Below are 50,476 nucleotides of genomic sequence, written 5' to 3'. Positions count from 1 at the left end.
CAGTAACTCGATCGATTTTTCGCCCATCTTCCACCTCCACTAGAAAAAAAGAAATTGAAAAGAAAGCTTGAGGAAGACTCAAGACTCGTCAAAATAAAACGTGGCAGTAGGAAACTGGTGACGACTGGTTCGTGCTGACGATCAAGCTTGACTTTTGACCATGTCTATTCCAATCCACTCTTTGCAAGTAAACTGTGTTAAATGTACGCGCCACATTATCATTTCAGCTCCTATATAAGGAAACCCTTTAATCCTATATTATTAGTGGTGTGGGGTTTGTATGTATAAAGCCTTTTGGCTAGTTTGAGGAGTGAGTTAGAGGTACGGACGCAGAAAATTCAAAGGGGGCGCTCGCATGCATTAGTAGACTTTGCCAAGACTTACCCAGAAGCTACCTGGTTCCGTTTCACATTAACTCACAAAACCCAAATATAGTTGCACCCAAAACCCACGTATTTATTTTCATTTCTATTTCTCCAAAGGCCACGGTTCTCCTTTTTTTTTTTTTTCCAGCAAGAAGCCAAGAACAACAACTGGTCTTTCATTCCCTGAGCCACCTGAGGTGATTTTCTCTTCTGGGTCTTTTTCAAGTTTCCTCCTTTCTTTCTTTAGAACCGTGATGCTTCCCTTGGCTTGCTTAAAGCTTCTATCTTTGTTTGTTTTGGATATTACTGCTGATTCAAGTAGAGATTTTTGTGTTGTTCATGATGGTCTTGATTCATGATCTCTTATGGTTTGTGTTTTGTCTTGTTGAATGTTGGGACTTGTTGAGTGATTTGGTGGATTCAATACCGAATGGAACAAACCCGCATGATGAGTCTTCTTCCTGACTGGTCTTTCATGCTGTCAATATCATCAAACAGCAAGATTTGCTGATTTCAATTTGCATAGGTTCGGTCATTTCCAAAGACGATGGAATTCCGATTCTTGCTTGTTTGTGTGTTTTGTTTTATTGCACTGCAAAAAAAAATCAAGCTTGGACTAAAGTCAATAGGCTTGAAATACCGGTGCATGTAGTCGTTCCTGTCAACTCCTTGTAGCAGTAGATAGTTTGAACTTGAAAGATTAGTTGTAAATTCGTGAGCCACAATTTCATCTTGTTTTGCGTCTTATGCTCTTGTGGTAACTCGTACTTGATCTGAATAGATGGATGAACTCTAGTTTCTATACAAGCATGAAATGTACTAGTTCAAACTTGCTAATCAGTGTAGTTAGCATTGCTAAACAGTCTGTAATATAAATGACAATCCACAAGTAGTTGAAAGAGTCTATATTTGGTGTAATCTTTTCTCTTGGCACTCTAAACCTGGCTGAGAATAAAGTGGCGATCATAATTTTTGTTTAGTTTAGAGAGGGGAGAGCTCTCAAGTCAAGACTCGAGAGCGTTCCTGATAGGTTGCATGCTAATTGCAGTTTCAACTTTAAACAAGTTGCAATACTGGTGAACATTTCTTTTAAAAGGAATTAATTTTTGGTAATATGTATCAGGTAACATTAGCATGTCTAAATAAAAAAAACAAAAAATGTCACTGAATAATACATAATGCGATTGAATAAATAATCTAATTGCACTTTAGTAACTCCAAGCTCCACCCAGATTTTAGATTGCTTATGTCTCTGATTTTATGCACATAATATTAGGTTTTGATTGTTATCCTGGCCTGGTTTCAATTTTGATATGGTTTGGAGTTGGTTCCGGATCTGGAGAAACCAGAGACATTTTCTTAAATGTTTACCTTTTACTGAAATCTTTTGATATTTAGTTCCTTAAACACACATGCTCACAATGATGCAGTTTTGCAGGCCTTGAAGCGGCTTTGTTTAAACACTTGTAGACATTTGACCTTGAAAACGTGGTCGCTGGTGTATCACAGTTATGACTTGTTTATCCTTCATACTCGGTAGAAAGGACTCATCAAGAAAACTTGGGTTTGAAGTTGATGACGGTAGGCTGCAACTTTGATCATAGTAATAATGGAGGAGCTTGATAATCTCTCTGGAGATATTATTCCTACACAATACTTTCAATTTGAGATCAATGCTAGAGACACCATAGGTCTTCCCAAAATGTTTTTCACGAAATTGTGTGGCAAAGGACGTTATTAATATTTTGAGTGAGACATAAAATGAACAAATGAAATGCTAGTTTAATTATGCAACAAATCAGATTGGCATGCATATTTTGAAATTTGTTTTGGTGTCTGTAGCATTGATCTTATGAAAATGCTTGCTTATTTTTGAGATTATATACCTAAACTAAGTAAATAGAAGACTCTTCTCTTGACATGATATCTCAAGTCCCAAAGTTGCCTTGTGTCTACCCCTATAAGAATCTGAACAAGTTTTCTCTGTCAACAGAACTTTCTGGCATTCATGATGTTAAACTATACACGTACAGAGAGTTGAAGTTGGCGACTGAAGATTTTGATATAGCCAATAAAATCGGGGAAGGTGGTTTTGGTTCTGTCTATAAGGTAACTGCAAATTTTCTGTTTTTACATATTTTTCAGTATATTGCTTGTCTTATCAGTGTTGTATATGGTATCGTAGTGGAAAAGATTATTTCTCACTCTAATTGAATTGCTGTTCTGGAAAACCAGGGACAACTTAAAGATGGAAATCTTGCTGCTATAAAAGTTCTTTCAGCTGAATCAAGACAAGGGGTGAAGGAGTTTTTGACTGAGATAGATGTGATCTCAAAAATAGAGCATGAAAATCTAGTTAAGCTCTATGGCTGTTGTATAGAAGGGGACCAGAGAATTTTGGTCTACAACTACCTCGAGAATAATAGTCTTGCACAAACTCTTCTTGGTAAGTATATAACTTTGTCCATCAGCTTAAATTCCTTATTGGTGTTTACAAGTGTCTGAGTTTGTGTACGTGTGTGCTTTTGATATATACATATATAATATGTGTGTGTGTGTGGGGGGGGGGGGGGGGGGGGGGGGGGCTTGCGTGCTCTCTACTGTGAGGATCAGTTCTGAATCTTCTGAGGCAATGATGCTGACAATTTTCAGGAATAGTTTTATGAATGTAGTTCTACATTCTTGCCTTATATATTAGTAGTAATGCATTATTAGGCTAGAATTATGAATGCCAACAGTTATCTAAGATCTAGTGATCTGTCATTTTCCATTAGAATTGAAATCAGTCGTTGTGTAATATTATTATTTTTTATTCGTTAAACTTATGTTCTTAGATGTTTCATTACAGGTGGAGGTTTCAGTAATATCCAGTTTAATTGGCGAACACGGCGTGGAATATGTATCGGAATTGCATGTGGGCTTGCGTTCCTTCATGAGGATGTACGTCCACATATTATTCACAGGGATATCAAAGCCAGCAATATTCTCCTTGATAAAGACCTAATGCCTAAAATTTCAGATTTTGGCCTTGCAAAACTTATCCCGGCCAACGTGACTCATGTTAGCACACGAGTGGCAGGAACAATGTAAGTTGTGATGCTTTGATAAGCTCATAGAACACTCAGTTCTTGCATTATCATACTTCGATAAGCTCACATTAAATTTCTATCTGTCCAAATATTTACCCTTGTAATTTTATGTTTGTGGTTTTAGAGGTTATCTGGCACCAGAATACGCAATACGAGGGCAATTGACGAGGAGAGCAGATGTTTATAGTTTTGGGGTACTCCTTGTGGAAATAGTCAGTGGCAGATGCAATACTAATACACTACTACCCATTGAGGAACAGTATCTGCTTGAAAGGGTATGGATTTTAGTTTTGCTGTTTTTATGAAAAAATAAAATAAAAATAAAAATAGGTGGTGAAGGTTGTTCTACTGCTTTGTTATTTCCCAGTTAGAAAAACCTTTTATTCCTTAAATTAAGTCAAAGAGCAATGCCATTAAAGGCTGAAATGATCAGAGTAATTCTGAAACTGGTAAACCTAAACCTCTGTTATTGGACATAGGTGTAATATCTGATCTTTGTAGAAGCTACTGCTTTGTTATTTCCCAGTTAAAAAAAACTTTTATTTCTTAAATTAAGTCAAAGAGCAACGCCATTAAAGGCTGAAATGAGCAGAGTAATTCAAGAAACTGGTAAACCTAAACTTTTGTTCTTGGACATACTGGACCTATACTGATGAGGCTTCTGAAGTTTTAAACTTCAATCCCTTCACATTGTTTGTTGAGGATGTTGGTAAACTTTGTCAGTTGCATTTTTAAAGTCTGGAATCTCTTAAATTTTAGAAAAGTGATTTCATAGAGTTATATAGTATGTATAGTATAGGCGCCAATTCTGGATGTGGAAATCAGATTGATAAGATAATATTTTGAAGAGGTGGTGAAGAAAAAATGGAATGGGGGGAGTCATACCTAACTTTTGGAGACTTTGCCTTGGTTTTCATTTATGCCATGTTGACTACCAAAAATCATTTTGGATGGCTTGTCTATATAGAGTTTCTGCAGATGACATATCATTTACTTGAGGCACTGTTGGTAATAATTGCATTCTTCTATTGCAGACATGGAATCTCTATGAACGCAGGGAGCTGGTTGGTCTGGTAGACACAGCATTGAACGGGGATTTTGATGCTGAGGAGGCCTGTAGATTCTTAAAGATTGGTCTTCTCTGCACACAAGACACTCCGAAGCTCAGACCATCCATGCCAACTGTGGTGAAGATGCTAAAAGGTCAGAAGGAAATCGACGATACTAAGATAACAAAGCCAGGCTTGATATCTGATTTCATGGATCTCAAAATACGAAGCCAACCGAATAGTAAGAAGCCTAGCGAAAAGACCACTGCTTCGTCCTACAATGAGTCCTCCGGTTCAGACAACCCGGACAATTCAAACCTGTCATCAGAAACCTCAGCTGCTGCTATTTCCACTTTCATCACAAACCTGTCCTTTGAAACCACACCTCCGGGTACTACAACCTTCGACTTCAAAACCATATGAACTGAGCGCTTACAGGTTACAGAATGTGTCGATTTGATTTATTCTTATATATAGGGTTTTGCGGCTTCTTGTAAATTGTATAATTATGTTTCTTTTTCTTTTTTTTTTAATTTTTTTTTATACCATACTACACCTTCCTAGCTGGAGGTACTCCAATGTAAATGGATCATACTTGGTAATTGAGAGAAATTTTTCCTGGCTTCAATGTCTTTCCGGCACCACAGTAGTACAGACATCCTCTCGAAATGTATCTAATATGTTATGGACTATATTTACCATTGCAATTAGGGTGCAGTGGTGGACCATAATGATTTTCATCATTGTTGTATCTTGACTTGGTAACACATTGCTTAGAGCATCTTGATTTCATCAGCCTTGCAGACATGGAATCTCTATGAACGCAGGGAGCTGGTTGGTCTGGTAGACACAGCATTGAACGGGGATTTTGATGCTGAGGAGGCCTGTAGATTCTTAAAGATTGGTCTTCTCTGCACACAAGACACTCCGAAGCTCAGACCATCCATGCCAACTGTGGTGAAGATGCTAAAAGGTCAGAAGGAAATCGACGATACTAAGATAACAAAGCCAGGCTTGATATCTGATTTCATGGATCTCAAAATACGAAGCCAACCGAATAGTAAGAAGCCTAGCGAAAAGACCACTGCTTCGTCCTACAATGAGTCCTCCGGTTCAGACAACCCGGACAATTCAAACCTGTCATCAGAAACCTCAGCTGCTGCTATTTCCACTTTCATCACAAACCTGTCCTTTGAAACCACACCTCCGGGTACTACAACCTTCGACTTCAAAACCATATGAACTGAGCGCTTACAGGTTACATAATGTGTCGATTTGATTTATTCTTATATATAGGGTTTTGCGGCTTCTTGTAAATTGTATAATTATGTTTCTTTTTCTTTTTTTTTTAATTTTTTTTTATACCATACTACACCTTCCTAGCTGGAGGTACTCCAATGTAAATGGATCATACTTGGTAATTGAGAGAAATTTTTCCTGGCTTCAATGTCTTTCCGGCACCACAGTAGTACAGACATCCTCTCGAAATGTATCTAATATGTTATGGACTATATTTACCATTGCAATTAGGGTGCAGTGGTGGACCATAATGATTTTCATCATTGTTGTATCTTGACTTGGTAACACATTGCTTAGAGCATCTTGATTTCATCAGCCTTGTATCTTGACTTGGTAACATATTGCTTTTATAAGCACAAACATTCTTTTCCTTGTGCCTTCATATGTTCCATCTAGTAGTCAATCAATTCTTAAATTGAAAGGTTATAGTCACACCTCTCAATTTGTTAACTCACCAACTTTCTATAGTATCCTATGATCTTTAGCTCTCATTGAAAGCCACCACACTCGATAGTCATTTGGTTTGACATCGTCACTTGAATCTTTGATTTTGAGTCCACGTAAAATTGGGTTCGCAAAGAGACTTGCCCGGCGGCAATACTAGAACGCCGATGAGACTAGAGGGAAGGGGGTGTGACAACAATTAGGTCATTTAGGTGTGACCACAACCTCTCTTCCTAGACAAACACAAATGTATGGCTATAATCAAGCAAGTTGTTTGTTGTGTGTACGCATCACACTAAATTGCCTATCAACATCACACTTATCCAGTATTGACAAAAAGAAGGTAAAGCAATAAAGTGGCAAAACTAATAGTAGGTGGTGACTTATATCCATGATTGGTGTGTGGAATTAAAACATGGGGGTAGTGGCAGTTTAGAATCACTAAAAAAAACCCAACCAACATTTCTATATATTCTCAAGGATGTTCTTCATTTTCTTTTTTTTTTATTTTCTATTAACCATTAGGAATAAAATCACTAGTAAAAAAAGATGGGACAACTTCAAAAGCTCAAAGAATCCAACCCCAATCCACAAAGTGACAAAAGCCAAGCCAGAGCCAAAGCCCAACTCTACTCCCTCCCTCTTCTTCTTCCTCCCCCTTCACCTTTTCCCAACTTTCCAACTTCTTTTTCACGAGCTATCCCTGCAAATAAAGCTAGGGTTTCTCTCTCTCTCTCTCCTTCTCTCTCTCTATCTCTCCTACTCCGAATCCATTAAAGCTTCAACCTTTAAGGCTTTGACCCCTCCTAACTCACCTGTCGGTGCTCCAATTCCTTCCCTCACTCCCCAAGTTCTCAACTTTCCACCACACCCAGATCATCTTCATCAAACCCATTTCACTTATTTTCAAAGAGACTGAGTCTGAGAAGCTGCTATTGGTTTTGGGTATTGTTGTGGGTTCAATAGACATTCAGACATTGCGGTCAGAAAAGCACAGAGAAGAAGCATTATTTCTTAAAAGTGGAATCTTCGCATTATTTTTCCTACTTGTACTCCCTCCTTTAGCTTTAGTGCGTGTTTCTGTTGGCTTTTGCCCAAGCTTGCATGTGAAGCAATATCAAATGAGGACCGTGATTGAATTTTTGGGAGGTTGGGAGCTTCTAGATCTTGCTCTTAATCCGTGAATTCGAGCTAGGCTTTTTTTTTTTTTGCTTTTGCAGCTTGGTATTATATCAGATCAGGGTTTTGTTTTTTCTCTGTTCTATGGACTACATTGATGGTTTAGCATTACAAAGTTTGAGTCTTTTCCGATTTTGGATTGGAATCCATGGTTGTAGATAGCAACATCTCTAGTAAGCAGTAATTGGTGTGTGTGTGTGTGTTGAATCAACGAGGTTGTAGTGATGGAGGATATAGGGATATACAAGCAAGGCCTGAAATGGCTGCAGTCTCAGAAGCATGTTTATTTTAGATCGAAAACAGTTGTCAGTGGCTATAGAGATAAAATGGGGATGTTTGCAGAGCGGCATTGGCCGATGGTGTGCAGTGGGTGCTCCAGAATGGGGCGGCTGTTGCTCTTGTTGTTGTGTTATTGGAGGGACTGTGTTATAAGAGGCTTTCGGTCATTTATAGGGTTTGGTTCTGCAGCTTTGCTTCTTATAATGTGGAGTTGCTTTCTCAGTTTGACTTCCATGTCTTGCTTGGTTTATGTACTTCTTAGTATGGTATGATTTCTTGTCATTTCTTTTCACCTCTTGATCTTTTAATTGTTTTCTTCTGCCACTGATTTGACTTCTGGTTTACCTAATAGTTGTATGTTATTATCTTCTTTTCATTGTCCAATAAAAACTTTTTTAGGAATTTAGTTTGATCATACAAATGGGGAAATGATAATTGGGTTGTCTCTGATTTCTGGGCTTTTCCGTACGTTTGGTTAATAGGTTCAATCATTTACCAAAGAAAGAAAGAAAAAGATAATTGGGTTGTACAAGGTGGAACTGATATGTGACAGCATCAAACCCATCAAAGAATGATGATTACTTTTAAAGTTCTAATACCTTGGAAGGATTCGATTGATATTTTGTATAGGGGGTTAGAAGTAATGTGAATCAGATGAGCAATTTATGATATAGGATATGCCTTTAGTTGGCCTCTGGGAAAGCACTAGTGGGGCCAACATTTGGTGGTTGATCTATGTGGATCCTTGAAATAGAGCCCGGGTCTCAACAGAATCCCAATTAGTAAAAAGCTGAGTAGTTTGGTTTCTGCAGAGATTTACACAATTATAAGAAATTCGATTTAACTTCTAATTCAACTGGAATATACTGTCTCGAATGCTGAATCTTTTTGTATTATTTTGTTGTACATTGTGTTTCATTTGGAATCATTTCCTCAAAATGAAATTCATCTATGTGTCAAATAATCTAGGAGATTAATGTGTAGTAACTCAATGTCGTCATATGAAGCAGCTTTATTTCAGGAAGATTTTCTTTAGGAGGCCAATGAGATACCACTTTTGGGATAACAGCATGTATAGGTCCTGCTCATTAGATTGACTCTTTAACTTTGTCGAACCTTCATAGACTTATTGCCATAAATCCTGATATCAGGTGACAATATAGATAGCTATGAGGTGAGAGTAGTGGATTTTGAAACTCAAAAGTAGATACTTTACTTGAATGAGTAATATACATAACTGCAGAATACAGTTTGAAAAACTGCCACTTACAGTTGGGCCCAATATTTCAGGGAGCCGCTGGAGCTGCTGTTCATTACTTGGGATACACTCCCGGAATTTTTATTGTAGGGCTCTTCGCTATTCTGATCTTATGGATGTATGCTAACTTTTGGATAACAGGAACATTATTTATAGTTGGAGGTATGTTCGATTTCTTGTGAACCTTAAATTTAATTTCAGTAACATGATGCAATGGTGTTATCCTATTTAGTGTGTAATGTGTCTACCATTCTTTTCACTCTAGCTCTGTTGCCAATTTATTTATGTTGTATGAAGCATGCAAGCTAGATACTTACCACTCACCGGCTTAGCAAAAAGTGATGAACAGAAAACAGATTCTGGTCATCTATAGCTGACTGTTACTTGACCATCAATATGTATCCTTCTTTTTTCTTTTTGCTCTCCTTTTATCTTGGGTAGCGTGAGGAGTTTGTTTCCACGATACAGACCCCTTGACTATGGATTTTCTGCAAATTTTGTGGGGATTTTTCATGGAAAAGAAAGCACCTATATCTGTCTGGTGATTTTGGAAACCTTCTTTATGAGAAGTTTTTATTGCTTTTTCTTTAGGCTGCATAGGCGTGACATGTGCCTGAGAAAAACTTGCAGTATAGCAATGGGCTAGCGGCCTGGGAGGGCTTCTGGGTTGGTGTGCATAGTAACTCTTTTTTCACTTGCTCAATACAAATTCCTGAACTCTTAGATTCACATTGAAAAATCTGAATATAGTTTTATCTTCTCACAATAACAAATTTTTTAGGTGGCTAGTACATGCCCTTAGATAACCAGTTACATTCTGCTGATGGTTGGTGGTGAAGGTTCTATGGCAGAGGGGAGACACAAGGCCTGAAATAAAAGATAAAACCTTAAGTTTCTCATAGATTTTATTTTTACTTTCCCCATTTAGTCATGTCTTATGTGCATTTGGTAATGTATTTGCATTTATTTTCATCTCTTTCATTCATAGTGTGTGCTGTCAATCCCGGATGACCTCAAGTGCTTTTCGCATGATGATAAACCTACTTCAAATTCTATGCAAATGCAGGTTATTTGTTCTCCCTTAATCATGCACGGTTGGTGGTCTTGATGGCAACCGTATATGCTATTTATTGTGTCAAAGTACAAGTTGGATGGCATGGGGTTCTGCTCGCAATAAACCTTGCCTTCTTTTCCAACGATGTATTAAATTATATTCTCCAATGGTCTGATAAGGTGACTGAGAGCCCACATTTTGAAGAGCAGAAACAATCAGAAGAAGTTATGGAAGATGACTTTTCTACAGAGTGTGATTACTCTATTCCTACTGATGAACCTGAAAAGGTGCACTCATGTAAATCATCGAGCAAGCCAGCTACTTCAGCTGTCATTAATATAGAGAAAGAATCCTGTTCTAGTAGTAAGGTGGTCAAAGAGGAAACAAGTTCAGCTGATGAGATGCAAAAAATACTAAGCAGTATTAATCATTATGAAGCACTGGGATTTCCTCGCCACCAGAAAATTGATGCTGCAATTTTGAAAAAGGAATACCGGAAGAAGGTGAATATTAAATTTCCTTTATTATTTCTCTTCTGATGGATTGAATGACTAATAAGATCTGTTTTCCTCCCTCTTTCTATGTACTAAATTTTATATAATTACTCGAGGGAGAGGAGGTACTTTAATCGCTTTGACTAAACTCTAGGACCATCTAGTAGTGACTAATGAAAATTTATTAGAATCTATGTACCGTCTTTTTATGAATATAATCATCCTCTAATTAGGTTCTTAAATAATGATTTATCAACCATCAGATATTGACAACTGCGCCACATGGGTCAGATGCATCTTAGTTGCCTAGATAATCTGATTTGACAGTTAAGAAAGAAGTCCCCATTAAGTATCTTATTACAGAATATTTACTTATAATGATATTCTCCTACCATATAATTTGACATGCTATGGTATAGACTGTGAATCATGATTGTATGTATATTGCATTAGCCATTTAAACATTATTCTGTCTAATTTCTGGTTTTGTTTGACTTCTTAACAACACTGCATGCCATAAATGTACATGTAAAGGGACTAATCCTGAGCCTTTAGATATCTGTTCAACAATGAAGGTTAAAACACTTAAGATGAGAATGCGTGTTTACTTCTCAACCTAGTGATGCAGGGTTGTTACTTGTTTTAGTACTCTCTCTTGTGGGGTCATTTATGGATATATTTATGAGCTGTTATTTAAAAGCTTACTAATCTCCTCTTTCTCAATTATTGCCTGTTAACTTGTATAGGCCATGCTTGTGCATCCTGATAAAAATATGGGAAGTGCACTAGCAAGTGAGTCATTTAAGAGACTTCAATGTGCATATGAGGTATGTGTAAATAAAGCACTGTTTTTATTCTACTTTTGATTTTGATATAATTATCTAGTTATTACTTAGAGATGTTAATGTTTTCATTGTAATCCTGCTCTGCTACTCACAAAGGTATATGTTTTTAGGTTCTTTCGGATTCCATAAAGAAAAGAGATTATGATGAGCAATTGCGGAAGGAAGAATCAAAGACTAAGAGCGTGTGCCAGACCTCTTATGCTACTTCAGCTCAGGTTAGTGATGTTTAGTTGCGTGCTGGGCAAGTATGATGCATTTACAATATATAATGTCTGACTTGTCCTCTGGTATGAATACTCATTTCCATATATTAAAAGAGTAGTTGCATTTGTAGGGTGTCTTATCTAATGTTAGTAAACGCTAGTTTCTGTAATTTGTCTGATCAAGATTGTGTCAATATACTTCTACTGTAAGCAGGACGGTCCAGGTTATTGTTCTGAAGAGTCGCGACGTATACAATGCACCAAGTGTGGAAATTCTCATATATGGGTGTGCACCAATAGAAGTAAGACCAAGGCTAGATGGTGTCAGGTCAGACATTATATTGTTATATTTTATTTTTTCAAATTTTAACACTGTTAAGTGTGCACTGTCTATCTTATCAACTTTTCAGTTTGTTGCATGAGATATAATTGTTTGGATCTGTTGTGGGATTAGGATTGCTGCCAATATCATCAAGCAAAGGATGGAGATGGATGGGTCGAGTACAAAGGATCCATAGTCTTTGATAGGCCTCAGAAGGTAGTTTTCTTGCAATAAGTGCTTTTCTTTTATGTTTCTGTATCTACTTCTTAGACCTCATGAGTTCTTAACCTTTTTCTCAAATTTCAAGCAATTTTATTTTTCCTTTGTTTAGTAAAACTTGGGAAAGAATGATAATTTGGAAATATGTAAGTTCAAGTAAACTCTCAAATGCATAGAGATGAGAGCCAGCTATCAATGATTCTTTTGAACGATTTTCACATGATTTCCCTGTTTCAATGTCTATAATGCATGTTCTAAGGAATTATTTTCAACTTCAATATAAAAAGATGCTTTATTGAATGGAATTGAATTATGATGAATTTCCTTCTTGCCAACACTGTACATATAAGCAATCCCTCTTATCTATGTTGAATATTTGGTAGGTGGAAATACCGCGAGCTTTTGTTTGTGCTGAGAGCAAAATCTTTGATGTGTCGGAATGGGCAATTTGTCAGGTCAGTGTTCGGAAGTGTGGCCTTGTTCTACATTATTCTGTGCAGTTTGAACAAAATACTTTCCAGAGTGGATTGGCCAATTAATTTATTGTAAAAAGTGATCCTGAAGTTGTCAGATTTTTGTAAATGGACGCTTAACTTGCCATTTAGAACATGCTGATCCTTTTCAGTACATAAGAAAGCACCTCGTAAGAGGAAGATCATGGTTTGACATCTTACAGCTTCAACTTCTTCCGTACAGGGAATGGCATGTAGGCCCAACACCCATCGGCCTAGTTTCCATGTAAACATGGTTGGTTTGGAGAAAACTCAAAGATCCCACTCAAGTAGATTCCCATGGGATTTGGATGCTGAAATGATGGATGAAGATGAAGAAGAATTTGAGGTGTGGCTTCAGCAAGCTCTGGCCTCGGGTCTCTTTTGTGAGTCCTCAAAACGCCGAAAAAGTTGGGCTCCATTCAAGTTTCATCAATTGGGGAAGAAGCAATGGCGAAGAACTTCGTGCTAATTAACTCTCCAAGGTTGTGCCAGAAAAACATCTGCACATCCCATTGAGAAAAGGATCTGACTATTCTGGAAGCAAATAGTGAGGATTGTCAAGATAAAGATTGGCAGCCTTGCTGACTTTGAGAGAGGTGGGTAGGTATCAAATTAAGAGAGGCAAATGGCTTGGTATCTTATGATCAAAAATGGATAGACCCTTTGTATCACTACCCCAAAGACAGGCATAAGAGCTCAGGTTTTTGTTGCTTTTCTCAAGCATTTAACCCTTTGTGTTCAATCAATTTGGGTATATAATGCTTCCTACCCAAATGATGCAGCAAAATCCACCATCAACTGAGCCTATTTGTACATATTCTTTTCTTAATAAAATTTCTTTCCACAGTAGAAACCAGAAAGAGTGGTGTGTGTGTGTAGTTTGCTTGTATAAGAGGGGATTTCAATTTTGATGATTCCATTCTAAATATTGTTCTTTCAATCCGATACAAAAAGTTGTTTATATCCATTAGCCATTGGCTATTTTCAAGAAAACACAACATTTTCCAACTGTTGAGATCGTGCAAGCTTCTTTCAAATTGCATTCTATTTTAACTGGTGCAGACAGCAGACTTGTTATTACCTGTGCTAGACATCACAAGAAGAACACTTCTGAATACTTCTTTTTATACTCTTGAAAGCCAATACAGGAATCTGGAGTTATTTACGGAATCCGGTAACAAATCTATGAATACCCGCAAAATCAGGAATTATACTCAAATTACAAAAGCTGCCTCTAGCCTCATTTTCCATGTACTCCACAAGATACTTGCACTGCTTCTCACCATTTGTCTGCAACAAAGAGCAAGTGGAATAGAGGTTAGAAAAATGAGTCAATTTACCAATTACAAACTAGTGGAAACAACAATACATTTAACCAGATCTTGCACAAGAAACACCTTATAGTCACCCAGTTAGAGCAGTAGGTGTCTCAGCTTCACCAAGAACCTGTATTTATCTCTAAAGTTCTATTACACTTATCTCATTTACAGAATACTTGGTCATTAACCAACTATATCGCTGTGCAACTTCAGCTGATTTCATTCAAGTACTGTTATTAACTAATCATACTCAGCTAATTTAAACTTTCAGAGAACAAAGAATAGATACCTCAAAAGCAAAAAATCCACCAGGTTTCAAAATGGAAGCAGCCCCTTTGCAAAGATGTAAGAGATCATCCATGCCATCAACACTGCCATCCAGTGCAACTCTGGGTTCATGTCTTCCAACTTCAGCTTGTAGCCCTGGGATATTGTCACTTGGTATGTACGGTGGATTACTTACGAACCCCGCAAGTTTACCTTCCACATCCTTTAATGGGTCAAACCAAGATCCTTGCCTTAGCTCCACTACATCCTGATTAGCACATTAAGAAGGAGCTTGAGGACAGAACAACATAGAAACTTTGAAAGTAGTAAAATGGATATGAAACTTCAAATATTTGTAAACTACATCTCCAAGTCACCTGGCGATCAATATATTTGTATCATTCTTCATGAAAAAAAAAATCAGAAGCATACATTACCAAACATCTATAGCCAAATAAAGTGTGAAATTGCACTATCTTCTTAAAAAGCCCACATGTGCCGGTTCATAAGATCCCAAAGATCCAGATAAAGAAATTTATCGTCTTTTTTTTTAAGTGTGTATTCGAGCCTAGAGCTGAACCTAATAGCGAATACCAAGGTGATAAAGCTCAACTCTTTTTCTTGCATTTTCATTCAACAACTCATATCAGCAAACATTCTCATTCCCCAAAACTAATCCAATGCATTACAAAGCTATAACTCTAGCATTCTCTATCTACCTCAACTACAACCATGTCATTTTGCAATCCAAATTTCCCAACTCTTCTAACCCATAAGCACAATGCCAAACACTAACCTGTAAACCATACCTCTCCACATTAAACCCCGCAACCGAAATCGCAGTGGGACTCAAATCAGTTGCAATGACTCTGCCACCACCAGTCCCCAAAACCCTCGCAATCCCAATAGCAATAGCCCCACTCCCAGTCCCCAAATCTGCCCACAAACCCTCTCTTAAACCCTCCTCACCCTTCACCACATCACCCACCAAATCCACAATGAGCTCAGTCTCCGGCCTCGGAATCAAAACCCCTTCTTGAACACACAGCACCAACTCCCTCCAATGCTCACACCCAACAATGTACTGAAAGGGTCTCCTCTCTTCAATCCTCTGCTTCCACAACAAGTACAATTCGTCCAGACTCACTCTCAATCTAATTTTTCTTCGACCATTTTCGATTCCTTGTTGAACTGCGTCGTCTACGAGCCAGTTGAGCTCTCTGAGCAAAAGGGTCGAGTCCGGGCCGTTGTCTGAGTCGGCGAAGGTGGACCCAACTGAGGAAGCGAGGGTTTTGGCCCAGTCCTGCCATTGCTGGAGGTCTGAGGAGGTGGCTGAGTGAATGGGTGGCCTCAGAAAGAGAGGGGTTTGGGGTTTTATAGAAATGGGTGGTGGTGGTGGTGGTGATGGTGAAGAAGAGCAAATAGAGCGACGGAGAGGAGTAGAAGCAAGGGAGGGTTTAAGGAAGGTTGAGAGTTTTGGAGTGAGGCTTAGCTTCATCTTTCATACTGGTGAACAAAACTTGAAGGATGGGCTTCCTATATATTATACCCACCTCCATTTTATTTTAGGGAAAAACTCACAAACAGTACCTGAACTTCAAGCCACTAATAACTTTCGTACCTCAAATTCAAAAAATATCAGATTGGTACCTGAACTTCTGACCCCGACCCAATATCAGTATCTGAGAACAGTAAAATCGTTAACGGAGTTAATTTTTGAAGAGTAAATTTGTCATTTCACTGTTCATCATCTCCAAAACTCTCCCCTCTCTCTCTGCAAACCCAGATTTTTCATTATCTTCTTCATACCTCACACACACAAACCCAAATCGACCAAAGGAGAGGTGAGAGGTGAGAGGAGTTGGTGGTGGATGGGACGCTGGCTATTGAAGAAGTGAAAGGTTGGTTGATAGTGGTGATGAGGTATGAAGAAGAAGAAGAAGAAATCTGGTATTGTAGAGAGATGGGAGAGTTTTGGAGATGATGAACAGTGAAATGACAGATTTACCCTTCAAAAATTAACCCCGTTAACGATTTTACTGTTCCCAGGTACTGATATTGGGTCGGGGTCAGAAGTTCAGGTACCAATATGATATTTTTTGAACTTGAGGTACGAAAGTTATTAGTGGCCGATAGGTCAGGTACTGTTTGTGAGATTTTCCCTTTATTTTATTTATTTTGCTATAATCCTATATATTTCAAAATAATTATAGCATCTCCCTTTCAAGTTTCAAAACACCACACTACCCCAACAACATGGAACCCCGTCAAGGTAGGAGGCTCGCTCTCACACTTTTATATTATTAGATGAAGTCATGAAGAAGAATATATTAGAAGGACGTAAGACATAAACCCCATGAGTTAGAAATGACATATTTATTTTTATTAATGCAAACTATGAGGTAAGAAAATCCTTCCTCTCTAACCAAAAATGAACTCAATGATCAAATGAACCACCTTGTTACACTCACACAATCGATAGAGAATTTCAAAAACAATCAACTCCATCAGCAGCATAATAGCCCTCGTCTTTATTTACTAGAGACACAACTTCTCCACAATCAGACTCAATGATCAGAGGGAAGAAAGAAAAATCTAGAGCAAATTTCAGACATGTATTAATAGCAAAGAGCTCAGTTTCCAAGATGGAGATATGACATTCCTATTGCTTAGCAACCGCTCTCGTTACGAGTCCCTCGTGATTGCAAACACCACCACCGACTCCCTGCTTGGTTTTACCATTTATCGTAGCTCCATCCACATTAAGTTTGTAATAATCCACTAGTGGAGGCTGTCAAATTCCTTGCGGACTTCTATTTGTGGCAGAGGATATGTGATGGTCATCGTGAAACCTACTAATTCTCAAAATCTCTATCCGACTCTAGTCACAAACAAAAAATCCCTAATAAACCACATGATCGAGGCTCTGTAATAATAGTTCAGAAGAGATTTTAATCGGTTTAATCCATATAATCGAAACAATATAACAATAGAATCATCAATAAAAAAATTTCTTGAATATCAACTAACAAAGAAGAGAAAAGAATTGAAGAAGTTGGAATTGAATTCTCTTTCATTTATAAGTTTTTGCATTTTAACAGCGAGTAAAATGAGAGTAGCTTAAACTGTAGAAGCATGGTTATAGAAGAACAATACAAGCGTCACACTACACCTTGAATAGTGAGAATTCGTCCCTTTTATTTTATTTTATTTATTTATTTATTTTAATAGGAGGCTTTTAACAACAAATGAGTAGTCAACAAACATGCATCTCTTTTATTTTATTTTTTCAAAGAGAAATTTTAAACCAATGAATAATTTATTGGAAAATGTGCATTATTTTTATATTGTTGGTGACTTTTACAAACAAGACATTCATGATTCATTGCCAGGAGTTTATTTTATTTTATTTCGTGCCGAATTATACAACGCAATGACGCATGATATGCTTTCACTTCTAGCCATTGCTTCTCTATCAATCTCTTCCATCTTCTCTTCCTCTCGTTAACAGGTTTTTTTTTTCTATTAACTTGTTTCCTGGTGTTTTATTGCTCAATTTATCAACTTGATTGGAGGCCAAAGCGATCTGTTACTTTATTATTTGCTCACAATAGTGTTTGGCAACAGAAATAACAGTGAGAGGTTTGGACTTCTTTTGGTGATGCAAACACAAGCAGTCGATAAATTGGTTGCCGCTCAAATATATGCTAAGAACAAAAAAATCCACACCAACAGTCGACAACTTGCTTTGGCCACTTTCAAGATGTTAATTTCTGCTATGTTATTAACAAAAAACTCGCAAAAGTTTCTACCATATCCTAAATGCTTCATGTAAACAAGCAAAAAAGGAAAACATTAAACCAAGACAGATTTCATAAACCACCTCATAACTCATAAGCAGTATATATATGTACGATTACCAGCCTATCTCTAACCCCAATTCATAGTGACAACAGAAACCATAAGGTCTTGGTCAACATATAGCAAATCCTAGCTGATTGAAGAGCTTTGTCTGCACACCAGTACATAACCGATAACTGTGCAAGAACCATGAAAATTTGCCTAATTGGGAACCCAAGAATTGAAAGAAAGATATTCTGCAGCTCAGAAACTTTAAATTGCATCCACTATATGAAAACAGTGAGGGGGAACCATGCCATAGATTTAACAACAATTAACATCATGGCAACCCATGAAGTTGAAAATACAATATCGTCTAGTATGTTTATATTTTGCATGTTAATGAGTAATAACAAGTATTTTTATTACATACATTTGAGGCAAGGGTGAGGTGAGAAGGTAGTACTGGGGCAAAAATTGTCAATTCAAGGGTACATATGTTCTTAATCTTCCGGACATTGCAAGATTAAGATTTGAGGGATAGCGAGAAACGGCAACAGCTCCATATATACCTGCTTCATATAAGGTATCCTTGAAGGTCTCCAAGACATTTTCGGTCCATTCTAATACGCCAAAGCCAAAGATGGATCGACCTCGAAAGTTAAAATCGTTGCCCCATTCTTGCTTACTCTGCAACATCCAGTGTAGTGCTGGATAAAAGTTCGCTCCGACCAATATCTTATCATCACCATGCTCATCATTGTTCACCTTTTCCAGAGTATAGGCCTGAAACATGTTGCCATAACTAGGGCACGATTTGATGACCTCATCCTTTGCATGAAGGTCGAATCTAAGAATGCCAGAACGCACATTGGCCTGAGTAGCCCACGTTGGCCGACTCTCAAGCGACATGGTGAGCTTGATCGAACTTAAAGGAAGAGATCTCTCGTATTCCAGACCGCTTTTGGCCACACGTTCGCCTTTTTCAGGAACTCGTTCAGTGCAAAGTTCTCCATGTGGGTTCATTTTCTGAAAACAGAAAGCATGACAAAATGGTCAAGCCTCGTACGCGTAAAGCCGTTACACACACGATGCTTGAGGGGGCAACTGTTGAATAAAAAAAAAAAATATATACCCACAATGTACAAAGCATGTAGCTGTCGCAATATTATTCAAAAAAAGAGATGAGGATAATGACAGCAATTAAACAAATGTTTAGTTACAAATTATCTCTTTCTCAAATTCAAACAAGTTGAATGGTTTACCAAGCTTCAATGGGGAAAAGCTACAAAAAACAGAAACAAAAGAAAGCATTCAAATTGTGATTCAAATATCTCAAAGTGAGATAAGAACAAAGTGGCTGAGGGCGTCTAAGTTCAATATCGGAGTCAAGGAGGAAATCTCTGTTCAGTAGCTTATCCACGTGAGCCTCGGGAAATTTGAATTTCAAACGAGCGTTTATCCAGCCTCTAGAGCCTTCGCTGCCTCCTATATAAAGAATACAAAGCTGCACAAGAAAAATAGAGAAAATAGAGGAAAGAGTGAGCCGAATTTCTGCAACAGAGTAGGGCAGCGTTCAAGAGGAAGAAATAGTGCAGAGTGTCTAGTTGCCTGGAGACTACAACCCAGCAATAGGAGAGCTTCAAGTTCAGGTATCCTGCTGGTCATTTCTCCATGGTCTTTATTGATACTTTTCCTTTATCGTTGCTGATGTGTTCATGAGTGCAGAAAGTCCTTCCTCTGCTTATTGCTATGTGGCTCTATAACCCTTCCAAACAGCATCAGAAACAAATTCTCCATACCCCCTAAAGCCAAATACACCAACAACAAAGCCACAAAACCTTCAACACACTACTGCTGCCCACCAAAAATCAGAAAAAAGAAACAAACCAAAAAACATTGTCTAAACACCTTCGCGTTCACAAAAAGTTGCAGGTTCAAAGAATGGAAGAAGCACACTCATGGAGGAGGGATTTCGACAACTTTCTGATGGCAAAAGAAGAAAAGCAGATGGCTCTGTTTGGCTCCAATTTTGCTGCAGCTGGTCAACAGTCTCTTTTCTGCACGGGCGTGCCAGCACCGTTCGGGTGCGGTCGTTGGGGGTGTTCCTTGACCTGACTTCTTTTGAGCGACTGTAGACGAGGAGAGCACCAACCTCGTCGCAGGATTCTTTGTGCCTCGTGCTGGAGGACTTTGTCTTGTGTCACCAAGTCGATACTCAACGTTGTAGGTTAAGCAGAGCGAAATCACCGGGAAGTAGAGAGAACTTGCTAAAGCGTGACTTTAGCTTGGCTGGGTTGCTAGGGCGTTACCCTTGCTTGGCTGGTTCCGTAACCGTTGTGGTCGTGGTACTACAATCGGCTCCCGAGGAGACTAGGACCGAAGTACGTTGACAGAGGGTTTGGTGGCACTGAAAGTCGGCTTCTAAGAAGACTAGGACTAGGAGTATGATCACCGGTAAGAGAAAGAGAAGGAGAGGAGATGCTCTTAGAGAGGTTTGCTCTAGAGAGACTTTGATAATCTTAGAGATTGTTGTTGTGAATTGTGTTGTGTTTTGTGTTTCATTGTAACCTCTATTTATAGGCTACCATGCCAAAGTGTTTAGCATTAAACAAATGATAGTGGAGCATTAATTGGAGATAGAAATGATGAATTTTGGAGATAAGGAAGCATAATTGAAGATAAAGAATGATGAATTTCGGAGATAAGGAGATAAGGAGACATAATTGGAGATAAGGAATGATGAATTTTGAAGATAAGGAAGCACTTTCGGCTCCTTTATTCCTTGAATTTTATCTCCATCAAGAATTCCGATTTTGACCGTGACCTCTTCATAACAAATGTTCCATTATGAGTGTAGATCACCCTGGTAAAATTGCAGAATTTTTTATGTAGTGGTTGGGCCGGAAACGCTGCTGGACCTCTTACAGGTCCAGTTTTCCAGTTTTGCTTCTGCAAAAGATTGGACTGATTTTTTGAAGGCCTTCCACTCAAAAATATCTCTGGCACTCTTCATAAGAAATGTTCCAATATGAGTGTAGATCACCCAGGTCAAATTTCAGAATTTTTGGTATAGTGGTTGGGCCGAAAACGCTGCTGGACCTCTTACAGGTCCAGTTTTCCAATTTTGCTTCTGCAAAAGATTGGACTGATTGTTTGAAGGCCTTCCACTCAAAAATATCTCTGGCACTCTTCATAAGAAATGATCCTTGGGATGTCTAGATTTAATCTGGACAGTTTTAGCTCATTTCGATTTCATTTGGTTAGTTTGCCGCCCCTCCTTCCTTGTTTAGCTCGGTTTCTCCTAGCCGAAGTAGGAAAACGTGCTAAAGTTGACTTTTCATGTTTCCATACTTCCATGCTTCCATAGTAGGCTTTATTTAGCCTCTAAATATATATTTCGAACTTGTCGACAATATATAGCTTGAGCCACTGACATTGGCTCAATTTCTCCAAGATGTGCCTTGTCATGCCAAAATGCTTATTTTGGGTCCAAACATTGCCCCCCAGACCTCGAAGTCAAAGGTCTTCGTCTTGACTGAAGAGGTATTGAATCAACACTACTCTTATAACGTTGTTGCTCCAAAGCCACTTGTATTGGCTTGACTGATAATACTTGACTGATTCCATATAGGCCTCTAAATAGGCCATAAAGCTTGAATGCCACAATCTGGATTGCCTTTGTTATGAACTGACGCTTCCTTTGCCAACTTTATTGCCCCCCATGGATCTGGCGAAACTTGGGCAGGTTGTAGGAGATCAGAACTTTAGCGTGCCCCCCATGCGAAGGAGACTGCTTTTGATCGCGAATGAGTATCCTTCTCTTCCTTGGTGGTAGCTTCGCCATGTGTATAGCAACATGTATCTGCCTTGTTCGCGGGCTCTCTGTTGATTTTCTCAAATGTAGGTATTGAAGCTGCTTTCCTGGCTAGATCAAGGCCTATAGTACTTGGCGAAATAAGATGCAAAATAGCAAACTGTTTGCTGTCATTTAATCCTTCGCGAGTCTTATGCCGAAGAGGATGATTAGATCATGGCTATCGACATCATGACGTGTGACCAGATGAAACCACCATATCTGCTGCAACTTTAGTATCTAAAACCGCATCGGTTTTAATCATGTTTTATTTAAAAACTTCAGGCCACTATGCTGGCCCTACGGTGGTAGGAAAAGGTGGAATATCTTCACTGTCGCCTTAGATGCGATTCTCAAGATGGAATAATGACTCATTAATTATTGACTAGGGCCACTCACTGGCCCAGCTAATAAACTAATCTCCAAAAATATCTGAGCTATAAATCAAAGTGTAATGGAGAAGTGTTCCTTGCAACCCAGAAATGGCATCTAAGAAACCATTCGTTATCGATCAGGCAGATGAAATCACTGAGAAAGCCGCATTCACCTGGCGGACTAACATGAGTGTTCGATGTAGAAGTCAGACCAGAGAGGAGAGAAGTCGACTGATGGGCTTTGGTGGCGGCGATAGTCAAGCGAGTCTGGGTCCCACACCTCGCGATCGTTTGCCAGATGATGCTATGGCCTATTATGCTCTTCCCATCCGCCGTCCCATAGCGGCTCTTCGGCAGGTGCCTAGTGATTTTAGCAGTTGGGGACCAAGGAGGAAAGTGGGCTTCTGGCCTACCGTCGCTCCCGAGGAAAAGGTTTGGTATCAGGAGGTCCGAGCAAGAGATTTGGCCCGATGGGATGCGGTGGGTATCACCCAAACCATCGATCTATGCTTCTGTCTTCCCCATAATACTAGCCCTGCACCGCTAGCCGCCGCTCTTTGCTTCTGGAACACCTCCAGCAATACATTCGATTTCCAGTTTGGGTAGATGAGCATAACTCTGCTGGATGTTCTTACCATCACGGGGTTGCCCATTGACTTTGACCCCTATGTTCATGGTCAGTTTGATGGCATTCAATTTTCTTTGAGAATGGATATGGCTGGTCGAGGGCATCACAGCAGATCCTACCCATTCTGGCGCGACTATTACTGCACCCAGCGTGACCATACATGAGGTATCGCATTCCTGGAATTCTGGCTTTGCAAATTTATCTTTTGCACTTCTTCCAACAAACCTACTGGGCCCTGGAATTCTCTGGCCACTGCTCTCTACAATGGTATTTGCGTTGGCCTTGGGCAACCTGTATTGGGTGCGTTATATCGCTCCCTTTATAGAGCCGTAATGCACCCCTTCGATACCGAAATTAGTGGTCCCTTCTGGATCCTTGCCTTTTGGCTGCAGATTTATTTCCCTCTCTTCTGTCGCGGTGATATTCCAAAGGAACCTCCAGTTGATTCCCTTTTGGGGAACTGGCCTTGCCGCAACGTAAGGTATCGAGCTCCTCCCTACTCCGAGTGTTTTATTTACTTGTACTTGCTGGGAGAGATGCCGGACCCAAAAATAGTCCTTTCTAGGAGTTTCCCTCCTCCCCTTGACGATGGCTTTCTGCCCAGTGGACGGGATCATAGCGAAAGAGCCCTCCTGGCCTTTCGTCGCGCCATCTCCTGCTTGGATATTCGTCTTGCCACCGACCGCGTAAGTTATGAGCTCTATGCCCCTAACCACTTCGCTCGCCAATTTGGGTTGGCCCAGTTGGTACCCTGGCCTCTGGTTGATTCTGCCAATTACTAGACCTCTTGGCGGAGATTAGCCCCACCTGGGTCTGCCCCCTTTCAGAGTCAGTTTACTTTGATAGTGATTCCCCCTTGGGTCAGAGCGCTGTACCCTCTCAACGATGTCGACGATGATTATGCTGATTGGTGGAAAGAAGTGTCCGTGAACTGTTGGGACCTGCCACATGACGAACTCTTCATCCTGATCTTTCGTGGCATGAGTAGTCCTGGTCCGGAGGACCGCAAGATTCTTGAGCGCTTCTCCAACCCTGCTGTTTGGACCCAAAATGAGCATTTTGGCCTGACAAGACACGTCTTGGAGAAATTGAGCCAATGTCAGTGGCTCAAGCTATATATTGTCAACAAGTTCGAAATATATATTTAGAGGCTAAATAAAGCCTACTATGGAAGCATGGAAACATGAAAAGTCAACTTTAGCACATTTTCCTACTTCGGCTAGGAGAAACCGAGCTAAACAAGGAAGGAGGGGCGGCAGACTAACCAAATGAAATTGAAATGAGCTAAAACTGTCCAGATCAAATCTAGACATCCTAAGGATCATTTCTTATGAAGAGTGCCAGAGATATTTTTGAGTGGAAGGCCTTCAAACAATCAGTCCAATCTTTTGCAGAAGCAAAACTGGAAAACTGGACCTGTAAGAGGTCCAGCAGCGTTTCCGGCCCAACCACTATATGAAAAATTCTGAAATTTTACCAGGGTGATCTACACTCATAATGGAACATTTGTTATGAAGAGGTCAGGGTCAAAATAGGAATGTTTGATGGAGATAAAATTCAAGGAATAAAGGAGCCGAAAGTGCTTCCTTATCTTCAAAATTCATCATCCCTTATCTCCAATTATGTCTCCTTATCTCCTTATCTCCGAAATTCATCATTCTTTATCTTCAATTATGCTTTCTTATCTCCAAAATTCATCATTTCTATCTCCAATTAATGCTCCACTATCATTTGTTTAATGCTAAACACTTTGGCATGGTAGCCTATAAATAGAGGTTACAATGAAACACAAACAACAACACAATTCACAACAACAATCTCTAAGATTATCAAAGTCTCTTTAGAGCAAACCTCTCTAAGAGCAGCTCCTCTCCTTCTCTTTCTCTTACCGGTGATCACACTCCTAGTCCTAGTCTTCTCAGAAGCCGACTTTCAGTGCCACCAAACCCTCTGTCAACGTACTTCGGTCCTAGTCTCCTCGGGAGCCAATTGTAGTACCGCGACCACAACGGTTACGGAACCAGCCAAGCAAGGGTAACGCCCTCGCAAACCAGCCAAGCTAAAGTCACGCTTTAGCAAGTACTTCTCTCTACTTCCCGGTGATTTCGCTCTGCTTAACCTACAACGTTGAGTATCGACTTGGTGACACAAGACAAAGTCCTCTAGCACGAGGCACAAAGAATCCTGCGACGAGGTTGGTGCTCTCCTCGTCTACAGTCGCTCAAAAGAAGTCAGGTCAAGGGACACCCCCAACGACCGCACCCGAACGGTGCTGGCACGCCCGCACAGAAAAGAGACTGTTGACCAGCTGCAGCAAAAATGGAGCCAAACATTTTGGCACGCCCAGTGGGACTACACCAGAGTCTTTTTATGTTCACCATCATTGGGATGCCAGAGGAAAATCTTTACCAAAAGAAATTCCTGAAGTCATGCCTGCGACGATAGAAGGCTATGTGCCCATTCCCATTCCAGAGAATGCGAGCATAGAAGAGCGGCTTGATATCCTTCAAAATAATTCTACCGCATACCATGAGAATCTGAGAAAAGCCCTCGTGGAGGACCGTCGACGGCTCGATGAGTTCACGATTTTGGTCAGGAGGCTCGAGTTGGGGGCACAACAAACACAAGGCGAATTGGAACGTCAAGAACCTGCTCGCGAAGAGGTCGTTTCTGAGACTAACTTGCTTATAGGTGGCAATCAACCTAAGGGTCTCACTGGTGAGTCACAGCCTTACACAGAGGTTGTGCATGGAAAAGGTCATCAACAAGATTGTTCTTCTGACAATACAATTGTCTCTGAACAAATATCTGATTTCTCCACTGATCAAGCCAAATACGTGGCTACTGATCAGATGCATGGGGGGCAAGATATGACCCATGATCATCCCTTTGATCAAGAGAAGATGGCGACAGTTGGCAACAAAGCCGATCTTGGGACACCGTCATCTCCCAAATTGCAATTGAAGATCATGCCTCGTCAACCAACAAAGATACTTGGGGGGCAAGATTACCCCTCTCACGAGCCAAATTCCTCCAAATTCTTCAAAGAGAAGTATCTTTGTTCTTTTCCTACAAGCTCTCACAGGAGGGATTTTTACCCTACAAATTTTGATACATCGGAGCTTGGAATGAAGCATAGATGGCCTCCCTCGTGGTCTTCTAGAGGTTAGCCAAACGTGTCGCTGCTAGCTCCTTGCTTTGTTGTTAATTTCTTGTCTGTTTTCAGTTTTTTACCTTTTTTTTTCATAGTCTAAAAAAAAAAAAAAAAAAAAAAGAAATTGAATTGGGTAAGGTGTTGTGAATCATAACGGAATAGGTGAAGTCTCTTTTGTTAATATTGGCCTAAACTCCTTATTGGTGCCTAGTTCAGGTCCCTTAAGGTTAAGGGCGGCTTTTATTAACACTTGTTGAACTGTCTTCACACTTATGACCTTTCTCATCTTAGTAAGTATAGCCTATGTGAAATGGTGTCTAGAAAGGGGACAACGTTCATGACAGGTTCTTGAATCCAGAAGTGCATGCAAATGGGCCTAAACCACTATGTGGGAGTAGCTCATGCCAAAATGGATTCTGCCTCTCTTGTTCGCCCTCCCCCACCTGGCCATTTCAGTAAGGTTGCCCAAAGGATTTGAAAGAAAATTTGTGTCTAGGCGACTATACTTGGGCCGCATGTCTAAACCTTGATTCACATTGTCTTATTGAATTCAGCTACTTATCAAAAAAAAATTAGTGCGATCCAAAAATTACTGAGGAGACAAAACACTGAGGGATTAATTTATTAGCCAGTCTCTTCGCATAAGCCTTCGGGGACAATTCTAGTGTTCCTACACTCGCAAAGCTCATTCATGAAGGCCTGTTTTTGAGGCCTATAATCATTTCTTTGCTATGCCTAGCAACACTAGGGGGGCAACACTATACAATACTAAGCCTAAACCCTAAATCTTTTACAGCTTTGTATATGAATATTCATGCTTTTATATTTAAAAAAAAAGTATATGAATATTCATGCTATTATATTTAAAAAAAAAAAAAATAATAATAAAAAATGAAAATAAAATAATAATAATAATAATAATAATAATAATTTTAATTTTAAAATAAAAACAGTTATAAATACAACTCTTAGGGGGCAATTCTAAGTGTCCCTACACTCGTTAAGCTACTAAGCCGAGTCAGCGGCTCCGGAAACTTTTTCCAGCTTTGCCCTCGCAGGAAAGGCTGAGCTCAAGGGAAATGTGAGAGCCACCACCGTGACCGCCACCTCCATCGGAAGTAGTCTTCATGTTGCCAAAGATGTCCTCACCATGCATGGGGAACAGAGGAAGGGTTTCAATCTCCATGTTCATAGATCCATAACCGCCATAGTTCTCCATCTGCCCGTTAAAAGCAATCATCATACCAGCGGAAGAAGCAGAAGCAGGTGCAGAAGATCCAAAGTTAATATACTGATCCTCATGTTTCCAATTGGTAACTTTGTCATCACCAACAAGCCCTGATCTTTGCATGGGCACATGAACATCCGAAGTGGACCTCTTCTTCTGCTTCTCCCGAGACCTTTGGTTCACGAACCAATAATAGACGTTCTTGAACTCGATCTTGCCGTACCATTTCAGCTGGAGACAGATCCTCTGAACCTGCTCTATAGTCGGGGACCTAACTCCCTTGCTGTAAAAAAGCTCATTGAGGATTCTTATATGATCTGTAGTGGGAGTCCACCTGCTCCGCCTACAAAGCATGTTAGCACTACTCCCGGCTGCTTTGTTGCTTCCTCCATCCTCGGTTGGTTTCTGGGTTTGTGGTTCCATTGGTGATGGATTGAGAGAATGCGAGAATTGAAGAGTGATGATGATGAGTAATTAAGAAAAATTGCTGTTAGAAATATTCGAGTTGATGAAATGATTTTGGGATTGGAAATTTGGGTTTATAATGTGGAGGAAGATAGAGGCATGCAAATATCCACCCTTGGATGGACGGTCAAAGAGGAGTCAAATCGATGTCAGTAAATCGAGAATAGTGATTCCAAATCTCGGGAAAAAGGGACTAGCAGCATGTGAGGAGCGGTTTTTGAGGAGTTAGCTATTATTAAAGGATTAATAGCATGTGGGGAAACCGAACGGTTTTCGAGGAGGTAACTGTTCTTTTCACGAGATTATTTTTCACGACTGTTGTTTTTCAACGAGTGATTAGTGCCTTAAATCTCGGAAAAGAAGGAGTTATTGGAGCTAAGAGTTTTGAGTTGGGAGCCAGCAAGTGGATCCAAAAGATACATATTTTCTCAAAACCCTCGCCGCGAGACTCTTTTTAACGCGGAGCATATTTTAAGAGTTCATATTATTTTCAATATACAACTATGGGGGCCTATATTTGGGGCCTTGCGAGACACAATTATTGGCTTCTCCTGGATATTTGGATATCAAGATAAGAAAATATTATTGTATTCATAAAGTGGCTTTGCGGCCAAAAGCAGTACATTCATTACAAAGCCAAAAGTGGCTAGAATACAAAACAGGAATCCTCGGATATTTTCTGAATCTTTTCTCAAGTGGAAGCAGCTATGGAATCCAACGTCAGGTTGAGCCGCGCCATTATCTCCGGGAGGGGCAGAAAGTGAAGGAACCGAATATCAGCTTGAGTCTCTGCACCCCCTCTAGCCATGGTAACCACCATTAGTTGGACGTGAAGTATAGGAACAGCCATTCTGTGGCTTGAACCCATTCCTTCAAAGAGTCCATCCCTTCTCATCCCTCCAAGATTCTATCAAGAAGAGAAAGGGGGAGAAGGAGGTGAGAACCAAAGCCCCTTCCATCTGGAGGGCACAACACCGGCTGGGTCCAGAAGGAAGGAAACAGAGGAGGAAAGACAAACCTCAAAGTGGCCGTCCTCCCTTTCTCCATTTCGCTCCGCGTGTAGGATTATGATAAAGATGAGCTCGCATGATCGTGGATCCCACACTCGGAGCCCCCTCGCGTTTCTAAACCAATCTGAAGCCTGGCATTGTTGTTGCAGAACTCCAGAAGGACGAAACATGGGGTTGCCTAAGATTACGCCATGAGGCCTAACCCAGGCTTAAGATTACGCCATAAAGCCTAAAATTTAGAGGCTAAAGGTCATTTCATGAGGGGAAGATTTGTGAAGAAGGAGAAAAAGAAGCAAGGACTGAAAGCCCATTTCTTGAATATTTCTTAAAAGTTGTTGTGAGTATTCCCTTCCCGAAATACAACTATTTATAGGGACTTCAGGCAAATCCCCACCCTTGGATGAAGCTCAATTTCAAAACCGATGTCAGTAAATCGAGATTAGTGATTCCAAATCTCGGGAAAAAAGGGACTAGCAGCATGTGAGGAGCGGTTTTTGAGGAGTTAGCTATTATTAAAGGGACTAATAGCATGCGAGGAGCGGTTTTTGAGGAGTTAGCTATTTTTAAAGGGACTAATAGCATGTGAGGAGACTGAACGGTTTTCGAGGACGTAACTGTTCTATTCACGAGATTATTTTTTCACGACCGTTGTTTTTGAACGAGTGATTAATGCCTTAAAATCTCGGAAAAGAAGGGATTAACAGCATGTGATGAGACCGAACGGTTTTCGATGGGGCCTACAGAGATTGGCCCGCAAAGCTCAATTTCAAGCAAAGTTCCTCCACGCGGAGGTTCACCGCAATAGCACTAGCTTCGGCCTGAGTGGCCCGTTCTCTGAGACGGGCCAGGTTGCAGCCCATTTCTTCAGAAGCAGCCAGAGGTTCATCGAGTTGGGCTTCTTCTGTAGCAATCGCATTTTCAACAAAGGCTAAACCGGTATGGAGGTCCTCGATCCGAAGTTTGATGTCGGACCTTTGGATTTGTAGTTCCCGCAAGCGGTTGGTTCGCTCATTTAAAATACCACGAGAGATGTCCATTTCTCGAGAGAGGCTATTCAAAGCCTCTCGAGTGTCGTGAGCCTGGGCGTTCGCGGCTGGTTGATGTTGGCGGGCCTCACCAAGTTCATTCAGCAGATCGTCAATGGCACTAAATTGCTGCAGGGTCAATACCTTCTCCTGGCAAAGATACCTTAGGGCTTCCAAGACTCGCGGGAGGGTGTCAGTCTCCAATACCTGAGGACCCAGATGTTCGTGAAGCACCATCTTAGCCTTATCCACAGCAGAAGGAGGAGTTATCTCCAACACCCTCATCAGTCTCTCGAATCTGGTGGGAGGAGGAGGAGGCCGCGGAGGCGCCACAGGATCACGAACCACCAATGAAAAAGGGTGGACAGCTTCCTCAGTTTCTTCATCTTCAATAGGTTGGTCTGTCCTTTCAGCCGCGGAAGAATCTGGAAACTCAACTCGCGGCTCACCATGGGCAAGTGGAGCAGATTCAAGCACAGAGCCCTCAGCTTCGACGATTGTCTCATTTGTTCTCGAGACTTGGGGGGCACCACCACCGTCAGTATCATTTTCCATCTCTGGGGCGACTGTCCCGCCAATAAGACTAGCAGCGTTTGCAGCCACCTCCTCGGTACAAACAGAATCCTGGTCAGGTTCAGAAATGTCAGAGAGCGGGGTTGGATTTAAAGGGAAATGAAAAGCATTGGCCAACAGTGGCTTACCTCTCGAGTTGTCGGGTCAATATCTGGTACGTGGTCACCAAGAGGAAGAGGCCTCACTTCATTCACCTCTTGGACCTCTAGTGCCGCGAGAATCTCTGTCGTTATCAGTTCCTCATAAGCGGCAGAATCCTCAGAGTGGCTTTCCACACTTTCATGCTCCGAGGAGTCGTCATCAGAGATCGTTATTAGAATGGTAGGACCTTGCAGATGCTCTGTAGATGTGGGAGACGGAAGAGGCGCCACGGGGTTAGTTGATGCTTGAACTAGCGAGAGAGTTGGCTTTTCTACAGCGGCTGAGGATCTAGCCTCGCTCAGGCGAGAGGGATCAGTGGTCCTCTGACGGACCTGTCAAAAGATACATAATGAAGATCCTGCCCAGATTCTAAAATTTAAATAAAATAAAACAGGGCCAGAGCTTACCAGCCGCATTGACAAAGGCTAGTCATCCTCAAAGTCCTCTTCAGCGATTTGGGCGCGACCGCGTTTGCAAGTGTGAACAGCAATTACCTGCACAAAAGAGGAATCACAACTCAGAAAATAGAAGGGGTCTGGAAAGCCAAATGTGCAAAGTCAGAATTAGTCTGGGGCAGTTTACCTCAGCAAGGCTCACATCGTCATCATCAGAGGACTCCCCCTCAGGAGGCTCTTCGGCTACTGCCTTCTGTTTCCCGGCCTGAGTAGAGGCTGCCTTGCTCCGGTTGGTACGCTAAAAATAAAACAAATGTACTTAGCAATAAGGAGTGATACTCAAGCCAAGGAAAAGAAATGGTGAGGGAAATTGGAAACTTACTGATGCCCCATGTTCACGAATCTGTATTCCCGGTTGTGCTTGCTGCGAGGGCTTTTGCGGCTGCGGGGGCGGAACAGGTTGATGTTGCGGAGGAGCAGGAACAGGAGGCGGAGCCTCGCCAGCATAATATTGTTCAAGGATGTCGCTGTCCACGGCAAAGGGATGTTCCAAGTCGCGGAAAAGGATGGCGAAAAGGTCAAAGTTATTCATGCCCCAACAGTTCACTGACACTTCTTTCCACCAATCAGCATAGTCATCATCGACATCGTTGAGGGGGTATAGCGCTCTGACCCAAGGGGGAATCACTATCAAAGTAAATTGACTCTGAAAGGGGGCAGACCCAGGCGGAGCTAATCTCCGCCAAGAGGTGTAGTAATTGGCAGAATCAACCAGAGGCCAGGGTACCAACTGGGCTAACCCAAATTGACGAGCAAAGTGACTGGGTGCATAAAGTTCGTAACTTAGTTCATCCGTGGCCAATTGAATGTCGGAGCAAGAAATAGTGCGGCGAAACATCATCATAGCCTCTTCGCGATGACCCGGGCGAGGAAGAAACCCATTTGCCAATATCGCGGGGAATCTTCTATTTACCACCAACTTCACATCCGGCATCTCATCCAGAAGATACAAAAACGAGAAACACTCGGAAAATGTCGGAGATTCATACCTTCCCTCGCGGCAGAGCCACCGGCCCAACAGAACGTCATTTTGAGGCACTGCTGGCACGTCTGGTCGGCGAAAATGGGGGAAATAAGTCTGGAGCCAGAAATCCAGAATCCAGAAGGGGCCTGAGGATTGGACTTCGAATGGATGCATAGCGACTTGATAAAGGGCTCGATAAAGCGAACCCAGAATCGGTTGACCAAGGCCAACGACTGTGCCATTATAAAGAGCAGTGGCCAAAGAGGACCAAGTGCCAGTTGGTTTACCAGCAGAAGTACAGAAAATAAACTTACAGAGCCACCACTCGAGGAAGGCAATTCCCCCGGTTTCGTCATGACGGGTAAGATCTGCTATGAATGCTGCGACCAGTCTGAGTCATCTGCAGCGGGAATTTCTCGTCATCAAATTGGCATTGAACATACGGTGCCGCGTGGATGGGTAGGCCCGTGATAGCGAGAATATCCAATAAGGAAATACTCATCTGCCCAAAGCGGAAATCGAAAGTGTTGCTGGCGGTGTTCCATAAGCAAAAGGCCGCGGCGAGAGGAGCGCGATTAAGGCCGCCGGGAATTTGAAGACACAAGTCAATAGCATCCGCAATGCCTACTGCGCGCCAGCGAGCCAAATCTCGGGCACGAACCTCATTGTACCAGGCTACATCAGGAGGTTGGATTGAGGGCCGGAAACCAATTTTGACTCTATGATGTTTCTGGCCCCAACCTCCAAGATCGGCAGGAAACCGGAGAAGAGCCGGGATGGGACGGCGGATGGGAAGCGCATAATAGGCCATAGCATCATCTGGTAAACGATCGCGAGGTGTGGGACCCAAACTCGCTTGACTATCGCCGCCACCAAAGCCCATCAGTCGACTTCTCTCCTCTCTGGTCTGACTTCTACATCGAACACTCATGTTAGTCCGCCAGGTAAATGCGGCTTTCTCAGTGATTTCATCTGCCTGATCGATAACGAATGGTTTCTTAGATGCCATTTCTGGGTTGCAAGGAACACTTCTCCATTACACTTTGATTTATAGCTCAGATATTTTTGGAGATTAGTTTATTAGCTGGGCCAGTGAGTGGCCCTAGTTAATAATTAATGAGTCATTATTCCATCTTGAGAATCGCATCTAAGGCGACAGTAGAGATACTTCTCCATTACACTTTGATTTATAGCTCAGATATTTTTGGAGATTAGTTTATTAGCTGGGCCAGTGAGTGGCCCTAGTTAATAATTAATGAGTCATTATTTCATCTTGAGAATCGCATCTAAGGCGACAGTAGAGATACTTCTCCATTACACTTTGATTTATAGCTCAGATATTTTTGGAGATTAGTTTATTAGCTGGGCCAGTGAGTGGCCCTAGTTAATAATTAATGAGTCATTATTCCATCTTGAGAATCGCATCTAAGGCGACAGTGAAGATATTCCACCTTTTCCTAGCACCGTAGGGCCAGCATAGTGGCCTGAAGTTTTTAAATAAAACATGATTAAAACCGATGCGGTTTTAGATACTAAAGTTGCAGCAGATATGGTGGTTTCACCTGGTCACACGTCATGATGTCGATAGCCATGATCTAATCATCCTCTTCGACATAAGACTCGCGAAGGATTAAATGACAGCAAACAGTTTGCTATTTTGCATCTTATTTCGCCAAGTACTATAGGCCTTGATCTAGCCAGGAAAGCGGCTTCAACACCTACATTTGAGAAAATCAACAGAGAGCCCGCGAACAAGGCAGATACATGTTGCTATACACATGGCGAAACTACCACCAAGGAAGAGAAGGATACTCATTCGCGATCAAAAGCAGTCTCCTTCGCATGGGGGGCACGCTAAAGTTCTGATCTCCTACAACCTACCCAAGTTTTGCCAGATCCATGGGGGGCAATAAAGTTGGCAAAGGAAGCGTCAGTTCATAACAAAGGCAATCCAGATTGTGGCATTCAAGCTTTATGGCCTATTTAGAGGCCTATATGGAATCAGTCAAGTATTATCAGTCAAGCCAATATAAGTGGCTTTGGAGCAACAACATTATAAGAGTAGTGTTGATTCAAGACCTCTTCAGTCAAGACGAAGACCTTTGACTTCGAGGTCTGGGGGGCAATGTTTGGACCCAAAATAAGCATTTTGGCCTGACAAGACACGTCTTGGAGAAATTGAGCCAATGTCAGTGGCTCAAGCTATATATTGTCGACAAGTTCGAAATATATATTTAGAGGCTAAATAAAGCCTACTATGGAAGCATGGAAGCATGGAAACATGAAAAGTCAACTTTAGCACATTTTCCTACTTCGGCTAGGAGAAACCGAGCTAAACAAGGAAGGAGGGGCGGCAGACTAACCAAATGAAATTGAAATGAGCTAAAACTGTCCAGATCAAATCTAGACATCCCAAGGATCATTTATTATGAAGAGTGCCAGAGATATTTTTGAGTGGAAGGCCTTCAAACAATCAGTCCAATCTTTTGCAGAAGCAAAATTGGAAAACTGGACCTGTAAGAGGTCCAGCAGCGTTTCCGGCCCAACCACTATATGAAAAATTCTGAAATTTTACCAGGGTTATCTACACTCATAATGGAACATTTGTTATGAAGAGGTCACGGTCAAAATAGGAATGTTTGATGGAGATAAAATTCAAGGAATAAAGGAGCCGAAAGTGCTTCCTTATCTTCAAAATTCATCATTCCTTATCTCCAATTATGTCTCCTTATCTCCTTATCTCCGAAATTCATCATTCTTTATCTTCAATTATGCTTTCTTATCTCCAAAATTCATCATTTCTATCTCCAATTAATGCTCCACTATCATTTGTTTAATGCTAAACACTTTGGCATGGTAGCCTATAAATAGAGGTTACAATGAAACACAAACAACAACACAATTCACAACAACAATCTCTAAGATTATCAAAGTCTCTTTAGAGCAAACCTCTCTAAGAGCAGCTCATCTCCTTCTGTTTCTCTTACCGGTGATCACACTCCTAGTCCTAGTCTTCTCAGAAGCCGACTTTCAGTGCCACCAAACCCTCTATCAACGTACTTCGGTCCTAGTCTCCTCGGGAGCCGATTGTAGTACCGCGACCACAACGGTTACGGAACCAGCCAAGCAAGGGTAACGCCCTCGCAAACCAGCCAAGCTAAAGTCACGCTTTAGCAAGTACTTCTCTCTACTTCCCGGTGATTTCGCTCTGCTTAACCTACAACGTTGAGTATCGACTTGGTGACACAAGACAAAGTCCTCCAGCACGAGGCACAAAGAATCCTGCGACGAGGTTGGTGCTCTCCTCGTCTACAGTCGCTCCAAAGAAGTCAGGTCAAGGGACACCCCCAACGACCGCACCCGAACGGTGCTGGCACGCCCGCGCAGAAAAGCGACTGTTGACCAGCTGCAGCAAAATTGGAGCCAAACACCTGCAGCACAACCCCTGCGACCTATTCTACCTTCTCGCTCATCGCGTCCAGGGATACAAATCCACGGGCCTAGGGCAACAGTAAGTTTTTGTGTTTCTTCACCATTCCTTTTCCTTGTGTTGATTTTCCCGCTTTTATTCCTGAGTGTGTTTTGCAGCAAACTACCCGGAGCAGGATAGCCTCTGTTCAGGCCGGGAAACAAAAGGCAATAGCAGAGGAGACTTCTGAGGGAGAGTCTTCGCATGATGAAGATCCCGCTGAGGTAATTTAGTTAAGAATGATCCCAAACTTGTATATTTGGTGCTTCCCCCCTTTTTGAGTTATGACTCTTTTCTCGTACAGGCCACTGCTGTCTTTGCTTGTAAACGCGATCGAGCTCAATTCGTCGAAGAGAGTTTTGAAGATGACGAACCTCTGGGAATGCGATTGGTAAACTCCGACCCCGTCTTATCCTATTTAAATTTTAGAATCTGGGCAGGATCTTCACTATGTATCTTTTGACAGGTCCGTCAAAGGACCACTGATCCCTCTCGCCTGAGCGAGGCTGGACCCTCAGCCACTGCAGAAGAGCCAAATCTCTTTCTAGTTCAAGCATCAACTAACCCCGTGGCGCCTCTTCCGTCTCCCACATCTACAGAGCATCTGCAAGGTCCTACCATTCTAATAACGATCTCCGATGACGACTCCTCGGAGCATGAAAGTGTGGAAAGCCACTCTGAGGATTCTGCCGCTTATGAGGAACTGATGACGACAGAGATTCTCGCGGCACTAGAGGTCCAAGAGGTGAATGAGGTGGGGTCTCTTCCTCTTGGTGACCACGTACCAGATATTGACCTGACAGCTCGAGAGGTAAGCCACTGTTGGCCAATGCATTCCATTTCCCTTTAGATCCAACCTCGCTCTTTGACATTTCTGAACTTGACCAGGATTCTGTTTGTACCGAGGAGGTGGCCGGAAATGCTGAGGGTCCTATTGGCGGGACAGTCGCCCCAGAGATGGAAAATGATACTAACGGTGGTGGTGCCCCCCAAGTCTCGCGAACAAATGAGACAACCGTCGAAGCTGAGGGCTCTGTGCTTGAATCTGCTCCACTTGCCCATGGTGAGCCGCGTGTTGAGTTTCCAGATTCTCCTGCGGCTGAAGGGACAGACCAACCTATTGAAGATGAAAAAACAGAGAAAGCTGTCCACCCTTTTGCATTAGTGGTTCGTGATCTTGTGGCGCCTCCGCCGCCTCCTCCTCCTCCCACCAGATTTGAGAGACTGATGAGGGTGTTAGAGATAACTCCTCCTTCTGCTGTGGATGAGGCTAAAATGGTGCTTCACGAACATCTGGGTCCTCAGGTATTGGAGACAGACATCCTCCCGCGAGTCTTGAGAGGCTTTGAATAGCCTCTCTCGAGAAATGGACATCTCTCGCGGTATTTTAAATGAGCGAACCATCCTCCTGCAGGAACTACAAATCCAATGGTCCGACTTCAAACTTCGGATCGAGGACCTCCAAATCGGTTTAGCCTTTGTTGAAAATGCAATTGCTATAGAAGAAGCCCAACTCGATGAACCTCTGGCTGCTTCTGAAGAAATGGGCCGCAACCTGGCCCGTCTCAGAGAACGGGCCACTCAGGCCGAAGCTAGTGCTATTGCGGCGAACCTCCACGTGGAGGAACTTTGCTTGAAATTGAGCTTTGTGGCCCGATCTCTGTAGGCCCCCTCGAAAACCGTTCGGTCTCCTCACATGCTATTAATCCTTTCTTTTCCGAGATTTAAGGCATTAATCACTCGTTGAAAAACAACGGTCGTGAAAAAATAATCTCGTGAATAGAACAGTTACCTCCTCGAAAACCGTCCGGTCTCCTCACATGCTGTTAGTCCCTTTAATAATAGCTAACTCCTCAAAAACCGCTCCTCACATGCTGTTAGTCCCTTTTTTCCCGAGATTTGGAATCACTAATCTCGAGTTACTGACATCGGTTTTGAAATTGAGCTTCATCCAAGGGTGGGGATTTGCCTGAAGTGCCTATAAATAGTTGTATTTCGGGAAGGGAATACTCACAACAACTTTTATGAAATATTCAAGAAATGGCATTTCAGTCCTTGCTTCTTTTTCTCCTTCTTCACAAATCTTCCCCTCATGAAATGACCTTTAGCCTCTAAATTTTAGGCTTTATGGCGTAATCTTAAGCTTGGGTTAGGCCTCATGGCGTAATCTTAGGCAACCCCTTGTTTCGTCATTCTGTAGTTCTGCAACAACAATGCCAGGCTTCAGATTGGTTTAGAAACGCGAGGGGGCTCCGAGTGTGGGATCCACGATCATGCGAGATCATCTTTGTCATAATCCTACACGCGGAGCGAAATGGAGAAAGGGAGGACGGCCACTCTGAGGTTCGTCTTTCCTCCTCTGTTTCCTTCCTTCTGGACCCGGCCCGTGTTGTGCCCTCCAGATGGAAGGGGCTTTGGTTCTCACCTCCTTCTCCACCTTTCTCTTCTTGATAGAATCTTGGAGGGATAAGAAGGGATGGACTCTTTGAAGGAATGGGTTCAAGCAACAGAATGGCTGTTCCTATACTTCACGTCCAACTAATGGTGGTTACCATGGCTAGAGGGGGTGCAGAGACTCAAGCTGATATTCGGTTCCTTCACTCTCTGCCCCTCCCGGAGATAATGGCGCGGCTCAACCTGACGTTGGATTCCATAGCTGCTTCCAATTGAGGGGGCTTGGAGGCTCCATTTTCTTTCACTGGAGTCTCCCCTTCTCATGTATAATGGCGTTGGCCAAGCCTATGTTGTATTCCTCTGCCGCTTCCATGTAAAGGGGCGCGACTCAACCCGACGATGGATTCCATAGCTGCTTCCACTTGAGAAAAGATTCAGAAGATATCCGAAGATTCCTGTTTTGTATTCTAGCCACTTTTGGTTTTGTAATGAATGTACTGCTTTTGGCCGCAAAGCCACTTTATGAATACAATAATATTTTCTTATCCTGATATCCAAATATCCGTGAGAAGCCAATAATTGTGTCTCGCAAGGCCCCAAATATAGGCCCCCATAGTTGTATATTGAAAATAATATGAACTTTTAAAATATGCTCCGCGTCAAAAAGAGCCTCGCGGCGAGGGTTTTGAGAAAATATGTATCTTTTGGATCCACTTGCTGGCTCCCAACTCAAAACTCTTAGCGCCAATAACTCATTCTTTTCTGAGATTTAAGGCACTAATCACTCATTGAAAAACAACAGTCGTGAAAAATAATCTCGTGAAAAGAACAGTTACCTTCTCGAAAACCGTTCGGTTTCCCCACATGCTATTAATCCTTTAATAATAGCTAACTCCTCAAAAACCGCTCCTCACATGCTGCTAGTCCCTTTTTTCCCGAGATTTGGAATCACTAATCTCGATTTACTGACATCGATTTGACTCCTCTTTGATCGTCCATCCAAGGGTGGATATTTGCATGCCTATATCTTCCTCCACATTATAAACCCAAATTTCCAATCCCAAAATCATTTCATCAACTCGAATATTTCTAACAGCAATCTTTCTTAATTACTCATCATCATCACTCTTCAATTCTCGCATTCTCTCAATCCATCACCAATGGAACCACAAACCCAGCAACCAACCGAGGATGGAGGAAGCAACAAAGTAGCCGGGAGTAGTGCTAACATGCTTTGTAGGCGGAGCAGGTGGACTCCCACTACAGATCATATAAGAATCCTCAATGAGCTTTTCTACAACAAGGGAGTTAGGTCCCCAACTATAGAGCAGGTTCAGAGGATCTGTCTCCAGCTAAAATGGTACGGCAAGATCGAGTTCAAGAACGTCTATTATTGGTTCGTGAACCAAAGGTCTCGGGAGAAGCAGAAGAAGAGGTCCACTTCGGATGTTCATGTGCCCATGCAAAGATCAGGGCTTGTTGGTGATGACAAAGTTACCAATTGGAAACATGAGGATCAGTATATTAACTTTGGATCTTCTGCACCTGCTTCTGCTTCTTCCGCTGGTATGATGATTGCTTTTAATGGGCAGATGGGGAACTATGGCGGTTATGGATCTATGAACATGGAGATTGAAACCCTTCATCTGTTCCCCATGCATGGTGAGGACATCTTTGGCAACATGAAGACTACTTCCGATGGAGGTGGCGGTCACGAAAATAAGAACAACACATAAAGTGACGCAACATACAAGAAAAAACGTTTTGGACTTAGGGATACTTCTCTTCTCCTTTCGGTAACTCCTTTGGAACATGACCAGGTGAAGAGAGGAACAATTTTGGCGGAGCTCAGCTCACTTGATTGACAGGGGACGAGACCCTTTGTCAGCACTTCTCGTATCCAAACTAGACCTCACATCCCATTGGATGCGCCCTACGATGAAGAAGATATTTACCCAAAATTCATTTTGACTCTAATAATAAATAAACAACCAACGAAATAAAGAACAAAGATAAACAAAAACCGAAATATGAATATAAACAAACAATTTCTATTGAAGTGTTGCTAGGCTAAATGGGCTTAGTATTATATAGTGTTGCCCCCCTAGTGTTGCTAGGCATAGCGAAGAAATGATTATGGGCCTCAAAAACAGGCCTTTATGAATGGGCTTCGCGAGTGTAGGAACACTAGAATTGTCCCCCATGTCTTATGCGACTAAACTGTCTACGACTCCTCCGAGTCCCAGACATTGGGAAAGTATTTCTTCAAGTATCTCCCATTGATAGGGTTATGATGGACATCTCCATCCAAGTCCTTGAGATGAAAAGGTCCTTTCTCTAAGATTTTATAGATTTTGTACGGACCTTCCCATCTTGGAGTCCATTTGCCGCGACCATCTAATTTTTCGCCAAGCGGGAGAACTGCTTTCCAAACCAACTCCCCTTCGCTGTAACTCCTTCCCCGCGTCCGCTTGTCATAGGCGCGAGCGACTCGTTGCTTTTCCATGACCAAATTATCTAAAGCCTCCAAGCGCTTTTCGCTAAGGTCTTCATGTTTCTGCCACATAGCCTGAACGTAGTCTTCTCCAATGAGATGATGTTGCTCTTGAACACGTAATGATTGGACGTTGACTTCCAACGGCAGGACTGCATCATGGCCAAACATCAAAGCATAAGGTGTTGTCGCGGTGGGATTCCGCTTAGAGGTGCGGTAGGCCCAAAGAGTTTCATAAAGTGTCTCATGCCACTGTCGTGGATTAACTTCCAACATTTTCTTAAGCAAATTGATAATGATCTTGTTGCTGGCCTCCGCTTGACCGTTAGACTGAGCATAATATGGACTGGAATGGATGAACTGTATTCCCCATTCTCTTGCCAGTTTATCAACTTCACCACCCATGAAAGCTGCCCCTCGGTCCGAAACAAAAACTTCTGGGATCCCAAATCTCCAGATGATGTTTCTGAATAGGAATTGTCGCAACGTGCCACCAGATGCTTCCTTAAAAGGTTCTGCTTCAACCCACTTTGTAAAGAAATCAGTCGCGACGATGATGAACTTGTGTTGAAGTGATGAATGTGGGTGAATCATCCCAATTAAATCCAGCGCCCATCCTCTTGCGGGCCAAGGCTGTATAATGGGCTGCATTGGAAAATTAGGAACATGCTGGACCGGCCCATGAGCTTGGCAATCCAAACAACCTTTAGCGAACGCGATACAATCCTTCAAGATACTGGGCCAAAAATATCCATGTCGTCTGAGCAACCATCGCATCTTTGGACCTGCTTGGTGAGCTCCACAAATGCCAGAATGAACTTCGCGCATGAGTTGTTTCGCTTCGCGGCCATAAACACATCTGAAATCCACACTATCTTCTCCTCGTCTGCGAAGTTCATCACCTCTGAGAAAGTAGTTGAGGGCAAGATAGCGAATCCTTCTATCTGTGGTCTGATCAGGATGCTTGAGATAATTGATCAAAGGGATGCGCCAATCCACGTCAATGGATTCCAGGGTCGCGACTGAGGTGTCATCTGGAGGATCTCTTCTCGCCATCCATGAAGGAAGTGTGCGACGCTCGACTTTAAGGATTCTCTCCCGTACGCCATATCTCAATGTTACCCCTGTTGCTAGCTGGGCCAATTCGTTCGCGGCAAAATTTCGCTCGCGAGGAATGTGCTCAAGATGTACGTTATCAAATTGGTCCAACAGTTCTAATGTCCTGTTCCAATAAGGGACTAACGTGAAGCTATTGCATCTGAACTCATTGCACAACTGATTGATAACCAAGAGAGAATCGCCAAGTATTTGTACATCTCTAATTCCCATTTCCAGTAGTACTTCTAGGCCTATGATTAAGGCCTCATATTCTGCCTGGTTGTTGGTACATTGAAACTCCAACTGGAATGAGTACGAAAAGTGATCTCCAACCGGATTCTCCAGTGCAATTCCTGCTCCTGCTAGCGTATCCGTTCTTGACCCGTCAAAATATAACACCCAGGGCTGGAGTGAGACTGTGGCTTGATACAGCGCGGCGTACTCTGGTAAGCACGCCAAATCTGGGCGATCTAAAGTTGTGGTAGCAACCTCTAAATCTCTAACCACAGGGACATCCAGCATAGGGTGATGTGCCAGAAAGTCCGCGATGGCTTGCCCCTTTACTGCTTTCTGTGGGACATACTGTAGTGAGAATTCTGATAAGGCGAGCACCCACTTGCCAATACGGCCTCTCAGGATAGGTCGCGATAGCATATACTTGACTAGATTGGTTTGAGCAATGATGCAAGTAGTAAAGGACAACATGTAATGCCGCAACTTGCATGCTGAGAAGTATAATGTAAGACACAGCTTTTCCATTGGAGTGTACCTTGTTTCGCAATCTGTGAGTGTCCTACTGAGGTAAAAGATGGCATGTTCGACACCCTCTTCATCATCCTGAGCGAGGAGGCTGGCAATGGAAGCCTCAGCTGCTGAAACATACAACTTTAATGGAAATCCAGCTCTGGGAGGAACAAGCACTGGCGGGCTCGCCAGATAGGCCTTGATTTTGTCGAAAGCCTCTTGATGTTTAGGTTCCCACACAAACTCGTTCTGTCCTTGCAACTTCAGCAGTGGGAAAAATGGCTGGATTTTGCCCGCAGAGTTAGAAATGAATCGTCGTAAAAAGTTGATCTTCCCCAGTAGTCGCTGTAATTCTTTCTTCGTTCGCGGGGGAGATGCGTTGATGACCGCGTTTGCCTTATCCTCAGGGACCTCAATGCCCCTTTGATGGACAATGAATCCCAAGAAATCGCCTGCCTGAACTCCAAAAACGCACTTGGCGGGATTCATCTTGAGCTTGTGTAGCCGCATGCGCTCAAAAACTTTTCTGAGATCCGTGAAGTGATCTCCACTCTTCTTAGACTTCACGACGATGTCATCAATGTAAACCTCTAAGATCTTCCCAAGTATGTCGTGGAAGATCAGGTTCATGGCTCTCTGATATGTTGCTCCGGCATTCTTCAGTCCAAAAGGCATGACCACATATTCAAAAACTCCCGTGAACCCAGGGCAGCGGAATGCGGTCTTGTGTCTATCTTCTTCCGTGACCGGAATCTGGTGATATCCCGCTGTGCCGTCCATGAAAGACAACAGTTCGTGCCCTGCAACCGCGTCTACCAACATGTCCGCAACAGGCATGGGGTAGACGTCTTTAGGTGTAGCCAAATTAAGGTCTCTGTAATCCACGCAGATCCTCATCTTGCCATTCTTCTTGCGAACAGGCACTAAATTGGACAGCCACTGATTGTACTTGGCTACCCTGATAATGCCTGACTTGTGCATCTTTTCGACTTCCTCTTTGACCAGAACTTGGGTCTCCGAGTTCATTCTTCGCGGCTCTTGCTTCAAAGGCCTCATATCAGGCAGCGTTGGTAGTTGGTGGCATACCAAGTCTGGTGATAGGTCTGGCATGTCCTCATATTTTTCCGCGAAGCAATCCTTGAATTCCAGCAATAATTCAACGAGCCTCTGTTTCTCGCTAGGCTCTAAGTAAGTGCTGATAGCCACTTCCATAGGCTCATCAGTTGTTCCCAGATTGACCTTTTCAGTAGGGTCCCTAACCTTCGGAGGTGTGTCATCCAATGCCGCTGGAGCAAGTTGAATCTCTTCTTCCTCCTCTTCTTGGTCCGTGAACTATTCATTAACAATTTCTAAGGTCGCGACTCGATCATAGGCCTCTTTTTCCACCATGTATGAGGATAGCCTCTCGTACAAGGAATGGAAGGCCTCTACTTCTTCCTCCATGAGTTCGTGATCCATTAATTAACACTTGGAGATGGCACCGCATATCCAGGTCTTTCGAGGTCGTTTTTTGCGACAGCGAGCCCCCATTGTGCCAATTCAGAGGTCGTCACCCCTACGGGGCGGCCCTTATCATCAATACCAATGACTTGTAAAGCAGAGATTGGTTCTAGGTAATACCTTGCGTCCACGTAGCTGGCGGACACCGAAAAAGGTCGCGGGTCTGCTTTAACAATTTCCGCCTTGTTTGCGACTCTGTCCCATATGATCAGCTCCTGATGAAGGGTGGATGGGACACAATAACTCCTGTGGATCCAACGTGGCCCAGAATTGCGCTATATGCCGCATAGCAATCTGTAACAAAGAAAGCGTAAACCTCTTCTGCTGGACCCACCTTGACTCGTAGGAAAATCAAACCCAATGTTTTGGTCACAGTCCCCGCGAAGTTCTTTAGCGTAAGGGACGTGGATTGGATCTTTTCTTTCTTGATCCCTAGCAGCTGCATGGTTCTGGTAGTAATGACATTCACAGCCGCGCCGGTATCAACCATTATCTTGCTGACCTTAGTCCCATTAATTTCTGCTGTGATATACAAAGGTCGCATGTGTTGCACCATGGCGGGTGTGGGTCTTGTGAAGCTCATGAAGAAACCCTTGCTGTTAGCATCTTCAGTCTCAAGGAACACTGCTTCTTTCACCTGCGTTGTTGCGGCTGAAGTGATCTGCAACTGCTGTTCTCCAATCGCGTCAGCTTCTACGCATTCCTGCGCAGCGACTGGTAAGGCATACTTAGCAGGGAGCACATAAACCATATTGCAAGAGGTATCCACCATTTCTGTTTCATCCATGTCATCATCAAGATTGAGCTTGGGTTCATCTGCTGGGATATCGGCGTTGAACCGTTTAACCATGAAAGCAACCAATGATTCCTCTGCGGGGATCACCGCCTTGGCTTTTTCGTGCTCCTGTACCATGGGAACCTGGTTCAGTGACTCTAAAATTTGTTTTTCCGCTGGCACTTCCTCTGGGAGAGCGACCACCAAGCTTTGAACTTTTTGCACAATTGCGGACTGATTATCTTTGCCCCCCAGCCTGTCAAAGATGGAAGGCTCGCTATTTCTTCCTTCGCGAGATACTCTCCGCCAAATATTGACTTTACGAGCTGGTGGCGGTTCTTGCCTTGCGAGAACTAGGGACTTCTCCTGAGCGCTGCTCTTGGGGGCACGTGGCTTTTGCTCTTTGGGATGCTATTTCTGAACTTGTGGGGAAACTAATCTCTTGGAGGCCAGTGCCTCCAATTGTCTCTGATACTCTTCTGGAGGTTTCAGTAATTGCGATGGTTTGATCAGTCCTTGATCTAGTGCTTCCAAGGTTCGCTTTGCTTCTCCAAACCTCCGCTGGAGTTTTCTCTTCCTTGAAGAGCTCATCTCCACCGCCTTGCCCTTCTTCTGTGTATACCATCTCCCTTCTTTGATGGAGGACGTCGACACCGGCGGAATGTAAGGTCTGGTAAAAATCCCTTGCCGCTTATCTGCTTGCCCTTCTTCCCTCGCGGTCTTCAACTTTTTGAATAAGTTTGAGTCCCTTGGAGAAGGAGTTTCTGAACCACTGTGTACTCTTGGGCTACATGGTTGGAAGTTTCTAGAGGATGATACTATCCGTATTGGTGGCAGAGATCCAAAGCGGACAGTCTGGGATGTTTCCTCATGTAGGGCTTGAGTGTCACATTCTTCCTTGCACCGCGAGCATAGGACGATGGGTAAACGAGTTTTGGATTCCCGCTTCACGACTTTGTCTCCAGCCCTTTTCAAATCCTTAGCCGCGTGGTCTGGATTTTGATTCTGCTGATCTTTTTCACCCCATGCCACGTCCACCATGTTGATGCTGGTATCTGGGAAGGGATCTATGTCCACCAATGCTGCTGCTGTTGTCGGCGCCTCTACTTGCAAACTACCGTTATTTAACCAGATTTGGATCTGATCCTTCAGCTTAATACAATCGGCTGTATTATGATTCCACATATTATGGAGTTTGTAGTATTTCTTCCCCCTTAGCTGCTCTGGTTTGGGAAATGGGTTTTCACCATCTTCGCGGCAATCATTTCATCCAAGATTTCATGTGCTTTGTTCGCGTCGTAAGTATAACTTGCGAACTCTGGTTTGGTGAAAACCACCGACTTGAGCCTCACTGGCTCTTTGCACAGCTTCAGTTGCTTTAGCGTTGAAGCCTTTTTCCCGGTGAGTTCCAGGGCAGCTATCTCGTCTTCTTCAGACTCATCAGCCTCTGCTGTACTAGATTCCTCACTCTTGTAGTAAGGATCAAAGAAACTGGATTGGTGGCTGAGCGCAGCCACTGTTCGGCGTTTCCCTGGGATGTATGTCCCCTTCGAGGCATTTTTCATAGCGTCTATCTCCCTGAGCAAGTGCTCGAAACTTCCTACTTCTGTGATCAGTTCCCCCATGGAATTGAACATGCTTCCATGCTGTTTTTTGCGTTGGCGGGGCTCTAAGCCTTTGATTGCCAACTTCACCAGTTCTTTCTCTGGCAGAATCACGTTCAACTTTCCTTTCTGGATCTGAAAGCGCTGAAGGTACATGACAGCGGATTCAGTTGGCTGCTGTGCCATCTAAGTGAGTGAAGCCAGATCTACTTCCGGCTCGATAGTCCCGAAGGTTTCCTTGAACAGCTTCTCCATCGCGGGCCAACTCGCAACTGATCCCGGTTGCAGCTTAGTGAACCAGGTGAAGGCAGACCCCGATAAAGAAGTAGCGAAGATGTTACACTTCAGATTGTCGTCGTTCTGGTACTGGCCACACTGTACTCGAAACCTAACCAAATGGGCCGCGGCATTTTCGACTTCCTCTCCCGAGAAAGTAGAGAACGTAATGTTCTTATATCCCCTAGGATAAGGTGTCTGTGTAATATGCGGTGGGAAGGGCCCCTGGTAGGCCTCCTCTAGGTTAGGCCTCTGGTTCGCGGCCCTGATCATTGCTTCTACCTCCTCTCTCCTTATATATCTTGGATCAGGAGGAGGTGGGTGAACCACTGTATAATCAACTGGCCAGATCAGCGGTGGCGCCTGTGAGGCCTGATTAACCAAAGATATGCCGCCTCCATGGGTCATTTTGTGTTGGGTTAACGTCTGCGACGTAAAACCCACTGCTGGCTGACCCTTTGTGGTTGCGGTGACCTTCACTGGACTTTCAACCCGGTCGGTACCATAATGATTTGCTGGAGGTGGATCCTGGTGCACGTATTCAACTCCGTCGCTGTCATATTGGGGAAACAGGCTATGATCAACAAAGGCCCCTTCATTGATTTTCAAAGTCCTGGTCCCTTGCATGACTGATGACGCGGCGTTGTTCTTCCCACCCGTTGCCAGAGTAGTCTCTTTACCTCTGACTGATGCGGCAGTAGCGTATGTGGCTGTACTGCCGCCGCTTGCTTTTTCTCGAGCATTTGGTGGTATGTACTTGCCAGATATGGGGGACTGACCTAGAGAGCCTAAAATGGCGCTAGGATCTCCCAGTGTTTTATGTAGAACCTCTTTGGCCTGATCGAGGTCAGCCTTCTGCATGGCCACCTGGGTCGCGACGTTGGATCTTTCTTTGCGAATCGTCGCAACTTCTGAAGCGATGTGTTTGCTTGCGACCAACAGCTCTTCATGGTTCTTCTGCATTTTTTGGTTCATGCCATCCAATTGACCTTGTGTTTGTTGTGCCCCTAGCTCAAGCCTCTTGACCGAGATCGTGAACTCATCAAGCCGTCGACGGTCCTCCGCAAGGGCTTTTTCCATCTTCTCATGGTATGCAGCAGAATTTTGTTGAAGGATGTTAAGCCGCTCTTCTATGGTCGCATTTTCTGGAACGAGAATAGGCACAAAGTCAATAGTTGTAACTGCGCTCGCGGCTACCTGGGTGATGCTAGACGTATCGCTAGCCTGATTAGGCTGGGCGGTGGGAACTTTCTCGCCTTCAGTAGTAGGATGTTGATTTCCTCCTCGTTCAGTTGACATCTCTGTATATGGAGGGTGGGGAGAAAATCTTTGGATTACTTGTTCTTCGGAAAAACCACGACAGTCTGCACGCGAGTGTGGTCTGTAACTGGAGGTCTTATGTTTCGGGCAATTAACGTAAACCTTTTGATAAGGGTGTGCGCTTGACTTCCTAATGGCTTCTGGAAATCTGAATTGAAAGTAGCTGAATTCAATAAGACACTGTGAATCAAGGTTTAGACGTGCGGCCCAAGTATAGTCGCCTAGACACAAACTTTCTTTCAAATCCTTTGGGCAACCTTACTGAAATGGCCAGGTGGGGGAGGGCGAACAAAAGAGGCAGAATCCATTTTGGCATGAACTACTCCCACATAGTGGTTTAGGCCCATTTGTACTCACTTCTGGATTCAATAACCTGTTATGAACGTTGTCCCCTTCCTAGACACCATTTCACATAGGCTATACTTACTAAGATGAGAAATATCATAAGTGTGAAGACAGTTCAACAAGTGTTAATAAAAACCGCCCTTAACCTTAAGGGACCTGAACTAGGCACCAATAAGGAGTTTAGGTTAATATTAACAAAAGAGACTTCACCTATTCCGTTATGATTCACAACCCCTTACTAACCTCAACTTCTTAATAGTGGTGTGATTTACAGCTCACAATATGTCCCACTGGGCGTGCCAAAATGTTTGGCTCCAATTTTGCTGCAGCTGGTCAACAGTCTCTTTTCTGCGCGGGCGTGCCAGCACCGTTCGGGTGCGGTCGTTGGGGGTGTTCCTTGACCTGACTTCTTTTGAGCGACTGTAGACGAGGAGAGCACCAACCTCGTCGCAGGATTCTTTGTGCCTCGTGCTAGAGGACTTTGTCTTGTATCACCAAGTCGATACTCAACGTTGTAGGTTAAGCAGAGCGAAATCACCGGGAAGTAGAGAGAACTTGCTAAAGCGTGACTTTAGCTTGGCTGGGTTGCTAGGGCGTTACCCTTGCTTGGCTGGTTCCGTAGTTGTGGTCGTGGTACTACAATTGGCTCCCGAGGAGACTAGGACCGAAGTACGTTGACAGAGGGTTTGGTGGCACTGAAAGTCGGCTTCTGAGAAGACTAGGACTAGGAGTGTGATCACCGGTAAGAGAAAGAGAAGGAGAGGAGCTGCTCTTAGAGAGGTTTGCTCTAGAGAGACTTTGATAATCTTAGAGATTGTTGTTGTGAATTGTGTTGTGTTTTGTGTTTCATTGTAACCTCTATTTATAGGCTACCATGCCAAAGTGTTTAGCATTAAACAAATGATAGTGGAGCATTAATTGGAGATAGAAATGATGAATTTTGGAGATAAGGAAGCATAATTGAAGATAAAGAATGATGAATTTCGGAGATAAGGAGACATAATTGGAGATAATGAATGATGAATTTTGAAGATAGGGAAGCACTTTCGGCTCCTTTATTCCTTGAATTTTATCTCCATCAACCATTCCGATTTTGACCGTGACCTCTTCATAACAAATGTTCCATTATGAGTGTAGATCACCCTGGTAAAATTTCAGAATTTTTCATATAGTGGTTGGGCCGGAAACGCTGCTGGACCTCTTACAGATCCAGTTTTCCAGTTTTGCTTCTGCAAAATATTGGACTGATTGTTTGAAGGCCTTCCACTCAAAAATATCTCTGGCACTCTTCATAATAAATGTTCCACTATGAGTGTAGATCACCCAGGTCAAATTTCAGAATTTTTGGTATAGTGGTTGGGCCGAAAACGCTGCTGGACCTCCTACAGGTTCAGTTTTCCAGTTTTGCTTCTGCAGAAAATTGGACTGATTGTTTGAAGGCCTTCCACTCAAAAATATCTCTGGCACTCTTCATAAGAAATGATCCTTGGGATGTCTAGATTTAATCTGGACAGTTTTAGCTCATTTCGATTTCATTTGGTTAGTCTGCCTCCCCTCCTTCCTTGTTTAGCTCGGCTTCTCCTAGCCGAAGTAGGAAAACGTGCTAAAGTTGACTTTTCATGTTTCCATACTTCCATGCTTCCATGCTTCCATAGTAGGCTTTATTTAGCCTCTAAATATATATTTCAAACTTGTCGACAATATATAGCTTGAGCCACTGACATTGGCTCAATTTCTCCAAGATGTGTCTTGTCATGCCAAAATGCTTATTTTGGGTCCAAACAGGCTCACCTATGTATTTTGCTCCGCTTGCTTCCGATGCCTATATTGCGGTGCGTCCTGCGTATGGGTGGCGGAAGTAAGCGTCAAGTGAAAGCCTTGGGCTGCCGGTTCACGCCAAGGACAAATCTGCGAAGTTATTGGGTTCACAATAGTGGGGAAGCTGCTCCGAGATGATCCCCGTGCAGAGTTTCAACACCAAAGGAAGAAATCACTCCACCTGCAGCAAAGTCATCATCAAAATGGTGTCACAGAAGGTGAAGTTGCTACTTTTACGGAAGGGTATTCGACTTAGCTCACCCTTGATTTTGTATTCCAATTTTTCTAATTGGGAGATTATATCTGGTACTTTTTCTAGATGATCTTGACATCTAGATAATTGTTTTATCAGATTCTGATGTTTCTCATCAAAAGATTTTAATAGAGAATTCAACTTCTCTAATATTAATTTAGACATTGTCCCCATTGGGGATTCCCTTTTGAGCTTTTTCAGCAAGCTCTGATACCAGTGAATTGCGGATCTAACCGATGCTCAAATAATCAAGAGGTTTTATTCCTCTTTAAGAGTATATTGGAGATCTCCAATATTTTTCTCAGCTTTATAAATTCTTTTTTGTACTATGAAGATAATATCCCAATAATCGGGAGTTTCTCTTTTAAGTCTTGATCTCTAATCTTTTAATTTCCTCAACTTTTCTCTTTCTTCAGCTAACTCTTTACTGGTTACTTTGCAAATAGCAATTAAATCTCTTCTGGAAAGGATTGAAATGTTATGAATAGTGAAAA

General features: G+C 42.6%; 3 protein-coding genes across 7 annotated transcripts; 2 read left to right on the top strand and 1 right to left on the bottom strand.

Moving 5' to 3' along the window:
• The first annotated feature begins 269 nt into the window (after positions 1–269).
• On the top strand, positions 270–5,950 carry LOC133728543 (cold-responsive protein kinase 1). Of its 4 annotated transcripts, none has more exons than XM_062155945.1 (7): positions 270–562; positions 1,804–1,946; positions 2,359–2,474; positions 2,601–2,811; positions 3,214–3,451; positions 3,579–3,729; positions 4,489–5,950. In XM_062155945.1, the coding sequence occupies exons 2-7, from the start codon at positions 1,877–1,879 to the stop codon at positions 4,924–4,926; spliced, it is 1,224 nt and encodes a 407-aa protein (XP_062011929.1). In that variant the 5' UTR covers positions 270–562; positions 1,804–1,876; the 3' UTR covers positions 4,927–5,950. The 4 variants fall into 4 exon arrangements, with proteins under 4 accessions (XP_062011929.1, XP_062011930.1, XP_062011931.1 ...); XM_062155946.1 differs by having other exon boundaries at positions 1,796–1,946; XM_062155947.1 differs by lacking the exon at positions 270–562 and adding an exon at positions 606–891.
• An 874-nt stretch (positions 5,951–6,824) lies between these two features.
• LOC133728541 (uncharacterized) lies at positions 6,825–13,433 on the top strand. The gene is made up of 9 exons (XM_062155942.1): positions 6,825–7,970; positions 8,995–9,124; positions 10,029–10,519; positions 11,257–11,337; positions 11,466–11,570; positions 11,773–11,886; positions 12,013–12,096; positions 12,483–12,554; positions 12,796–13,433. The coding sequence occupies exons 1-9, from the start codon at positions 7,650–7,652 to the stop codon at positions 13,060–13,062; spliced, it is 1,665 nt and encodes a 554-aa protein (XP_062011926.1). The 5' UTR covers positions 6,825–7,649; the 3' UTR covers positions 13,063–13,433.
• A 268-nt stretch (positions 13,434–13,701) lies between these two features.
• LOC133728542 (uncharacterized) lies at positions 13,702–15,688 on the bottom strand. Of its 2 annotated transcripts, none has more exons than XM_062155943.1 (3): positions 14,976–15,688; positions 14,202–14,447; positions 13,702–13,883 (listed from the first exon to the last, which is right to left on the bottom strand). In XM_062155943.1, exons 1-3 carry the CDS (start codon positions 15,675–15,677, stop codon positions 13,752–13,754), a joined length of 1,080 nt encoding a protein of 359 aa, XP_062011927.1. In that variant the 5' UTR covers positions 15,678–15,688; the 3' UTR covers positions 13,702–13,751. The 2 variants fall into 2 exon arrangements, with proteins under 2 accessions (XP_062011927.1, XP_062011928.1); XM_062155944.1 differs by lacking the exon at positions 13,702–13,883 and adding an exon at positions 13,910–14,125.
• Positions 15,689–50,476: the final 34,788 nt, after the last annotated feature.

This window comes from Rosa rugosa, chromosome 2 (genome assembly GCF_958449725.1).
Source record: "Rosa rugosa chromosome 2, drRosRugo1.1, whole genome shotgun sequence".
NCBI lineage: Eukaryota > Viridiplantae > Streptophyta > Magnoliopsida > Rosales > Rosaceae > Rosa > Rosa rugosa.
This window is presented reverse-complemented; position numbering and strand designations above follow the sequence as displayed.

Bases quoted from the DNA above. Each gene is read 5' to 3' on its own strand.
- LOC133728543 (XM_062155945.1), top strand. From the start codon at position 1,877: ATGACTTGTTTATCCTTCATACTCGGTAGAAAGGACTCATCAAGAAAA. The intron at 2,812-3,213 runs GTAAGTATATAA...GTTTCATTACAG, and splicing joins TCTTGCACAAACTCTTCTTG to GTGGAGGTTTCAGTAATATC. The intron at 3,452-3,578 runs GTAAGTTGTGAT...TTGTGGTTTTAG, and splicing joins ACACGAGTGGCAGGAACAAT to AGGTTATCTGGCACCAGAAT.
- LOC133728541 (XM_062155942.1), top strand. From the start codon at position 7,650: ATGGAGGATATAGGGATATACAAGCAAGGCCTGAAATGGCTGCAGTCT. The intron at 7,971-8,994 runs GTATGATTTCTT...CCAATATTTCAG, and splicing joins TTTATGTACTTCTTAGTATG to GGAGCCGCTGGAGCTGCTGT. The intron at 10,520-11,256 runs GTGAATATTAAA...TAACTTGTATAG, and splicing joins AAAAGGAATACCGGAAGAAG to GCCATGCTTGTGCATCCTGA.
- LOC133728542 (XM_062155943.1), bottom strand. From the start codon at position 15,677: ATGAAGCTAAGCCTCACTCCAAAACTCTCAACCTTCCTTAAACCCTCC. The intron at 14,448-14,975 runs GTTAGTGTTTGG...TGTGCTAATCAG, and splicing joins TGGAGAGGTATGGTTTACAG to GATGTAGTGGAGCTAAGGCA. The intron at 13,884-14,201 runs GTATCTATTCTT...TCTTTGTTGCAG, and splicing joins GTGGATTTTTTGCTTTTGAG to ACAAATGGTGAGAAGCAGTG.